Below are 72089 nucleotides of genomic sequence, written 5' to 3' on the forward strand. Positions count from 1 at the left end.
CACAGCTTTGTTTGCTTCTTTGTTTCCCCATTGTACATTCTCTTAGATATTTATTGATTTGAGTCACCAGTTTGGGCTGGTATCACTTAATTACAGGAGTTTTGCTGCAACTCCTAGGAGAAGGCAGTTCTTATTTTTATTGTTGGTCCTGTTGTTGTGTTTTTCACACTGAATATCCTAAACTCAAATAAGTTAGCATTTGCAGACCACCATGAGAGGAAGAGTTTGCCTGAGGCTAAAGTCAGTCCAAGGAGAGCAGAGCCAGGAGAAAGTGAGAAACTAAATCTTGATACCTTCTGAGGCTCTGGTTTCGAACATGCGTTATCTCAGCCTTACCACTGGAATTGTATGAACTAGAGAATTCTGTTTTTGCTTAAGCCATTTTAACTTGAATTTGTATCACATGGAATGGAAAGAATCTTGACTAATATGAGTTCCATGTGACAAATATAAATGGCAAGCACAGGATATATTGGAGTATATGAGGAAACCATTTGGTGTAAACCTAATTCGGCCCGACCTTGTTCTTCCAAAAGGGCCTGACCATGGCCGTTGAGCATGCATTGTATTATCTGCTTTAGATATTCCCTATGGCAAGAACAAAGGCCCTTGAGATAAAGGTGCAACCTCCCTCCTCCTCCCAATGTTGGCATTTCCTTAAGGATTAAGCATCTTTCCTTAGGCTAGGAACTGATTGCTGAGCTCACCTGTGACTACCCAGCTCAAGACAACAGACTTGCTTCCTGCTGCGCCCACCGAGATAGCAGACCCACTACCTGCCGTGTCCATCAAGCGCTGTGCCACAGGGCAATCTTGTGACTATTGTGGGAGGGACATTTCAATCATATGTAAAGCATCCTCTTTGGGGGTATATAACCACTCTCCATACCTCACTTCTTTGGTGCCCTTTCTTCCTTTGGGAAGAAAGGCCCTGGGCCATGGTCCTCAGATTTTAGCTCAGAATAAACTCTCCCAAATTTTCATTTATAGATTGGTTATAGATTATTTTTGTCGACACATGCAATATTTCTACATCTTTAAAATGCATTTCCCCCCTTACCTAGTTCAAGTTGGGTTCTGTAATGTACAACCTGAGAGTTTTAAGTGATACAGAAATAAGTACTAGAAACGGGATCCTTATTTCAGATCATCAGAGAAAATGCAGAACTAGCTAAGCTGTAGGTGGGGGAGGTGGGACAGTAAAGATTCCTGCATTGTGGGTGAGAAACTTAAGATTTTGTATGTAGGTGTGAAGCAATTGCCTGGGTTAATTCCTTTAGTCCCTTAGGCTCTGGGCAAAAGGCCATGGAGGGTGAAGCTTTAGAGGACTTAGTAGGAAAATGTCAGTGGGTCAGTATGCCAGTTACCAATCTAGTAATTCTCAGCTCCAAATTTACTCATTTCTTTGCCTGCTATGTGAAAATAAATCTGGGCCCTTAGATATTTTTCCTTTGTCAGCTGGCACAATAAGTTTTGCTAATAGAGGGCACTAGAGAGAAACTATGGCAGGAACAGGGCTTTGTTTTCTAGTTCTGGTGTGCTTGTTTCCTATTATAGCACACAGGGCCAGTCCCAGCTTCTGCAGTGCATGTGGCCAGCAGCACCTAGCAGACAGCATCTTCCTCCAAGGTCCCCCTCAACAGTTTTGTAGCAGAATGCCTCTAGGAGACACTTTTCTGTGAACAGCTTTCCTTGGCACCCTAGAGGATAGAGTCCCAAGTTTCACCAGTATGGCCCCCTAGAGACTTCTCTGCCATCCAGTGAACCACAGCTGGGCTCTCTGCAGCAAGGTGTGAATCTCAGGCCTAGTGGTGGTGGTGGTGGGAGGGCCCTTTTTGGGGGAGTCTCTCTCAATCCTACATTCTTCTTCTTCTTTTTTAATATGGAATGCTTCACAAATTTGCATGTCATCCTTGTGCAGAGGTCATGCTAATCTTCTCTGTACCGTTCCAAATTTAGTGTATGTGCTGCCAAAGCAAGCGTTCAACCCTGTATTCTTTACTTCTTATGCCAATCCCTTATTAGAGGTAAAAATTTTTTATATTAAACTTTTTTGTTCAAATTACTGTGTGATTTTTCTCTCCTGATTGGACTCAGACTGATAGTTCAGATTATGTTGATATCTTCAATTAGGTACAACAAGAAATGTGCAAGCTGCCATCAAGATTTTCCTGGATGTGGGTAGAGAAAAAGAAGAATTGGGAACCAAAAATGCTAAGGTCCAAATCAAGAAAGTGTGGGGGAGGAAGAACTATTCCTCTACCCTCTAGGTCCCTCTGGCTGCTCTAAGAATTAAATTGACATGAGACGGGCTGGCCCTGTGGCCAAGTAGTTAAGTTCATGCACTCTGCTTCGGCAGCCCAGGATTTCACTGGTTCGAATCCTGGGCACGGACATGGCACCGCTCATTAGGCCATGTTGAGGTGGTGTCCCACATACAACAACTAGAAGGATCCACAACTAAAATATACAACTATGTGCTGGGGGGATTTGGGAAGAAAAACAATCCCTTTAAAAAAATAAATAAATTGACATGAGACAGAATAACAGGACAAAATAAAACAAAGTTTAATAACATAACATACATGGGTAAAACCCAGGAAAACTGAGTAACTCAACAAAAGGGCTGAAGCCACCCCCTTAAATACCATCTTCAGCTAAAGACAAAGGAGGATGTTGGGGGTAGTGGTTTGGGACTTTGAAGAGGAGGAAAACAATTTATATGGAGATGGAAAAGCAAATGTATGATAAACAAGTGTTTGCTGGGCCATCTATAGACAATGGGAGCTGAAAGACAGAACTGTGATAAAAATCGACTTAGAAGGACCATCCCAGGGGCCGGCCCCATGGCTGAATGATTAAATTCGCTCAGCAGCCCAGGGTTTCGCCAGTTTGGATCCCGGGCAGTGACTTAGCACCATTTGTCAAGCCATGCTGAGGTGGTGTCCCACGTGCCACAACTAGAAGGACCCACAACTAAACTATACAACTATGTACTGGAGGGCTTTGAGGAGAAAAAGGAAAAATAAAACATAAATAAAATCTTTCAAAAAAAAACGGGGAAAAAGAAGAACCAGCCCTGTCTACCAGTACCCAGAGTTACCACGGTGATGGCCTGCCCTGGAGACAGGTCTTCTATCTTAAACCCTTTGAGGCAGTTAGGGAGAAGGTCAAAGTTTCCTTCAGAGTCTTTTATTCTTAAAAATAATCAGGCCAAAGAGACACACTTTGGGGTGGCAAATTCTGATCCCCCACAAAAGTAATCATTTGCTGGACTGAAATGCAGAAGTCAAGCTCTCTGATTCACTTCCCTTTCTGTGTACAAGATTAAAATGCTGCCTGAGAAAGCAGGAGATCCTGGCAACTGGAATGGGGAGCAATTAATGGAGGATTTGGGTATCCTGACTCCCTGAGCCATACCACAGTGCCTCACACTGGCTCCCTTCTTCACAAACGGGATGACACTGCCATTGCAAAGTACACTGGACTGGAATTCAGTTTGGCGGCAGGGTGAGATTCTAGAAGATAAGGAGAAGAATTCTCTGCCAGCCCAGCCAGTTTCTTCATCTGCACTGCCCTGAGACAAAGTTTGTCAAACAGACTGCACTGGGGATGTGTTGTCCCCATTGTTACTGCTAACAAACAGAAAACGTAAGTATGGCTCAGCCTTGGCTCTTTAACTTAGCAGCCTTGCTGATCAGACAAAGTTTTTGGTGTTTACTTTTAGGAAGTTACCCTAAAATGAAAGTGATAGACAGGTTTCATTAGACTAAGGTTTTACTAGAATTGTAGCACCAGCAAAAACCTAAATATGTGTAACAGGCCTGTGGTTCATTAAAATCAAGGGGGCAGAATGTCCTAATCCTTAGTGGGCCTCAGGCCCCTTTTGTACCCCAATACCTTAAATAAAAAATGAATTACAAATATCCCTTGCCCCACCCTCCACCCCCATCCCCAAACATAGTTGTCTATTCTAATCTCCTTTTAGGTGTTCTCTTGGCAATAGAAATGATCTTAGCAGGCAATATCAGAGAGCCAGATTATCTGACAATAGAATTCTCACCACGGCCAAGTCAATCAAACGATGCCCATGAGACTCAGTGGTTCTCTGCTTTGCTTCATTAACTCTGTCCAGCAGCATATGGTACATATCCTGTGATTTCTTCTCCTTTCTCCATGCTCTAAACAGAAGTTTTCATGGTAGTTGTACGGTCATGCGCTGCATAGCGATGTTTCACTCAACGATGAATGACATATATGACGGTGGTCCCATAAGATTAGTACCACATAGCCCAGGTGTGTAGCAGGGTATACCATCTAGGTTTGTGTAAGAACATTCTGATGTTCGCACAACAATGAAATCATCTAATGATGCATTTCTTAGAAAGTATCCCCATTGTTAAGTGACACACGACTGTATTTGCTCTGCGTTGTGGTACATAAAAGGTAGTTGATAGGGATTACATTTATGATTTAGTCTAAGGTTGCAGGATCATGATGCTAAAACTGGAGCAGATTAAGACTCAACCAAAGGAAGAAGTAAATTATTTGGAGATATTGGACTCAAAAACTAGTGCTCTCATGACACTGCCTCTAGAAGCAAAGCTGGAAGGGAGTTTGGATAGACTCCCTTTGAGGAACCAGTAAACGCATATGTATATTGAGGGGGAATGCCTGGAATAATTGCACTTTATGTATAGAAAGGACGGTGTACTTCTGCTGGAGGTTCTTTGATTTCTCTGACACTTAGGCTTTGTTTGCTTTTTAAAACTGGTGTCAGGCTTTTGCCTCCGCTGTTATACTGGAGCTAATCTTGTTATAGGAGCCTTTGCCCTGGCTATGCGTCCAAGACAGAACAATGCCCAGAGGATGTCAATAAATGCGTGAAATAAGAAAAGAAAAAAGGAGGAGGGAGAAAGGAGAAGAGAGAGATCTTTTAGCTTCAAATTTACATCTTTCTCTTAAAGATTAAAAAAAATAATAAAGAAAAGTTGGAATGTGAGTTAATTTGTTGAAATCTATTGCCATTTCTGGTCTAATCTGTGGCTGCCTTTTAGGACACCATAGTTTATTTGGTGAAACATCTTTAGCTGCATTCAGAATGTCTGTTTCATTGTTGGTTTGCTCTCTCTGTACTGATTGGCTTTCTCTACTTGGGCAAGGAAGAAGATGCCTGCCCCACAGCTCCTGTTAATATACCTGCCAAGTTTAGGCACTTAAGAGACTGACAAGAATAGGGATCTCAATTCCACATTCTTGGGAGAGAGTGTAACTTGCACAGTTGGGACTATATACACCTCTATTCTAATCAACTGTAACACGGAGGCCTGATTCTACAGCATAAATAGGGCCACTGGGACTACTAATAGGAGTATTGTTAAAAATGACAGCTGTACAAAAGAACACAAAATACCGCTGATAGGAAATTAAATGCTATGTAAACAGCATGAAAATGCATATTATAATGACATTTATGAAGGAGTTGAAATTTAACTGTCACAAACTGGAGTGGACTAAAAAAGAGTAAATTCCTTTACTTTTTATATTTAACTTAATCTCCCATTTGACTTTCCATTTGTGCTAATTTGCAGAGTCGTGAGGAGAGAATTTAAACTTACAACGACAAGTAACTCAGTTTCTTCTCTTTTGGGAAGAGGAACCACTCTTGCAGTGTTTCTTTCTCCTTTGCTTTCCCCTCTCCTCCTAAAGTGTTGATTCAGTTGGCAAAATGCGTCAGGGTTCAACAAGGAAAGAGAGCTCTCAATACGTAGTTTAAAAGAGGATATTTAATATGGAAAATTAATTACAAACATGTCAGGAGTGCTGAAAGAACAAACGTGACAGGGAGGCAAACACAGAAGCCACTGAGAAAAGGCAGGGACTTTCCAGCAGGAACTGGGACCCTAGAGGATAAGGGCGGTCTCCCAGAAGCTGAAACCATGGAAGAAATGAAGCATAGCAAAAAGCAGAGAGAGAGGGAGTAATACCTTGGCTTCTTTTTTCCAGTCTCTTATCAGTGCCTCCCATTGGCTGAATATAGCCAGAAGTCAGTTGGCAAGGGAAAATGGGGCAAGTTTGTAAGGGTCAGCTCCAGCAACACAGAGCAGAACAGGGGACAGGTGGGAGAATGGATCTGATAGTCAATGAGCAAATGCCTAGCTCAGATACTTTCAGCTACAGATAACAGAAGAGCCAAATGGGAAGGGCTGAAACCAGATGGGCTTAACAGATAGGAGGTAGGGCAGTTTCAGGGTGGTTAGATTAACTGAATGGCTCACTTACATCAAGGACCTACATTCCTTCCATCTTTCAGCTCTGCCATCTTCAGCACATTGGCTATCCACTGGCTTGTTCTTTTCATGGTTTCATGATGGTTGCAGAGTTCCATGCAGCAAAGATAGACAAGAAAACATCAGAATGTAGCATGGAATTGTTTATTCCTATTTGTCTGTTTTTCTTTTTTCTTTTTTTCCTTCTTCTTCTCTCTAAAGGCCCCCAGTTACATAGTTGTATATTCTAGTTGAGAGTGCCTCTGGTTGTGCTATGTGGGGCGCCACCTCAGCACAGCCTGATTAGTGGTGCCATGTCCGGGCCCAGGATCTGAACCAGTGAAATCCTGGGCCGCTGAAGTGGAGCACAAGAACTTAACCACTCAGCCACGGCGCTGGCCCCGATTTGTTTGTTTTTTAATCAGCAAAGAAAGCACTTGCTGAAGTCCCTCAAAAGAATTCCCTTCACACCTTCTTGGTCACAATGGAGGAGTCACATGCCCATGCCTAAACCACTGGCAAGAGGAAATGGCACATCCAGATTGGGTAATCTCAATCATGGTTCTTCCCCTTGAGGTGGCAATGAGTGTTGCGTCCTGAAGGACATAACTGGGAAAAAAAAGAGATACCTGAACAAAAACCATGATTTCTTAGAGTGGGGATGTGAGTAGGGTTTATGAATGTTTGCTGATAGGAACATGGTGCCTGTTATGGTTTCTCTTTCACATTTTTATTCCCCTGACTTCTTCCTACAGCCTAAGGCATCCATCTGCCTGTGTGTGTTTGTGTTGTGTGCTGGGGCGAGGTGGGGAAAAGAAGAAATTAGGATTAATTTAACAGGAAGGTAAAGAATCTTGCTCATTTTTTCAAAAAAAGTGTATTTCCAAAACAGGCTTAAATAATTAAATGATATACCTTCAGAGAATAGGTTATTTATGTAGATAGTCAAGAATAATGTTGAAAATATTTAACAACTGGAACCAAATGAGCACTGGCCATTCAGGACAGACTGCTGACCAATCAGAATGGGCAAGGCTGAAAAGGACTAGTAGAGTTGTACTGGTGCAAACCTGCTGAAGGTCAACACTGCACACGGTACCAATTTAAAAAGATACCAAAGGGTAGGCAGTGACACAGGAGCCTTGCTCTCATTCCATCCCCCAGCTTCCCAGTTCACTTCTTCAAAGGCAACCTCTTTTACTAGAAAAACAGGCTTTTGAGGCTTTGTAGCAAGACAAAAGCTAGGCTTTGTCAATAAAGAAATTAATTTTCTGGATTCATTTATCTCCGCCTTTAGAATGTTAATTAACTGGCTTAGTGGACTTGACTGAAGAGTTTTGCATATGGGACGGTCCAATCAGGAGTACTGGCAAGGGTAAAGGTCCATTCTTTCTCGTCCAAGGGATTGTGGTTGGAAAAGAGACAGAGTAGGTGAAAAGTGTGTTAGACTGAAGGAACTGCTGAGGGTTGGGGAGCTGAAAGCATATTGCCTTATAAGCTGTGCAGAACCAACCATGGGGTCAGCAATTCATCCAAATTCAGTCACAAAGAATGTTTAGAAGGAAGTCTCCTCTCAGAGTGAGAGAGAGGAGGGCCCCAAAGGATGCCACGGACAGTAGCTGTGTTGAGAGTATTGGGGTCTGCCTCTGTTGAGAAGATGATTGTGGCAGAGATTCAGAGGGTTCTACAGTGTTAGTGAGGATGAACCAACCAGAGCACACTGAAGGACCCTGACCCAGCTGAGATAGGCCAGAGTAGGCTTCACCACCAGGTCCCAGCAGCAGAATGCCCAGGACTCGTTGCATCTCAGAGAGCAGCCAAAATGAGCCTTGCTACAGGAAAGTCCAGCAAGAATTCAAGAGACCTTGCAGGTCTCAGGACCAAGATTCCCCAGCAGTGTCTCAGGTTCACGTCAGCTACCCATCATCCTCTCTCCTAGACTCCAGACGTCATTTTGAGGGGAGCAGAGAGAGATGGAACCTTAAGAGACTGAGTATTTTAACCTAAACTTAAAGGAACTGTTTAAATTATCGCAATGGACTAAGTTTATTAAATTGATCTAACTTTTAGGGTTTTCCCCTACTGCCCAAAGGCTGAGGACATTTTATTTACACAGCTGAATGTATTTTGAGTAAATCTGTGACACTGCCATAAAAATATCAAGTAGTTTTTCATATGAAATGCTGCCAAGACAGAAGATTGTTTCTTTTGGCAATTATGGCTTATTTTTCTAAGCTTAACTCTTAGAAGGTAACTACATTTTCTTTATACCCACATTTTTGATGGATTTCCACATACTGCCAATTATATGCTTACATGTATGCCAAATGACTTCTTAGAACATATGAGGAAGTAACACAAACATGTCAAACATGTTTGAATTAGGGCATGAGTAAGGCTGCCATTACAGAGAAAGAATGACGCAAATAAAATTAAAGTCACAAAATTAATGTTCTGGATAAAGATTCCCAATGAGCAAAGGGCAACACTGTACTATGTAGAAAATACCCTCCCTAAAGTGGTCAAGATGAGGGAAATATCATTGGAAATATGTTATCAAAAAGGTGAAATTTGGAATCCAAGAATCTATTTTTTGCTGAGGAAGCTTCGCCCTGAGCTAACGTCTGTTGTTAATCTTCCTCTTTCTTTGCTTGAGGAAGATTAGCCCTGAGTTTAACATCTGTGCCCATCTTTTTCTCTTTTATGTGGGTTGCTGCCACAGCATGGCTGATGAGTGGTGTAGATCTGTGCTTGGATCTGCACCCACGAATCCAGGCAGCAGAAGTGGAGCACACCTGAACTTAGCCACTATATCACAGGACTGGCCCCCAAGAATCATTTTACAAGTGAATTTGAAAAGCACCTGGACTACTGCTAATAGATGCCCCTCCCATCAAATGCTCTTCCTCCTTCCATGAAATCTGAAGCTAAAATTAGCTTTCCACCTCTGCTTTCACTGTTCTTGCTAGGGCAGAAAGGGAAAAAATACAAAATGTTGTAGTTTGTTGGAGGAAATTAGCTGTTCATTGGACAAATAATTCAGTATTATTCTAGGAATCATCATTTTAAGATGCACCTTAAGCTCTGCTCCCTCCAGAAGGTTTTTTCTAAGTTCTTACAAATCCAGTCATTCCATTTCCTATCCTTTTTATAGTCACTGTTGATGACATATTTAATACGTTGGCAAATATAACGTTTTGTTCTTTCATTTTGATAGACATCCAAGACTGCAAACTAGTTGAGAGCAAAGTTTATGACATCTGCATAGCATCTAACACAGTGCCAAGGACAATGTAGACAATGACCGAATTGAATTAACTAGTCCCTTCAATGGCTTCTACTTATGATTCATTTAGACCACGGTGGAGAGCTTTAACAAAGCATGGTAATGAAACCTTTTTTCTTTTCTGAAAGCTAATTGAGTATGCTTTATGATGTTCCAGATTTTCCTTAGCTCCTTTCATGTGGTTGTTGCCCCATCTTCTAGACTGAACAATTGTGTGGCTATATTAGCGCCTATTAAAAAATAACAGAAACGTTTAGTCAATAACGTTGTTGAAATGCTTAAATCCATGCTTCTAACTCACTTTTCTTCAAAGCTATCAAAAAACAAAACAAAAGCGTTGGTGAAGACTGCATCTGCGACTATAACTCATCAGCCACAGTGTGTTAAGGGCGAAAAGTTGAAACCCTCTCAAGGGAGCTTATTTTTAATTTTTCTTCCCCAAAGGATTAAAATCCCATAACGGGTATTACTTGCTTCTTAACACATCTTGACATGATCAAAACATTCTGACAAGTCAAAACTCAATATATTTGATAGGAGCGGGGAGAAATGGGGTCCCCGCTGTAGGGAGGCTGGGGGTACAGGTCGGCAAGCACCTGTTGACGTCACAAACCTCTGAAGGCTACACGCGCCGGTTGCCATGGAGGCCGCGCTCCCCGCCCCGCCCTCTTCCCAGTCCTCGGCCCAGCGCTCACAGCCCTACTGTGATCGGTGACCTGCCCGGCAGGCTGTAGGCGGCTGGCAGCGCAATGCCAGGGGAGAGCTGCTGGAGGGGGCGGTGGGATCCTGGTGCACCATGAGCCTCGAGCCCGGCCCCGCTTCGGGCCGATGAGCACTGCGCACTCCGCCCGCCACTCCGCTCCTGGCCTCGGATGCGAAGGCAGCAGCGCCGGACAGGAAGCCCGAGGACGGCGCAGGGCCACCTCTCTACCAACACGCGCCAGGGAAGCAGCTCGTCAGCTGGTCTGCTCCGGGGCTCCTAAGTGAGCGTCCACGAAAGCCGAGTGGCGGTTCGGGGCGAGGGCGGCGTGGGGAGAGGCAGGGAGCCGCGCACAAGGGTGGGCTGCGCGGGGAGCGAGACGGCTGAGCGCACTGGGGATTCAGCGAGAGAGCGGAAAACGGAGCCGAAAAGCGGGGGAAAGGGAGGCCCGAGGCGAAGAATAGGGCTGGGGGCGGGGCGGAGCGGCGGCCGCCTCCGGGAGCCAGGTACGGGTGTGGCCTCCGGCGGGAGGCTGCGGCCTGGGACCGCTCTGCCCGGCGAGAGAGGCGACGCCCCACATGCTCCGAGCCCGGGCGGAAGCGAAAGTGAAACCAATCGCAGGCTTCTCGGGCGCCGCCCCCGTCCCAGGGCCGCCTTCCCGCCCTGCCCCTGCAGGAGGAGCCGCCCGGCGGGCCGACCCTCCCCGGCGCGGCGCGTGCGGCCGCAGCGTCTCGGCGTTCGGCCCCGCCCCTTCCCCGCCAGGGCGCCGCCCCCTTCCTGGCGCGAGCCGCTTCCTGACGGGATTCTCCTCCCCCTCCGGGTTCGCGCAGGGAGTCGGGCCCGGGGCTGCCCCCGCCACCTGGGTTGCTGCCGCCGCCACCTTCGCCACCGCCTGGATCCTCCATCCCCCGCCATGGCCGAGGAGCTCTCCGCGGCCACGTCCTACACCGAAGATGATTTCTACTGCCCCGTCTGTCAGGAGGTGCTCAAAACGCCCGTGCGGACCGCGGCCTGTCAGCACGTGTGAGTAGACGCCCCCTCCCCCGCTCGGACCGGCTGCTCCTTTAGCCCCCGCATCCGGCCCCGGACCCTCGTCGGCTGCGGCCTGGCGGGAGGCGAGCCCGCCGCGGCCTGTCGGAGCGGCGCCCGGCGCGGAGGGCTCGTGCCCGGCCGTCGGAGCCCCGGCGCGCCCTCCCTCGGGCTCGGGGCCCGCTTCCTGCGCGCGGCTCCTCAGCTTGGCCCCGGGTCCCCCGGTGTCCCTCGCTTCGCGCCCCCGGGACAGTGGCCTGGCCGGTCCCCGTGCCATGTCCACGCCCCGCAGGCCCCTCTCTTCGAGGCCCGAGAGGAACTGCAGGGAACGTGGAGCCTTTTTGTTTCCTAGCAACCTGCGACAAGGCTGGGGTGTCGAGTGTCAAAACCGGCCGAAGGTGCCCGCCCGCCCACTCGGCGACCTGCCCTGCTGTGAAGTTTTCCCTTCTCCTCCTTTCGGCCCCTTGGTTCGTCCTTTCCAGATCCAGGAGCTCTTTTCCAACTTACCCTTCAGCCCGGCTTTGCAGACCACCCTTCAGAGTGGTTTGATTCGTTTAAAATTCGGTACACAGCAGAATGCTCTAGAATGGATTTGCTACTCTAACTAACAGGATTTCCGGGTATTGAAGTGATTGTTTCCCTTTGTTTTACCCTTCTTCTTATTATTTGGTTACTAGAAGGGTGGAGATAAGAAAGAAAAACTGCTCTAAGGCATGGACTGAAATTAAAGCAGTAACCCGAGGGGTGACGAGAACACAATGGGATTAGGTGAGGTGGCATGGGGCTGTTTGATTTGGCATATTTATAGGAAGAACTTCGATAATCCTACAGACTGCTGGAGTGTCAGTGAGGGTTAGAAGGAGCCTTTCTTATGAAGGTATATAGCACTTCTGACAAACCTGGCTGCTGATCAGAGTCCCTGGGGAACTTTATAAGTAACCATACCAATTTCCAGGCTCCATTCCAAATTTATAAAAGAATTCCTGGCAGGTGAGGCGTGGAAATCTTTATCTGCAAAAAATACTCTCAGGGTTGAAAGTTCTGTGTGCTTGCAAATAGCTGAAAAGAATCAAACAAGTTCCTAAGTGCTCTGTTTCTTTCTCCTTGGCGTTTTTTTTGGGGGGTGGGGGTGGGGAGAGTTAGGTTGTTTAATTTTGTAATGAATGGATTGAACTTTGAGTTCTTAATCAGAAATTTCATTACAATTGTTTCTGGATACCCACTCCTCTCACTCTGCTTCTCAATGTTAACTGCACTGTCTCCCTTACTCCCATTTTGGGGTGGTTGTGTGAGCTAAGAGTCTGTGACTTTTCGTGATTGAAGTTATGGCGGTTATGTTTTTGCTGTTAATGGGAGATGAATGACAGTCTGAAATTCTTTTATTTGATGCAACAAATGCCGAATTGTTAGAAAAATATTTTGAGATGTCTAAGGCACAATGTATACTTTTGGGCCTTTAATCTGTCAGTATTCATTATCATAACTCGATGCCTTTCCTGTGCTTGTGCTGGCAGTGGGTGGAAGAGCGGGATGGAAGGAGGGTGAAGTGAGAGGAAGTCAGTCTTTTCTGGACAGAATCATTTCAATTACCCTTTGGGTCATTGACCTCATAGAACTCATTGTAATCTCTAGCTCCCCTCAAAATTCCACGCCGTTTGTTCTAGTTCACTTCCCTTGTGGGATATTTTAAAATCAGACTGTAATTTGGCTTGACCTCAAGGCTGTGGAAAAGAGAGTGGAGATGATTGTTAAGGATCTTTTTCAAAGCTGCTTGTTGGGCTTGGATGTGACCAGACTAGATGTGGAAATGAAATATAGAATAGATTTTGTTGATAAGAGGAGTAGGCTCTTAACTGCTCTATCACCCTCTTCCATCCCCTCCTTTACCAGCCTTAAACCCTTCTCAAACACATACACAGTTGCTCTGAGGTTCTGGCTGAACAATGAATTAAAGAAGGCGGGGGAGGAGTTTTATTTGGAATGGGTGGTAATGGCGCAGCAGTGTCTTCATTGACCTGAAGGAGTTTGGTGGAGAAATACAATTCTGTTTTAAATAATCTAGTTTACAATGTCATTTGCTCTTCTCTTTTCACAAAGGACAAACCTGTGCCTTTAAACAAATTTATGTCCAGCTACAAAATGAGTTTTTGATTCATGGGTAGGGAGAGATGAGATGATAAAGGCTTTGGCTCACTGTGGGTCTGTTAGAATATGAAAAGTATGCATTACCATTTCAACAGCAGCAGAGGATTTGTTCATTGACTATTCTAGTTGGAGGAGCAAGTTCATTGTCATTAGAATATCTTCACCAAAGTATAAATTCCCATTTAATCCTCGATCATTCCTTCAAACAGCAGTTGTTGAATGCTTTCTGTGTGTTAGGTGCAGGGATTACGAAGTGCTCTTTTCCTGGAGACTGTTAATAGTCTAATAAAGGAGACCTATGCGTGAGTGTGATTGATGTGGAAGAGATTTAGGAGGAAAATGTCCTGGGAGCATTGAGAACAGGTATCTAAATCAGCCTATGAGGATAGGCGAGATTTCCTGGAGGAAGTAATACTTTAGGTTAGGATGGGTATTTAGGCTTTTGAGGAATACCCTGATTAGGTTTACAGCATATGCAGAGGCAAGGAGGTGTTACAGTGGTTGACTGTATCCAGACTGCAAAGTTTGGCTGGAGCCAAAGGATGAGTGTAGTGGAGATGGAGCTTAGAGATATTGGCAGGAACTTACTGTGTAAGCCAATTTGAACTTTTTCCCGAAAACCATAGAGACCTGTTCAATAATTTTTGGCAGGGGAGCACCATGGTCACATTTGAATTTTAGAAAGTTTACTTTAGTAGCAGGGTGCAGCGTGGTAGTGGTGAGACTAGGGAAGAGGTCATTCATTGCTGTGTCAGAGAGAGAAATGATTAGAACCTGAAGCAAAGTCATGATAGTGGGAAGGGAGAGAAGAGATGCCTGACATTTTAAGGAGATCGTGTAAGATTTGATGATTGTATGTCCAATAGTTAAGTGTTTCTACGTAGATCTGGAATACATGGAACTAAAGCTGTGAGTATGGATGTAGCCATTGGGGGAGGTATATAAATTGAAAGAAAGCAGAGGGCCTAGATAGAACAAAGTGCTGGAGAATACATGTTTAAATATGGAGTGGAGAAAAGTGGAGGCTGAGAAGGAACGGACAGGATAGGAAGAAAACCAAGAGAGTGTGACAGTGGAAACTGAGAAGAATTTTAAAGAAACAGTGATCAGCAGTGTCAGATGCCTTGGAGTGGGTCAGACGTAATATTTTGAAAAACATGTAAAGATGAATTAAGAATATTAAAGTTAAGCAAGTATTCAAATTAAGGTTTCAGAAGAAGGTACAGATTGGCATAGTTGAAGATATTTATCTCTTGGTGTTCTCCTTTGTAATCTTGAAAGGCTCCTTGAACTAAACCTCCCTTCTTTGTTTTGAATGGTCGAGTAAATAACTCTGTACACTGTTAGAAGTAAACTCACATCACAATGAAAATTACATATAATAACAGGTTAATCCCTTGCCAGACTCTTAAAAATAGAAATCTAATCTGTTTGCTTTTGGGCATCTCTGTAAGGAGGCATCTTTTAAAATGAGGTAATAGAAATCAGCTTCCACTTTTCATTAAGTACAGATTTGTATGATTCTCTATTGATGTGCTTTGGATTATCCAGTCCCCGAATTTTCAGTTAATATTTCTTATAATTTAACAGCTTCATTGGTATCTAGCTGTTTGAGCAGTCGTGCTGTAAATACAGTCATACGCTGCTTAAGGACGTTTCGGTTGATGATAGACCACCGTGGTCCCATAGAATTAGTACCATATAGCCTACGTGTGTAGTAGGCTATACTATCTAGATTTGTGCAAATACTCTCTGTGATGTTCGAACAATGACAGGATTCCCTGGTGTATTTCTCAGAACGTATCCCTGTCATTAAGTGATGCATGAGTATGTATACTTCTTAAATTTCTTCTTTCCTACATGCTTGTTATGATCCTGAAAGCCAGGCTTGTATGGGTTCTTGCTAATTTGATAAATCCTACTCTAGACCATCTTTTTTTCTTAAGGTTTTTCGACTTTATCCAAATCCTCTTGATGAAGTCGTTACTTATAAAATGGCATAATTTTAAAGAATATGCTATGTAATTGACTTAATTTTAAGTCGATTGACTTAATTTTAAGTCCTGAAGACCAACTTAAAACGTCTGTCTTTTTTTTTTTAAGTTCTTTTGGGGAATGATTCTGATTATAGATGGGGACAATAAAAGGTGCCGGATTGTTAATTAATTACTACTAAAATCAGGAGCATGATGGATAGGAAAGTTGCTTGTCCCTCCCAACATCTGTTGATCAGCCTTTTGTTAGGAAAATGGATAAGAACAGAAGTTCCTCAGGCATCTGCTAGTTTAAAGTTCAGAGCTTTTTTTTTTTTAAAAGATTGGCACCTGAGCTAACAATTGTTGCTGATCTTTTTTTTTTTTTTTCAACTTTTTCTCCCCAAATCCCCCCACTACATAGTTGTCTATTTTTAGTTGTGAGTCCTTCTGCTTGTGGCATGTGGGACGCTGCCTCAGCATGGCCTGAGGAGCTGTGCCATGTCCGAGCCCAGGATCTGAACCAGTGAAACACCGGGCCTCCGCAGTGGAATGTGCAACTTAACCACTTGGCCACGGGGCGGCCCCCAGTTAAGAGAAACTTAAAGATAACCTGTAAGTTGTTTCAGGGTAATGCTCTATCCTAAAGATGTAGGCTCCTTTGATACATCAAAATAGTTTTAGTAATCTTGATTTGCACCTTTTTTTCCTCCCCTTCTACTTTGTTTTGAAATAAGCTCCATCTAGCAAATTCAAATAGTCTAGCCAAAGGGTGATGAGGAGTAAGCAGCTTTATATCTGAGGAAACGTGTACTTGGTGGGTACAGAGGAAGGAACAGTAGAATTGGAAATAAAAGACCTGAAGAACTTTCCTTTGTACCTGTTATCACAGTTTATAATCATAACATTTTTGGCATCAGATGATTTGGTTATGTCATTCTTACCTGTTAGACTCTAAGCTCTATAAAGGCAGTAACCCAGGTCTACTTTTAATAACCTGAACCTACTGTATATGCATTCAGTATTGAGTAAAGGAATGTGGGTTTGTTGGGAGACCACAGCTTACTAGCTGTATCACTTGGTGAAGTCATTTAACTGCTTTTAGCCTCTTTTATATTCCATGAAACAGAGGTAGAAACAACCTATTCCACAAGATTGTTGCAGGGACCAAATGAAGTAATGTTTGTAAATAATAATAGTCTTGTATATGTGTTTTATGGTTTTCAAAACACGTAAAAATATACAACTATCGTTACTTTAATAACTGCAGCATCTAACACAAAAAGCTAGATTATTATTGTAAATAGAAAGGACTCTATTTTCCAGGTTTTTGGCTCAGATATTTAATACCAAAGGACTTACTGTGAATGGAGAGTATTGTAATTCACAATTTTAAAGATACCAAAGGAAATAATATGACTGTCTCCCACAATCACTGTACCTTATATACCTTAGATATCCTTCCAAATTTATATACATAGACAAGGTTGTAAATACTCTTTTCTTGTGTTTCACACAGAGCAGCATATTATATGCATTCTTTTGTAACTTGCTATTTGCATGTTACTATGTTAGAGATCCTTCTTTATCACTACATAAAGGACCTTCTTAATCTTTTTTTTCTTGATCGTAGAGTTCTCATTCATTCATTCACCCAAAGCTGAGCGAGCGTTATGTGCCAATACTATTGTAGACACTAGGGCTATAGCATTCAACAAACCAGATAAAAATCTTTGACCTTATGGAACATGTTCAGTGTTTTAGTGGTCCATTGTTTGATGTATCATTATTTATTTATCCAATCTCATATTGATGAACGTTTAGGTTGTTTCTAATATTTTGCTGTTGAAAAGAATGCTGCAGTGACTAAACTTATATAAATACCATTTCACATGTGAGAGTTTTTCATGTAAGATAATTTCTCACAAGTGTAATTGCTGGGTCAAAGGGTAAATACAAGGGAACTTGTCAGCTATGTCACATGAGGATGATTACAGCTCTAGTGAAGTGTTCTGTACATAGAAGGTGCTCATGGTTTAGATTTGAGGACTGTGGATTATATCTTTAGGTTCAGAGATTTAACAGTTTTTGGATTAGATTAAGGTAAATTTGCATTCATCACTTTAACAAATATTAGTGAATGCTACTAGGTGCCCAGCTCTGTGTTAGAATGCTGAGCATACAGTGGGGAACAGATAGATATGATCCCTATCATTGGAGCTGGTGTTGGTGAGACATATTTTAATTCAAATAAATACTCAGATAAACATGTAATTACAAACTCAGGGTTCCAATAAAGAGTATAAGAAGGGGACCAGTTGGTGGGTGGATGGGTAGGTAGTCAAAGGCCCTTTTTTGAGGAGGTGATATTGTTCCTGAGATCTAAGTGATGTGTTGTGTTAATTTTTGGAGGACTGTGTTTGTGTATAGAATATTCTGGGGGGAGAGGGAGCATTCTGGGCAAAGACCTTGAGGTAGAGAGAACATACAGGGCCTAGTATTTTAATGAAGAGGCATCTTTTGGCTTTCAACATCTTACAGGTTTCTTAACTTTTTATTTTTTAAGCCTTATTTTCCTCATCTGTGTAATAAAGGAACTTTTTAAACATTTATTTATTTTTATGAATTCTAGATAATGAATATAAAGTATTTGGAATCCTGCTTAGCACATATTAAGTACTCAATAAATAGTTACTGCTATTTGTATAAATGTCATGTTGCTTTCCACATAGTTGGGCTAACTTACAAAATGCTATTAGTGCTATAAAAGTTTGTATTCTGTCGTTTTTGCCAGCTTTTTGTAGTTTAATACAGTTCATAATCATGTCTAGAAGTCACTTTAGAATCTATTTCCTTAGTTGCTAGCACAGCTGTGTGCATTTTTCCATATTACATTTTTATGTTAGTTTATAATTTTCCTGTACACAGAGTGTGCTCTAGGTACATTTGTGATCATTTCTAATACTGTTTTAATGATAATGTATTATAATTTATTACTTAAACTTATTTTACACTTTTTTCCTATTCATTTGCTCTGCTTTTGTTTGTTATTATATCTTGTATGTTCATATTTGATTCTTTTTATTCATCTAAAGTTATATTATTCAATTTTTTCTATTCGTTGAATCTTTTTAAAAAATTGTTTATTTTTTGGACCCACCTTAAATCTGCTGAGACTATGTTCTTGTTGTTGAATCTTAATTAATTTGCCATTCTTATTCAGTTGACCTTATTTTTTCTTAGAGGACCTTTTCCATTGTTTCAAAAAATCTTTTTTTTAAAGATTGGCACCTGAGCTAACAACTGTTGCCAATCTTTTTTTTTTTTTTTCTGCTTTATCTCCCCAAACCCCCCCTGTACACAGTTGTATATCTTAGTTGCAGGCCCTTCTAGTTGTGGGATGTGGGACGCCGCCTCAATGTGGCCTGACGAGCGGTGCCATGTCCGCGCCCAGGATGCGAACCCTGGGCCGCTGCAGCGGAGCGTGCGAACTTAACCGCTCGGCCACGGGGCCGGCCCCAAAAAAATCTTTTAGTGTATTTGAATTCTTAATAATAATTTGATTCTTTGAGGAGTCTTCACTTTCAGTAATTACTTTTGCTGTTTTAGCCTGGTATAATATGACTTGTTAAATATTTTAGGAGGATGTAGTGTATACACACAAACCTGCCATTAAGTACCTGCATGCACACAATGCTGTAAGTCTCATCAGGGTAGGGATTTTTGTCACTTTTATTCTCTGTTATATACCTAGTATCTGTAACGTAGTAAGTATTTAATACATGTCTATCAAGTGAATAAGCGTTATAATATATGGACATAATTTTTTAAAACCTGGTAGGGTAGGTTTATCAGTTTTGCTCTTTTTTTAAAATAACTTTCTTTTAAGTTAAACTTGTTATTTTGAGATTGTTGTAGATTCACATGTAGTTATAAGAAATAATACAGAAATCCTGTGTACCCTCACCCAGTTTTCCCAAATGGTGATATCTTGTAAATATAACCAGGATATCTTCATTGATAAAGAACAGAACATTTCAGTCACCACAAAGATCCTTCACATAGCCTTTTATAGCCACACCCACTTTCTTCTTATCCCACCCCACTCCTCCTTAATCCTTGGCAGGCACTGATGTGCTTGTGTTCTCTAGCTTAAAATTTTGTCATTTTAAGAATCTTGGGCCAGCCCAGTGGCACAGTGGTTAAGTTTGCACGTTCCGCTTCTGTGGCCCAGGGTTCGTGGTTCGGATCCTGGGTGTGGACCTACACACCTGTTATCAAGCCATACTGTGGCAGGCGTCCCACATATAAAATAGAGGAGGATGGGCATGGATGTTAGCTCAGGGCCACTCTTCGTCGGCAAAAACGAGGAGGAGTGGCAGATTATTAGTTCAGGGCTAATCTTCCTCAAAAAAAGAAAAAAGAATCTTATATATCGCACAACTCTAAATATGGTAAAAAACCATTTAATTGTACACTTTAAATGAGAGAATTGTGCGATATGTGAATTATATTTCAGTAGAGCTGTTGCCAAAAAAAGAATGTTATGTAATGTTATACAAACGAAATCAAACGATATGTAAACTCTTGGGCTTTCTTTTTTCACTCAGCATAATTCTCTAGGAATTCAGGTTGTTGTGTGTTTCAATCGTTAGTTCCTTTTATTGCTGAGTAATACATGATACGAATGTACTACATGGTAGGGATGTACCAGATTTTGGTTAACCATTGACTCACTGAAGGACATCTGGAATTGCCAGTTTTTGACTATTACAGATGAAGCTGCTACGTTCATGTATAGGTTTTTGTGTGAACATAAGCCTTCGTTTCTTTGGGATAAATGCCCAGGAATGTGATTATTGGGTCATATGGTAGTTGCATGTTTTGTTTTTTTGTTGTTTGTTTGTTTTTTGATGAGGAAGATTGGCACTGAGCTAACATCTGTGCCAGTCTTCCTCTATTTTTTTTTATTATTTTTTTATTGAGTTATTGATAGGTTACAATCTTGTGAAATTTCAATTGTACATTAATGTTTGTCAGTCATGTTATAGGTGCACCACTTCACCCTTTTTGCCCACCCCCCACCCCACCTTTCCCCTGGTATCCACTAAACTGTTCTTGGTCCATAATTTTAAATTCCTCATACGAGTGGAGTCATACACAGATTATCTTTCTCTCGCTGGCTTATTTCACTTAACATAATTCTCTCAAGGTCCATCCATGTTATTGCAAATGGAATGATTTTGTTCTCTTTTGCAGCTGAGTAGTATTCCGTTGTATATATGTACCACATCTTCTTTATCCATTCGTCTGTTGCTGGACACTTAGGTTGCTTCCATGTCTTGGCTGTTGTAAACAGTGCTGCAGTAAACATTGGGGTGCACAGGACTTTTGGGATTGCTGACTTCAAGCTCTTTGGATAAATACCCAGTAGTGGGATGGCTGGATCGTATGGTAGTTTTATTTTTAGTTTTTTGAGGAATCTCCATACTGTTTTCCATAGTGGCTGCACCAGTTTGTATTCCCACCAGCAGTGTGTGAGGGTTCCTTTTTCTCTGCAACCTCTCCAACATTTGTTGCTGTTAGTTTTAGATATTTTTGTCATTCTAACGGGTGTAAGGTGATATCTTAGTGTAGTTTTGATTTGCATTTCCCTGATGATCAGCGATGATGAGCATCTTTTCATGTGCCTATTGGCCATCAGTATATCATCTTTGGAGAAATGTCTGTTCATGTCTCCAGCCCATTTTTTGATTGGGTGGTTTGATGTTTTGTGGTTGAGTTGCGAGAGTTCTTTATATATTATGGATATTAAGCCTTTGTCAGATATATGACTTGCAAATATTTTTTCCCAGTTAGTGGGTTGTTTTTTTGTTTCGATCCTGTTTTCATTTGCCTTGAAGAAGCTCTTTAATCTGATGAAGTCCCATTTGTTTATTCTTTCTATTGTTTCCCTTCTCTGAGAAGGCATGGTGTCCGAAAAGATCCTTTTAATACTGATGTCAAAGAGTGTACTGCCTACGTTTTCTTCCAGAAGCCTTATGGTTTCAGATCTCACCTTTAGGTCTTTAATCCATTTTGAGTTTATTTTGGTGAATGGTGAAAAAGAATGGTCAATTTTCATTCTTTTACATGTGGCTTTCCAGTTTTCCCAGCACCATTTGTTGAAAAGGCTTTCTTTTCTCCATTGTATGCCCTCAGCTCCTTTGTCAAAGATAAGCTGTCCATAGATGTGTGGTTTTATTTCTGGGCTTTCAATTCTGTTCCATTGATATGTGCACCTGTTTTTGCACCAGTACCATGCTGTTTTGATTACTGTAGCTTTGTAGTATGTTTTGAAGTCAGGGATTGTGATGCCTCCCGTTTTGTTCTTTTTTCTCAGGATTGCTTTAGCAATTCGGGGTCTTTTGTTGCCCCATATGAATTTTAGGATTCTTTGTTCTAATTCTGTAAAGAATGTCATTGGGATTCTGATTGGGATGGCGTTGAATCTGTAGATTGCTTTAGGTAGAATGGACATTTTAACTATGTTTATTCTTCCAATCCATGTACATGGAATGTCTTTCCATCTCCTTATGTCGTCATCCAATTCTCTCAGAAAGGCCTTGTAATTTTCATTATATAGGTCCTTCACTTCCTTAGTTAAATTTACCCCAAGGTATTTTATTCTTTTTGTTGCGATTGTGAATGGTATTGTATTCTTGAGTTCTTTTTCTGTTGGTTCATTACTGGAGTATAGAAGTGGTACTGATTTATGCAAATTGATTTCATACCCTGCCACTTTGCTGTAGTTGTTGATTACTTCTAACAGTTTTCCAATGGATTCTTTGGGGTTTTCTATGTATAAGATCATGTCGTCTGCAAAGAGCGAGAGTTTCACTTCTTCCCTCCCTATTTGGATTCCTTTTATTCCTTTTTCTTGCCTGATTGCTCTGGCCAGGACCTCCAGTACTATGTTAAATAAGAGTGGTGATAGAGGGCATCCTTGTCTTGTTCCTGTTTTCAGGGGGATGGGTTTCAGTTTTTGCCCATTGAGTATGATGTTGGCTATGGGTTTGTCGTATATGGCCTTTATTATGTTGAGGTAGTTTCCTTCTATGCCCATTTTGTTCAGAGTTTTTATCATAAATGGCTGTTGGATCTTGTCAAATGCCTTCTCTGCATCTATTGAGATGATCATGTGGTTTTTATTCCTCAGTTTGTTGATGTGGTGTATCACGTTGATTGATTTGCGGATGTTGAACCATCCCTGTGTCTGGTATGAATCCCACCTGATCCTGATGTATGATTCTTTTGATGAATTGCTGAATTCTGGTTGCCAAAATTTTGTTTAGAATTTTTGCATCTATGTTCATCAGTGATATTGGCCTGTAGTTCTCTTTTTTCGTGGTGTCCTTGTCAGGTTTTGGTATCAGCGTGATGTTGGCCTCCTAGAATGTGTTAGGAAGTGTTCCATCTTCCCTAATTTTTTGGAATAGCTTGAAAAGGATAGGTATTAAATCCTCTCTGAAAGTTTGGTAGAATTCCCCAGGAAAGCCATCTGGTCCTGGGGTTTTATTCTTTGGGATGTTTTTGATTGCTGTTTCAATCTCTTTGCTTGTGATTGGTCTGTTCAAATTGTCTGCCTCTTCTTGAGTGAGCTTTGGGAGATTGTAGGAGTCCAAGAATTTATCCATTTCCTCTAGGTTATCCATTCTGTTGGCATATAGTTTTTTGTAGTATTCTCTTATAATCTGTTGCATTTCTGCAGAGTCTGTTGTTATTTCTCCTCGCTCATTTCTGATTTTGTTTATTTGAGCTTTCTCCCTTTTTTTCTTTGTAAGTCTGGCTAGTGGTTTGTCAATTTTATTTATCTTCTCGAAAAACCAGCTCTTTGTCTCATTGATCCTTTCTACTGCCTTTTTCGTTTCAATAGTATTTATTTCTGCTCTGATTTTTATTATTTCTCTCCTTCTGCTGACTTTGGGCTTCATTTGTTCTTTTTTCTCTAGTTCAGTTAGGTGTGCTTTAAGGTTGCTTATTTGGGATTTTTCTTGTTTCTTAAGATGTGCCTGTATTGCGATGAATTTTCCTCTTAATACAGCTTTTGCTGTATCCCATATGAGTTGGTATGGCATGCTATCATTTTCATTTGTTTCCAAGTATTTTTTGATTTCTTCTTTAATTTCTTCAATGATCCATTGCTTGTTCAGTAGTGTGTTGTTTAGTCTCCACATCTTTGTGCCTTTCTCAGCTTTTTTCTTGTAATTAATTTCTAGCCTTATAGCACTATGATCTGAGAAGATGCTTGTTATTATTTCAATTTTTTTAAATTTGTAGAGGCTTGTCTTGTTTCCCAACATATGGTCTATCCTAGAGAATGTTCCATGTGCACTTGAGAAGAATGTGTATTCAGCTCTTTCAGGGTGGAGTGATCTATGTATGTCTGTTAAGTCCAATTGTTTTAGTTTTTCATTCAGCTCCACTATTTCCTTGTTGATTTTCTGTCTGGATGATCTGTCCATTGATGTGAGTGGGGTGTTGAGGTCCCCTACTATTATTGTGTTGTTTTTAACATCTTCCTTTAGGTCTGTTAATAGTTGCTTTATGAATCTTGGTGCTCCTGTGTTGGGTGCATAGATATTTATAAGCGTTATTTCTTCTTGATGAAGTCTCCCTTTGATCATTATATAGTGTCCCTCTGTGTCTCTCTTTACCTGTCTTATTTTGAAATCCACTTGGTCTGATATGAGAATTGCAACACCTGTCTTTTTTTCCTTGCTATTTGCTTGAAGTATTGTCCTCCACTCCTTCACCCTGAGTCTGTGTTTGTCCTTGGGGCTGAGGTGTGTTTCCTGGAGGGAACAAATTGTTGGATCTTGTTCTTTAATCCATTTTGCTACTCTGTGTCTTTTTATTGGAGAGTTCAATCCGTTCACATTGAGAGTGATTATTGATGCATGTGGACTTAATGCTGTCAATCTGTCGCTCATTATCTTGTTTTCCTGTGTTTCTTTTCCTGTGTGCTTTAGACTACCCATTTAATACTGCAGTTTCTTATGCTAGGTTTCTTAGATTTTTCCTTATCTATGATTTGTGACTCTGTTCTGTACTTTATTTTAGTGTCTACCTTGAAGTTTGTATTTAGAATCTCGTGTATAATATAGTCTATTCTCTGGTGGTCTCTTACCTACTCGACCAATACTGATTTAGACCCTTTGCTCTTCCCCTCCTAAATAATTATTTTCATTTTTTATTCCAACTCGTCTTATTAATTTGTAGTTAGAGTGCTAAGATCGTCCTTGTTTTGGTAGTTTCCTTACTTTTAGCCTAGTGCTATAATTGAATATTTGCTATCCTGTTCTGGTTCTATCCATCGGTCTCCCAAGTCTGTGGATTGTGTCCCCTTTCTCCCTTTTTTCTTTTTTCAAGTATGAGAGTCTTCTTGAGGATTTCTTGTAATGGAGGGCTTTTAGTTACAAATTCCCTTAACTTTTCTTTGTCTGGAAAATATTTAATTTCTCCCTCATATCTGAAGGAAATTCTTGCTGGATAGAGTATTCTTGGCTGAAGGTTTTTATCCTTTAAAGCTTTGAATATATCACTCCATTCTCTCCTAGCTTGTGGGGTTTCTGTAGAGAAATCTGCTGACAGTCTGATAGGGGCTCCTTTATAGGTTATTCTCTTTTTTTTCTTACTTCCCTGAGTATTCTCTCCTTATCATTCCTATTTGCCAACTTTACTACTATGTGCCTTGCGGTAGGTCCTTTTACATTGACAAATCTAGGAGATCTAAAACCCTCCTCTACACACATTTCTCCGTTGATCCCTAGATTTGGGAAGTTCTCTTCAATAATTTCGTTAAGCACTCTTTCTGCTCCATTTTCCTTTTCCATATTCTCGGGAATTCCTATGATCCTTATGTTCTTACTCCTCATTGAATCCATTATTTCTCGGAGATTTTCCTCATTTTTTTAAATTCGTAGTTCTCTTTCTTCCTCTGTCTGGCGCCATTCAGCCTGTCCGTCCTTGATTATGCTAATTTGCTCCTCTATGTTGTCTACACGGGCATTCAGGGAATCCGTATTCTGTTTTATCTGGTCCATTGTGTTTTTCATCTCAAGTAATTCTGTTTGATTCTTCTTTATGATTTCAATCTCTTTTGTGAAGTAACTCCAGAACTCGGCTTGTTTCTCTTTCTCTCTACCTCATTGAGTTTTTTGGTTATAGCTGCTCTGAATTCATTATCACTTAGTTTACCTAATTCCAAATCCTCAGGACTTAATTCTGTGTTTTTATTGTTTTCCTTCTGGTCTGGGACTTTTATAAATTGCTGGATGGTAGAGGAGTGGTTTTTTCTCATGGTGGTAGAATTCAGTTGCAGTTACAGCCGGTCGCCACTAGATGGGGGTGGAGAGCAGCGTGTTAGCTCTCCGCCTTGGGGCAAGATGGCTGCGCCCACTGGCTTTGCTCGGGGGGAGGGGCTGTCACTCACACGCACTGGTCTGGGTTCAGATCAGTTCTGTTCTCTGGTCTCCCAAGGCCCTTGATTTATAGGGTCCTCGCGGACGGAAGCTTTCCCCCGTCAGCGGGTCTCCACTGAACCAGCAGCAGGAGTCCTGGATGATCCCCCGGTCACGCGGCCCCTCCCCCGCTCCTTCCCGACCCGCGCCGCAGCGATCGCAGACTCTAGGGGAGGGAGCGATGTCCTCTCCTACCGTTCGAGTGCCTCCGAGGGTGTAAGCAAGGTTATGATCTCTGCCTTCTTGGTATTGTAGGTCTCTAACGAGCTGGCATTATGTTTATTCTCTGAAATTCAGTTCTTCCAATCTTTTGTTGTATTTTGGAGGGGAGAGAATCCCGGGTCAGCTCACCCTGCCATTTTGCTCCGCCCACTCTCCCCAGTCTTCCTCTATTTTTTATGTGAGAGGCTGCCACAACATGGCTTGATGACGAACCTGCGAACCCGGGGCTGCTAAAGCAGAGCGCGTGATCTTAACCACTATGCCACTGGGCCAGCCCCACATTTTATTGTTTAAGAAAATGGCAAATTATTTTCCACAGAGTCTGTACCGTTTTACATTTTCACCACCAATGTATGAGTGATCCAGTTTCTTTGCATCCTCACCAGTTGTCATTATTTTAAAATTGCAGCCATTTCAATAGGTGTGTAGTGATATCTGTTGACTTTAATTTGTATTTCCCTAATGGCTAAGGATGTTGAACATCTTTTTGTGTGGTTATTTGCCATCTGTGTATCATTTTAGGTCAAGTTGTATCTCTTTATGTCTTTTGCCTATGTATTAATTGGATTGTTTGTTTTTTAACTGTTGAGCTTTGAGACTTCTTTCTGTATTCTAGATACTAGTCCTTTGTTAGATATGTAATTTACAAATATTTTCTTCTAGTCTATTTGTCTTTTTTAAAGATTTTCTTTTTTTTCTTTTTTTCTCCCCAAAGCCCCCTGATACATAGTTGCGTATTTTTACTTGTGGGTCCTTCTAGTTGTGGCACATGGGACGCCGCCTCAGCATGACTTGATGAGCGGTGCCATGTCTGCGCCCAGGATCCAAACCAGCGAAACCCTGGGCCACTGAAGTGGAGTGCACGAACTTAACCACTCGTCCACGGGACTGGCCCCTGTCTTTATCTTTTTAACAGAGTCTTTTAACTCTCTGTATTAGATTCTGGTAACAGAGTACCACAAACTTAGTGGATTAAAACATCAGAAATTTATTTTCTCACAGTTGTGGAGGCTAGAAGTCCAAATCAAGGTGTTGGGATGGTTTCCTGAGACCCTGGGGACTGCACCACTCCAGTCTCTGCTTCCATCTTAATATGGCCTTCTCCTGTGTATCTATGTCAAATCTCCCTTTTCCTCACTTACAAAGATACTTGTCATGGCATTTAGGACCCAACTGAATAATCCCAGCTAATTACCTCATCCCCACATCCTTAACTTTAATCAGATATGTTACAATACAAGGTCGTATTCACTTGTGGGAATTAGGAAGTGAATGTATCTTCGAATGGCTATTACCCAGTTTATTACAATCTGTCATCCATTTTGAGTTAATTTTTGTATAAGGTGGCAGGCTTAGATTGAGGTTCATTTTTTTGCCTATGGATGTCCAATTGTTCCACATCATTTATTGAGAAGTCTGTCTTTTCTCCATTAAATTGCCTTTGCACCTTTGTTAATCTTTTTCTTTGCTGAGGAAGATACACCCTGAGCTAACATCTGTTGCCAGTCCTCCTTTTTTGCTTGAGGAAGATTAGCTTTGAGCTAATATCTGTGCCAGTCTTCCTCTATTTTGTATATGGGTTGCCACCACAGCATGGCAGACAAGTGGTGTAGGTCCACACCTGGGAAACCCATGAACCTGGTTGCTGAAGTGGAGGGTACTGAATTTAACCAGTATGCCACAGGGCCAGCCCAGCGTCTTTGTGAATCATTTTTGCTTTTTAAGATATATTCTTGCCGGTCTTCTTTAAGAAGTTCAGCATCTATTTAATAAAGCCCTGTTTTGCGTTTATTACTTTATTATGTTTATTTCAAGTAGAAATCTGTGTTTTTTCCTTTGTGTCTTTACATTTTGAATAATGTAAAGTCCTAAGTTAATTTTAAACCTGATTACTTATTTAGTATACGAATGTTTTTCATTGTTTTTGACAATATCACTAGTCTATAGTAAAATAATTAATTTGGAGAGTTTGTATTTTACAGTTTGTTTAACTAATTTATTACATGTAATATTTTGGGTTAATTTAGGATTTTCTAACAAACAGTTTTGTCATCTAAAGTGATGTTTATTTCTTGCTTTTCAGTATTTTATCTTTTAAATCTTTTTTGTTTTGTTTTTGTAGCCATTGCCAATATTTTTGAAAGTAAATACTAAATAGAAATTGTATTTTTTCTACCTTTTAGTAAAAATTCATTCAGCATTTGACTAAACATTTTTTGTATACCTAATATGCCAGGAAGGCACCAAGAAAAGAAAGATGTGTCCTTAAGGAACACAGTCAGTAAACAGTAATTTACCATTAAATAAATACTTTGTGTCTAGGAAAGTATTTAGAAGCTTTTTAAAGACTAATTTATAGTTGTTTATTATAATTAACCATATTTCTATAATTATCCCCCCCTTTTTTTTTTTGCTGAGTAAGATTTGCACTCAGCTAACATCTGTTCCTAATCTTCCTCTTTTTGCTTGAGGAAGATTCGCCCTAGGCTAACATCTGTGCCAGTCTTACTCTATTTTGTATGTGAGTCGCCGCCACAGCATGGCCACTGAGGGGTGATGTAGGTTCATGCCAGGGAACTGAACCCAGACTGCCAAAGCTGAGTATACCGAACTCAGCAGCTATGCCATGGGGCTGGCCTCCATTATCCTTTTTGATTATATTTTTAAAATATTTTAGGCAAGGATTTTGAGCTTTTTGAAACTTCCTTAATGTGCTCTTTAAGATAGTAACAATATTAACAAAAAATTGTAAATAAGTTTCCATATAGATTATTTTAAAATATGTTGGCTATGTCTTCTGATATAAAGTGAAATTACACATAGAATTATTTTAAAGGACAGTTGTACTTCGTTTGCTAATATTTGATTTATGATTTAAAAAATACTATTCCACATCCTTTCCATTATGCCATTGTGCCCAATTTAGGACTTTTGTGTGTATGCTTGTAAGTAAAATTTATGAATCTATATATTTATTTCTGTCTGGCTTTGTGAGTTTTGTAATTGAAAGCCTTGTGTATCTCACAAATAGAAGTATTTGGATAACATAGGATATATTTTGGAACGGTGTTCACTGTATTTACAATTTTGAAAAGTATTTAACTTTGTAGTGAATTGTGTTAATTATGAATTAGGTAAGTGTTCTGAATTTTTTTCCTTTCTCACTTAAAAAGTTTTACATTTTTTATTTAAAAACAATTCACATTTTTTTGGGATTTATTAGAACAATGCTTTCTAGATTTCATTATTAAATATTATGATGAAGGTCTCAATTTCCTACCTGGTCTAAGCACTATATAAGTATATGTTTAAATGATTACATTATTAATTTTAAAATGTACTTTATAAAGGCAATTCATATTAAATGTAAAAACATTAAAACTGTAGGAAAAGGATGTCCTCCTTTATTCCCATTATCATTGCCACAGGTGTAACCCTTGTTAAGAGGTTGGTGTATTTTCTTCCACCCTTCCTCATGCATTTATAAATATGTACGTACTTTAAAAAGTGTAAATGGAACATACAGTACACATTGCATGACTCGTCTTTTTTTCACGCAGCAAACTCCTAACTTATCTTTACATCTCCTTAATGTCGTATCTCTTCCTTTCCTTTCTTCCTTTAGATGACTTCTTTTGAGAAATTTAATACAGAAGAGCACAAAGAATAAAGAAATTGACTTCTATGTTTCTATCACCCAAACTTAACTAACAAAATTTTAAATGTTTTAATCAAAACATTTAAAAACATAGATAATATATTTACATGATTCAGAAATCAAAAAGTACCAACAGGTATGAAATGAAAAGTTGCCTTGTTCTTGTTGTCATTCCCTGAATCCTCCTCTGCCCCACAATTCCCTGGTATATATCCCTGTTGATTTCTTTGGTATCCTTCAGACATTTCATGTATATATAAGCAAATATGAACATTCATTCTTTCCCCTTCCTTTTTTTTACACAAATGGTGGCGTACTATACATACTGAAAACTGTTACTATTTTGTTATATTTGCTTACAATATTTCCCCCAAGGAATGTAACACATTATAAATAAAGTTAAGTCTTCTTTAACAATTATGAGTAGTGTGTATTTTTTCAGGCTATGAATGCATCTGTAACCAACACAGAGTATCATTTTGGGTGTGCACATGTGGGTGTTGTGTCCCAACCTCGTTTTCCCCATGAGCCTTGTGGTTTTTATTGGATGATTTTGCATAGTGCATTGATTTTTAGGAATGTGTGTATCGTGTTATACCAGAACTGGCTCTTTCAGAGAGTGTCTGAAAGTGCTAACTTTTCTGAGTCACCTGTATTTCTTGTCACCCAAAAGAAAACTGCTATAGCAGTATTAATATCAGACACAACTTAAATTCAGATAGCATTACAAGGGAGAGAGACATTTCATATGGATAAAAAGAACAATCACAAACTTTTATGTACCTACCAACGTAACTTCATGTAGATGAAAACCGATAGAATCGTAGGGAGGAAATGATAGACCCACGATCATCATGGGATATTTAAATTCACCTCTTTGAAAAGGAACTGATTTTCACTGAAGATCACATAATGGAGAAGGTCTTCAAAATAGAAAGAGAATTTGGATGTTCAACTAGATGACATCCTTAAAGCATATGATCATTTCAATAGATGCTGAAAGCATTTGATAGAATTTAACCTTTTATTACAGAATGTAATAGCAGATTAGGAATAGGGTGGAACTTTGTTTTATCCTAATTAAGGATAGCTTCCCTAAAATCTATAGCAAATATACTGAAAAGAAAGGCTTATGTGCTTTTCTGGTCAGGAACTAGATGAGGATATTTGCATCATCCCTACCATTTAACATTGTATTTCAGGTTTTAGACAATTCAGTGAGAAAAGAATAATTAAGATATGCAAAGATGGAAAATGAAGAAATAAAATTGTGATAAATTATGAATGATAAAACTACATACAAAACATAAGAGAAGCAACTGACAAACAATTGGAACTAATGAGAGAATACGGAGAAGTTTCTGGATACAAGAACAGCAGACAAAAATCAATAACATTGTTTTATACCAACAATAATCAGATAAATTTAATAGCAAAAAATGCCTATTTATAGTACCACAAAAATTAGAAGTAGTTTATAAGTATTTAGAATATTTATTAGACTAAATCTAATAAAAATGTAAAAGTCTTCTATAGGGAAAATTTTAAAACTTCAGTGAAAAAGCGTAAAAGATCTGAATAAGTGGAGAGACATATTTATGGATAGATTCAATAAAATTAAGATGCCAGTTCTCCACCAGATAATTCTAAAAATGCTAATACAGTTCCAATAAAATCTGGACATGATATTTTTGGTAGAACTTGGAGAACTGATTTAAAAATTCTAATGATGAGTTAATAACCATGCATAACTGAAAATTTGGAAAAAGTAATAAGTAGAACAGAGATAGAACCAACCATACCAGATATTATGACATATTATGAAGCTATGGAAGTTAAAATGGTGTGGTATTGATTCATCAGTAGATATACAATCAGTAGAACGTATTAGAGAGCCCAGAAATAGTCTCACACATTTATTAGAACTTTTATCTTTGATACATAAGACATGGCAAATCAGAAGGGAAAAGATGGCTTATTCACTGGAAGAGTATTTGGGTAATGGCTTTGCATATGGAATGTCTGTTGTATACTATACATAAAAATATTTTTCAGGTGGGTTTTTAAAAACTTAAATGTGATGAGCAAAACTTAAACCTTTTTAGAAGAAATGCATGGGAATATCTCTGATCTTGAGAGGGGGAAGGGTTAAGACTTCAAAAGCACAAATCGTAATTTCAAGAAAAGGTAATGATTTAGACTACACTAAAAATTTAAAATTTTCCGTATCAAAAGACCACAAACAACGTTAAGGACAAGTGATAGACTAAACAGTGATGTACAGTGTTGTACAGAGTATATCAGAACAGATTGGTTATATGTGACTTTTCTCCTCCACATTGATGTTTTGGGCCATCGGCAAATGGCAGCTGGAGCAAAGTACACAAAAATTCAGCTGAATGTAACAAGCTACAGAATTACACACTATTATACAAGATGCCCGCCCACATTCTTGGTTCAGTTTGGCCACGAGCTCTCTCTTGGAATAGCTGTTCTATGGGTCTCTTTACTTTTGTGTATTTTACTATTATTTCCATAATTTACCAACTTCAACCATCCTTATAACCTCCTCATCTCCGTTTTTTTCCCCCAAATTTTATTGAGGTCTTAATAGTTTATACCATTGTGAAATTTCAGTTGTGCAGCATTTGTCAGTCACCATATGTGTGTGACCCTTTACCCCTTATGCCCACACCCCCAACCACCTTCCCCTCTGGTAACCAGTAATCTGTTCTCTTTGTCCATGTGTTTATCTTCCACATGTGAGTGAAGTTATGTGGTATTTGTCTGGCTTATTTTGCTTAACGTAATACCCTCAAGATCTATCCATGTTGTTGCAAATGGGACGATTTTGGCTTTATGTATGGCTGAGTAGTATTCCATTGTATGTTTGTACCACATCATCTTCATCTGTTCATCAGTCATTGGGCACTTGGGTTGCTTCCACATGTTGGCTATTGTGAATTATACTGCAGTCAACATGGGGTGCAGGAATCTCTTTGAATTGTTGATTTCATCTTTGGATAAATGCCCAGTAGTGGGATAGCTGGGTCATATGGTATTTCTATTTTTAATTTTCTGAGAAATCTCCCATACTGTTTTCCACAGTGGCTGCACCATTCTGCATTCCCACCAGCAGTGTATGAGGGTTCCCTTTTCTCCACATCCCCTCCAACAATTGTTATTTTTTGTCTTGATAATTATAGCCATTCTGACCAGTGTAAGGTGATAGCTCATTCTGGTTTTGATTTGCATTTCCTTAATGATGGCTGATGTTGAACATCTTTTCATGTGCCTTTTAGCCATCTGTATTTCTTCTTTGGAAAATACCTGTTCATATCCTCTGCCCATTTTTTGATCAGGTCATTTATTTTCTTGTTGTTGAGTTGTATGAGTTCTTTATGTATTTTGGAGATTAATCCCTTGTTGAGTATATGATATGCAAGTATTTCCTCCCAGTTGATGTGTTGTCTTTTTTTTTTTTGTTTCTGATTTCCTTTGCCTTGCAGAAGCTCTTTAGTCTGATGTAGTCCCATTTGTTTATCATTTCTTTTGTTTCCCTTGCCTAGGTAGACTTGGTATTTGAAAAGATCCTTCTAATTCTAAGACCAATGTCAAACAGTGTACTGTTTATATTTTTTTCTAGGAGTTTATGATTTCACATCTTACCTTCAAGTCTTTGATCACTTTTGAGTTAATTTTTGTGTATGGCGAAAGATCATGGTCTACTTTCATTCTTTTTCATGTGGCTGTCCGGTTTTCCCAACACTATTTATTGAAGAGACTTTCCTTTCTCCGTTGTGTGTTCTTGGCTCCTTTGTCAAAGATTTAGCTGTCCGTAGATGTGTGGTTTTATTTCTGAGGTTTCAGTGCTGTTCCATTGATCTGTGTGTCTGTTTTTGTACTAGTACCATAGTGTTTTGATTACTATAGCTTTGTAGTATATTTTGAAGTCAGGGATTGTGATGTCTTCAGCTTTATTCTTCTTTCTCAGCATTGCTTTGACTATTCAGGCTCTTGTTGCCTATAGGAATTTTACGATTCTTTGTTCTATTTCCCAATGAAAAATGTCACTGGAATTCTGATTGGGATTGTGTTGAATCTGTAGATTGCTTTAGATAGTATGGACATTTTAACTCTGTTTACTCCCCCAGTACATGTGCATGGAATATCATTCCATTTCTTTAAGTCATCAGTGACTTAACAGTTTTCATTGTATAGATCCTTAACCTCTTAGATTAAATTTATTCCTAGATATTTTATTCTTTTTGCTGCGATAGTAAATGGGATTGTATTCTTGAGTTCTCTTTGTTCATTATTAGAGTATAGAAATATAACTGATTTTCATAAGTTGATTTTGTACCCTGCAACTTTGCTGTAGTGGTTTATGTACTTTGGTCCTTCTGTGTTAGGTACATATATTAAGTGTTAAGACCTCTTGTGGAGTGTCCCTTTTATCATTATATACTGCCCTTTTTGTCTCTCGTTGCCTTTTTAATCTTGAAGTTTACTTTGTTTGATATAAGTATGACAACTGCTGCTTTCTTTTGTTTGCCATTAGCTTGGAGTATCATCTTCCATCCTTTCACTCTGAGCCTGTGTTTGTCTTTAGAGCCGAGATATGTTTTCTGGAGGCAGCATATTGTTGGGTCTTGTTTGTTAATCTATCCAGCCAGTCTGTCTTTTGATTCAGTACATTGACGTTCAGAGTGATTATTGATACATGAGGGCTTAATGCTGCCCTTTTATCACTCCGTTTACAGTTGTTTGTGTATTTCCCTTGTTTCTTGTCCTGTGTATTTCTGATTGCTAATTCAGTTTGTTGATTCTCTATGATGGTTTTCTCAGTTTTCTCTTTCTCATTTGTGTCTTTGTTCTGATTTTTTGTTTAGTGGTTAGCATGAAGTGTATATAAAAGATCTCGTAGAAGAGATAGTCCATTTTCTGATAGCCTCTTATTTCCTTTGTTGAAGCAGGTTCCATCCCTTTTTCTCTTCCTTATTTAAGTTATTGTGGTCACAAATTATTGCATTTTGTGTTGTGAGTTTGTGATTAAAATGAAGTGATTGTAGTTGTTTTTCATTCTTTCCCTCTGTTTATCTTTAATGTTATAGTTGTTTGTTATCCTCTGATAACACAGGGAGAGGTGCCATTTTCTGATTTTGTTTATTTATCTCCTTGCTCAAGGCTTTATAAACCCTTTTTTTTTTCTTTTTCAGGTATGAGGGCCTTCTTGATCATTTCTTGTAGTGGGGTTCTTGTGGTGATAAACTCTATCAGCTTGTGTTTATCTCGGAAAGTTTTTATTTCTCCCTTGTATCTGAAGGATAGTTCATTGGACAGTGTATTCTTGCCTGAAAGTTTTTGTTTTTCAGAATTTTGAATATATTGTTCCACTCTGTTTTCTCCTGCAAGATTTCTGCTGAGAAATCTGATGGGGGTTCCTTTGTAGGTTATTTTCTTCTGACCTGCTGCCCTTAATATTTTTTCTTTTTCATTGACTTTTGCCAGCTTTATTGCTATATGCCTTGGAGAACGTTTTCTTACATTGATGTAATTAGGAGTTCTGTTAGCTTCATTTACTTGTAATTCTTGCTCCTTCCCCAGGTTTGGGATGTTCTCAGCTATTACTTCTTGAACAAACTCTCTGTTCCTTTCTCCCTCTTTCTCTTGAAGACCTGTAATCTGTATGTTGCATTTCCTAATTGAGTTGAATATTTCTCAGAGAATTTCATTTCTTTTTAGTCTTACTTCTGTCTCCTCCTCCATCTGAATCATTTCTGTATTTCTGTCTTCTGAATTCCTTATTTTGTCCTCCTTAATGTCAGCTCTGGTTTTTAAGGATTCTAGAGTTTTCTTTATCTCATTCATTTTGTTCTTCATCTCCTATGTTTATGATTGGTTTTTTGTAATTTCAGTGTCTTTTGTGAAGAATTCCCTCTGTTCATTAATTCTATTCCAGAGTTCATTGAACTGTCTTTCTGCATTTTCTTGTAACTCATTGAGTTTCTTTATGATAACTATTTTGAATTCTCTGTTATTTAGATTGTAAATTTCTGTGATTTCAAGATTGATTTCTGGGTACTTCTCATTTCCCTTCTAGTCTGGAGTGTTAAGATATTTCTTCATGCTGTTTGATGGGCCGGACTTCTGCCATCACATAATGGTAGTATCTGGTCTCACATTCCATCTGCCACCACTGGGGCGGTGGTTGGGAGCTGTGTTTTCTGAGCCTGCTGCAACCCCTGGCACTTGTGCCTGTCCATTGGAAGCTGTGCTGACAGAGCCTGTCTGCATTTTCCCGCTGGCTGCTGCTGCTTTACACATGTAGGTGCCAGCGCTCAGGTAGGGCTCCCCTGTTCTGGTGGACCGGCCAAGCTGGTGTGCCAGGCGGGAGCGGGGTAGGGGGCTTTCTTTCACATGTGCAATTCTGTGTGCTTCTGCTGTATATTCACTGCCTGCCTCAGCTGCTTGGCTTTTTGGGGACACCCCTGCAATTGCTTAGATGCCTCGCTATGGAGCATTCCCACAGGTTGGGAGGCAGCTCTGAGAGTGAAAGCATTCTGGCAGAGGGCTGCGTTTTCCCCCATCTCCTCTCAGAGTCTCACGGCAGTTGCTCTGTGAGGTCCCCCACCCCAGATCTCTGCCTCAGAGGCAGGGGAGGAGATCTGCTTGCCTCCTTCCACTACCTCCCCAGGGGGTTCAGCTCCTGCACCTTCAGATGTATGGCTGCTTGGATCTCTCACATGTCTGTTGTGTTGTGTGAATGTTTTCTCTTTGTTTATGGAAGTTCTTTTCCTTGTATCTTGTGGGTAGGGACTAAGGGAAGAGCTCCTTCTGCCGTGATGCTGACGTCACTCCTCACCTCACCCCTTTTTAAAAAATTTTAGGGTTAAGTCTTTATTAGGAACTTACGTATCTTTTTAAATGTTAGTATTTTTATTAGGATTGTTTGAATTTTTGTTAGTGCTCTGCTGACAGGGTTGTACAGGTAGTCTACCCAAGTTTTTCCCCCACAAGCTCTGTGAGTTTTAGTGTGTAGTTTTGCAGAATGCAAAGTGTTTCAGTATTGCATATCTTGCATTTTATCAGAAGGGTAAATTACATAAAGCAAATGACTTGATGATGATATATCAAGAAGATGAAATTCTAGGTTGTAAATTATTTTCCTTCAGAACTTTGAACACATCATTCTATTGTTTTTTCATCTGTTTGTTTATTGCTGATAAGTTTGATGGTAGTCTGATCCTTTTTCGTTGGTAAGTGATCTCTTTTTCTACTCCCTCTCTGGAAGCTATTAGAAGTTGGGAAAAAACATTATTTAAAATTTTTCAGTGATCTCTCTTTGTGTGGATGTTTTTAAAATTCATTGCACTTGTCATTCAGTTGTCTCTCATTCTGCAGAGATATTTTTTAGCTCTGGAAATTTTCTAGCGATTCCTTTTTGTTTTTATTTTAAGCCTGGCTAGAAGAAAATTTTAACTTAGCTATTTTTATAACAGTTTTAACATAGTTACCCTTGTTTTTACTCCTAACTTAAAAAAATTTTACATTTAAGTATAATATGCATAACAGAAAAGTGCCCCATGGCAACAGAATATTACCAGCACTTCAAAAGCTCCTCTAATTTTCCTTTCTCCAAGGAGTGTATCCCACTTCTTCTAGGATACCACTATTAGGACTTTCAACAATATAGTTTTACCTGCTCTTTGTACTTTATAAAATAGAATCATGCAGTTTGTACTCTTGCATCTAGCTTCTTTAGCTCGATGTTATGTTCCTTCATATTCATCTCATTACAGCATGTTAGTTTTCGTTTTGTGAATATGCCACTATTTGTTTATTCATTCTTGTATTGGTGGACATTTGTATAGTTTTTAGCTTTGGGCTGTTGCAAATAGTGTGGCTATAAACTTTCTAGGAAATTTCTTCAATCATATCTGTAATTCTATTGGGTATATACTTTTGAGTGGAATTACTGGACTGTGGTAGATACTGTCAGGCAGTTTTCCAAATGGTTGCATTAATTTACACTCCCATAGCATCGACTGTGAGTTTAGCTTGGTTCACATCCTCCCCAACAGTTAGTATTTTCCACCTTTTTCACTTTAGTCATTCTGATGGGTATGTAGCATTACCACATTTTTACTATTTTAGTTTTTGAATAAGTGAGCTTTGAAATTTTGCTTTGTTTTGTACCATCCCTCTAAATACAGCTTTTGTTTGTGCATCTTGGTTGTTTAAAGTCTTTTAATATTCTGTGTTTATATTTTATTTATAATTAATTGTTAAATTAGCCAGCAAATTGACTCATTTACCTGCTAATAGTTACTATTCTACCTCATTTCTTTCACTCATGCTTCATCATTTTTATGCATAATTATCTCTGTAATGAAATCTGCTGGTGTGAACTTTATTGACAGTTTCAATTCATTATTTAAAGAGGAAAGTTTAGCTTAATAGTTTGGTGATAGTTTTTTCTTCATATCTTCAATTATTATTTCTCTTTGGTAGCTCATTAGACTTGATTTCTATAACATTGCTTAGTCTTGGTTCTTCTGTTTCTCTGCCTCTTCCTTCTCTGAACACTATTTCTCTGGATTGTTTCTCTAGTGCTCGTCTCACCTTATCTGCTCTCCATATTTTCCCCCTAATTTCCATATGCACATTTCCAATTGTTGCCTGGATATCATGCTTTGAGATTTTAGGTACTTTGATCTTGCGCTTACCTCTCCTCTGTCAAACCAACTCTTCCAGTCTTTCTTAACTTGGTTAATACAGTCTGCCTTTTAGTCTTCTAAGTTAGAAATGTCTATCTTTCTCGTTCTCCCACAAGTAATTGTCAGAAAATTCTGTCGATTTTATTTTTTAGCATAGGAAGCTCCCTTCATACACAGTCACAAACATTGAGAACTGTCTCTCTAAAAGAGCGATCCTGTCTCTCCCGCCTACCCCTGTCTTAGAGCAGACCTTATCATGGTCTAGGCTGTTGTTCCATTTAGTGTTGGCTTTTTCTTTTGTCCGACTCTTGCTTCCTTTATTCTCTTTTTTACAGTCCCTCTGAATAAAGAATGCAAACAAAGAATTTAAATTAAAAATTTATTGTTCAAAATTTACAAAACATAGACAATTAAATTTTCAGTTTTTGATTTAAACAATTAAGCCTACTAGTGATGGTTTTGTAACTTTGTAGTGTTTTTACTACCGAAGTTAAGAGAGCTCAAAATGGCACTCAGACTTTTGGGACCCCCTCTGTTTAGGGATTTTGATGAATATTGACAAATTGCTATGCAGAAACGTAGAGCACACATTTCCTTATGTCTCCTCTAACACTGGTTGTTGTTGTTATTTTTAAAACTAGGTTTTAGTTTGACAACTGAAAAATGGTATCTTGGTCTTATTTGTGTTTTTTTGACTTCCAGTTATGGTGAATACTTTTAATGTTTTAATTTATCATCTTTATTGGTAGTCACTTTTAATGCTACTTTAGTGATGTTTTCTCTACTATTTATCCAGCACTTTACTGACTGTCAAAAGTACTATGACAGGCATTTTACTGCATTGCCTATTTTAATTCTATGAACAACCCTATCAAGTGTAGATACATTTATTATTTTATGGGTGAGAAAGCTGATCATAGGGAGAAAAAGTGACTTGTTTGATGCTACACAGTTAGGAAACAGATTCTATCATCTGTTATTACACTGTTACCTCTCAACTTTTGTTAATATAGATGAGGAAGATTGGTATATCTGTATTTCTAAGGGATTGGGTTAAATCTATACTTACTTAGCATCCCAGATAGAGATGGCTGTGATTTTTCTAGTTTTTCTAAAAGCAAAATGATCAAGTTTGGTATCTGGTTGGATTAGGGGAGAAAAAAATAATGATTTTAGTGAGTTTGATTCCAGTTAGAATGTTGGTTATGGATGTTGAGAGCTGGAAGCGTTCTTAAATATTTCTCAAACTATCTTCCGTTGCACACTGGTGGGAAATATTTCCTGATCATATAAGTTTGGGCAACTTTTCCTCAGCAGAGAAATTTTATTAACTTTATTTATTCTAGAATTTTCCGAATCAGTTTGTGCACTGTCCTGTAGTAGACCTATTTACATCTTTTGGAACAATATCTTGAGGTACATTGGTTTGAGACAAAAAGCTAAGGTGGTGCATTATCTCATTTTATAAGGGGAGGAAATGGAGATCCAGTATGGTTAAGTGTGTTGCCTAAGATCACATAGCTTCTCAATGACACAGGATAAGATCCAGTCTTTCCTTTGTACCATACTTTCTCTAATAATGTTATATAATGTTAATATTTATTTTTCATATATTGAAAAGTTGTAAAGTATACTTGAGTGTAGTTTCTTTTATATTCTCATCTAGTCCAGTTATTAGTCTTTTTTTGGTGGGGGGGGGAAGATTAGCCCTGAGCTAACATCCATGCCCATCTTCCTCTACTTTATATGTGGGACACCTACCACAGCATGGCTTGCCATGCGGTGCCATGTCCGCACCTGGGATCTGAACTGGCGAACCCCGGGCCGCCGAGAAGTGGAACATGTGAACTTAACCACTGTACCACCCGGCCGGCCCCCAGTTATTAGTCTTTTTTTTTTTTCCTTTTTTTTCTGCTTTATTTCCCAAACTCCCCCCGGTACATGGTTGTATATCCTAGTTGCAGGTCCTTCTAGTTGTGGGATGTGGGACGCCGCCTCAGTGTGGCCTGACGAACGGTGCCATGTCTGCGCCCAGGATCCGAACCCTGGGCTGCCACAGCAGAGCGCACGAACTTAACCACTTGGCCACGAAGCCGGCCCCCCAGTTATTAGTCTTATGCTCTGAAAAATACATATGCAGTTTTCAAAATTCTGAGGTTTATATACGTATGAATAGCCTAACTCATTTAGCATGAATACATATCAATAACTGCTTGTTTGTGTTAATGATAGAAATGAAAAGAGTACTTTTTTCTCTAGTTAACATGTCACAAATGTTTGGTTTAGTTTCTGTAGAAAATGTTTCCTGACTGCAATGAGAGAAAGCGGAATACATTGTCCCCTCTGTCGTGGAAATGTGACTAGAAGAGAAAGAGCATGTCCTGAACGGGCCTTAGACCTTGAAAATATCATGAGGAAGTTTTCTGGTAGCTGCAGATGCTGTGCAAAACAGGTAGAGTAAATGTGACATAGCTCTTCTTTGAAAGTTCTTTCTACTCTGAAATTCCTGTTTGATTTTTCTTGATGGGTGTTGTTTTGAAGAGAAGGAAGTTACTTAGGTTGGGAATTGGGCAGAAAAGGCCAAAAAAACTGTGGCTATAGATCTTACTGTATTATAAATTTATTGAGAACAAAGACTGAAAGATACAATCTCTGAATTTTCCGTAATTTTTACATGGTATTTTTCTCAAAGTAATTGCTCATTGATTGCCTACTTAATGAACTGAATGAGCATACTGGCATTTAACTCATTTAAAGTCCATTCTTGTACAAATTCAGTTCTTAAATAGGTTTTCTGATGGTAACATCATTATTGCAGTTTTGCACGTAGAAATGGGCCAAATGGATTTATGTAGTCAGGGAACTCTCTAGCTGTCCACTTTGTGTTTTTGTGTGTTTATCTAAGAAATCACAAAGTATTTGGCAGAAGACTGCTTAATTTTTAAGGAACAGTTGGGAAAATCAGGTATTGGCAAATAACTGGCATTAATTCTCCAGTATGGATTTTATTCTGTCATTTGGAGAGGTAAAATGGTGAGAGGTGGTTAGACTTTGAGTATATCTCTGTGTTCATGGATTTATTGCAGCCACTTTTTTTCAAACAGCTAATAAAGTTAGTGATCAAAACCAGTTATTTTATGCATTGACACAAGTCGGATCTGCTTTTCCATCTCTTTGAGGGAGGTGTTAACTGACAGGGCAATGAAGTGAAGCTGGAAAATATACCTGAGAGATTCTGGCTCTACTCCTCAGTGAGAAACTGAAAAACATTGCCAGTGTTAACCTAGATCTTAATTTTTTTAAGTGCTTTCTAACTCTGCCAGGGTTGCAGTAGTTAAAGAATAAAGAAATGTCCAATACCATGAGGCAACCTCTTAGTACTTTTAATTTTATTTTTTGTTGATTAGTAGTAGTATCGTTTCAAGTGTAAAATTATTTTTTTCTACAGTGAGTTTATATTTGCATCTAGTGGATAGAAACTTTTTATTTTCAGCTCCTACTTAAGAATTAAATCATTTACTTAAGAACCTCTTGTTTAAATGGAATATTTAGTTATCTATTTTATTGTTTTTCCCTCTTGTTGACCATATCTCAATCTTAAAGAGTTCTGTTTTATATTGAGTCACGTTACATTTTAATCAATAATTTACAGATTAAATTCTATCGCATGAGACATCATTACAAATCCTGTAAGAAGTATCAAGATGAATATGGTGTTTCCTCTATCATTCCAAACTTTCAGATCTCTCAAGATTCAGTAGGGAACAGGTAAGCAATATTTATTCCTAAAAAGAGAATTTTTGTGGTTGAATTGGAAATTGTTTTGCAAACTATATAAGGTGTTTTTTGTTTTGTGTGTGTGTGTGTGTGTGTGTGTTTTACAGTAAATCGCTAAGTATCAAAACTAGATCGTTTGTCTTCAAAAGTTAGTTTGACTCATGTAAGATTGTGTCTGGGAGATTAACTTCATGATATACTTAAGCTCATGTTATTTAAAAATCATTCTAAGATAATCTACATTTCTTTGAATAAAAAATAGACGAGAGTTGAAGACTTTTCTTTTGCAATTGAAATTATTTAAAAACTAAAGAAAATCCCTTTCAGTATTGTATTCACAAACTGAAATTGCTTTTATTTTTAAGAAATAGAGCCGTTTGAAATTTTTATTCTGATAATGTCACATAAAAGTGAGGCTTGTTATTATTATATTCTTGGTTCTACTTTAGTCTCAGTTTTTTTTAAAACTAGATTTTGGCTTGATTTGTATTTTGTTGTCACAGATTACGTATGTTAAACATTTTTATGAATTGTTTTTTATGCAGAAGAATGGCCAACATGCACATGTGTGATTTAAAAAGTAGTGATAAAGCAAATACCCAGTTACCCACTAACCAGGTCAAAAAATGGGACATTTTTCAGGACCTCAGAATCTCCTTGTCAGCCCACGCCCATTTGAACCCCATACTCCCAGAGGTAACCAGTATCCTCTTTTTTGGGTTGTTCATTCTCTTACTTTTCTTTATAATATAACCACCCATGCGTGTATCCCTAAACAATGAAGTGTTTAATTTTTTAAAACTCTATAGCAAGCACACACATAGTTGTGTAAGGAAAGGCAATACTGGCAGTATATAAAAAGGTTCCCATGAGACAATACATTAAGCAGCATCTCTAAGATTTTATTTTAGTAGCATTTCATTTCACATGTTGCTAGTTTTCATTGATTTAACTCATCTTAAGTACTCATACTACAGTCAGGCTTCTCTACTCCTAAGTTGAAACTGTTCTAGTAAGGTCTTTAGTAATTCTCTGTCTAGTCTGCCAAATTCTTTTAGGTTCTCATTTTACTTGACTTAATGTCATTGGATGAAATAAGTCACTCCTATTTTGTGATTTTAAAAATCCTCTTAAGTTTCTTCATCTCTTATGCTTTATTGTTGTACTTCTGCTTTATTGAAAGTACTCAAGTTGTTATAAACTGAATAGATTATTCTTAAGTGCGGGGATGGTGTTTGTCTTGTTTGACATTGTCTCTCCAGCTCTTAGCAAAATGCGTGGTATAGGTGATTTGTGCAATCATTGCTTGTTAAGTGAGGGAATTTTCTTCGCAAGAGACATGCCTTCTTCCCTCTTACTCCTCAAATCCAGTTGGTCATAGTTATCATTGATTCCTTTTTTGTTTGTTTTTGAGGAAGATTAGCCCTGAGCTAACATCTGCCACCAGTCTTCCTCTTTTTGCTGAGGAAGACTGGCCCTGAACTAGCATCCGTGCCCATCTTCGTCTACTTTATACGTGGAACGCCTCCACAGCATGGTTTGACAAATGCTGCCTAAGTCCACACCTGGGATCCCAACTGGCAAACCGCGGGCCACCGACATGGAACATGCAAAGTTAACCACTGTGCCACTGGGCTGACCCCCCATTGATTCCTAATAGCAGTATTCCTCATCTGTGCTTTTGTTCATCCCTGTTGTCGCTTCCCTATCTGAAGCCCTTGTCATCTCTCACTTGAACTATTGCAGTAGTCTTTTAGTTGGTGGTCCTCCTCTAATCTGTCCTATATACTCTTGCCAAAGTGATATTTTAGAAGTGCAGTTCTGATCTCCTTCTTCCTGTCCTTGTACCTTCCTCCCTATACCTTTTCAGTGACTGAGCATGGCCCCATAGTAGTGTTTCTCATCCTGGGTTCCATGAGTCTGTAAGGGTTCTGTGAACTACCTAAACTGCCAAATTTTTTGTGTATGTGCATTCTTCTGGAGGGAGAAGGTCAAAGATTCTCAAGGGGTTCCATGATCTAAAATCCAACAATTAGCTTATAAGACAAAGTATTTTATTCTAAAGTCCTTTCTGAACTGGCACTTGCCTTTCCTTTTAGCTTTTCTCTTTCTTTGCTACTCATTGTTGCATCATATGCCTTTGCCTAGTTGAACTATTTATACCATATACTTGCCATCCTCGAGAAGCAATAAAATTCAGTCGTTAAAAACGAAGGCTAGGAGCCAAACTGCCCGGGTCCCAGGCTCTGTCACATACTAACTGTATGACTTTGGCAAGAAGCTATATCTCAGTTTTCTTATCTGTTTAAAGTAAAGGGATGGTGGTGATACTATTAATATCTCATTGGGTTGGGAGTCAATAAATAGCTCAATACAGGTGAAGCACATTGAATAGTACCTTGCTTAGTAAATGTTAGTTTTTAATTATCATCATCATGGTCATCAGTCACCCCCTCACCTCCAAGCTTTGACCAGTAGTACTCCCTTCCCCCACAACCCCAACCCACACTTTACCCTCTAGTGGGCTTTTTCTTCTCTTTGAAGATTTAGACCAAGTCTTATCTACTCTATGAAATCTTTCCTAACCTCTAGAATTTCTTCCTCTGGTAGAACTGTTTCTTTGTGTTCTGGCTAGACCCTGTAACACTTTATAATATTTATTTGTTTACTTATCTTTCTTTATCTAGAATGGGCTACTTAGTCTTACTCATTTTTATATCCTAAGCAAAATTCTAATTACAACATAAAAATTGAGTTTGTGTATGAATTTTAATAAGAAAATTGGTGAAAGAAGGGTTTTTTGTTTTTTTAATTAAAAAATGGTACAAAAGGGCCAGCCAGCCCTGGTGGTCTGGTGGTTAAGTTGGGTTGCACCCTGCTTTGGTGGCCTGGATTTTGTTCCCAGGTGTGAACCTACACCACTCGTCAGTGGCCGTGCTGTGGTGCATCTCACATACAAAAAAAGAGGAAGATTGGCAACAGCTGTTAGCTTAGGGCGAATCTTCTTCAGCAAAAAAAGTAAAAATAAAAAAAATGGTAGGAAACACAGGTATGAAGCTAGAGTATAGTCAGGGTCTTGGGAGGAAACAGATAGTTATGCTCAAATTAGGTAGTCTGAGGAGAATTTAGTAAAGGGAATATTTTCAAAGAATAGGGTATTGGGTACACTATGTGAGCAGGGTATAGGAAATCACAAGGGATAGATAGGTACTCTGGGTCTGCTGAGAGCAGGGGAGGGGAGGAAATACATACCAGAACTTGGAGAAAGAAAGTTCTTTCTTGCAAGTTCTCCTTTCCAGTGGAGGGGCAATTGGAGAGGGATGCAGCCAGTCTAGGCGGTTTTGCTGGGAAGGAGTCTGGGAAATAAGTATGCTAACTTTCCTCTTATTTCTCCCTCCAAATCTCCTGCTGGGCTGAACCCAACTGGGAAGCAGAGAAGGGAATCTTTTGATGCAGGTTAGTCTCTCAGTACACAGAGTATGGTGAAAAATGGAGGACAGATCTGGAGGGGCAAAAGAAACTCAGCACATAAGTATTTCAGTTAGTAGCCAAATATATTGTAATATTCTATACACTGTTTCACAGCTTCCAACTAGTGAGTGCGAAGAAGAAAACATCGTTATGTTATTAACAGTGTCTATGATATTATACACAAAATAGTTCTTAATGAGAAACACAGCTGTTCCTGATACTAAAAGAAATGATACTGAAGTGATTTTGCCTATTGGTCCTCAGAAGAAGAAACCATGCAGTAAACATCCTCTTTCCTGTGGTAAATACAGAACAAGTTACATAGGGCTGTACTTTAAAGACCTTCAGTGTAGGCTATTATCATGCCTTATTGCCGTTTATGAAAGCTTGTCTTCCAGGGGCTTTTCTCTGACATTCTAGCTTAGTCTAGTGCATGGTAGAATAGACAGGATCTGCACATTCAGACAGTTCTCCATGAAGGTTATTTCTAGCAGCTAAGCTTTTAATAGACATTTCAGTTTGGAGAATTTAAGGTTCTACCCTATGTCTAGTAACTGGAAAACAGATATATTTAATATTGCTGATTAAGAGCAGGTCCATATAGTTAATAGTTAGCTGAGCAGGGTTTGGTGGCATCTTATGAAAATTCATTACTTTAATAAAGACGTGTCTGTAGCAAAGTCAAGGGACTACCTAAGAGTAGAGCCTGTGTTTTCTGAGAAGACAATTCAAGTATTCCCTCATAAGTATAAATGGGTGATTTAAACTCTGAACTCTGTGGCTGTGGAAATTCTTAAAGTGGTATTTGCATGTACCTATCTCACTAGTAAAAAAAATTTCAAAATAAACCCATAAATTATTTTATTAATTCAGCATACCTTTATTGTACCTTCTGAACTGCTGGACTCACACTCTAATGTTGAATATAGAGGGAATTGAATATAGAGGGATGGGTAAAACAGATAAAATCTCTTTTTCCCATATATGTAAGTGGTATAACTTCCCGTTGAGTCATCCATAATAAACTAGCACTAGTTTCAGTCAGATCTTTCAGGGTAGAACTATTTACCATAAACTAATACGTGTTGGAGGGTGTTTAACAAAATGATTGCATTAGACTACTGTGGGTAGTTTCTCAATAATTATATAGCAGTGCTAGTTGTTTTACTAAGGCCATTTCTAGTTTATAACAATAAAATTCTACTTTTAACATATTAGACTATATCTTTGTTTTCTTTAGCCAGTAGAGGTGAGGAGGAGAGAGGGGAGGATGCTTGTAATCATTAAGATGCCAGAACACATTTCATGGAGATTCCTCAAAAAATTTAAAATAGAACTACCATACGATCCAGCCATTCCACTGCTGGGTGTCTATCCAAAGAGCTTGAAGTCAGCAATTCCAAAAGTCCTATGCACCTCAGTGTTCATTGCAGCATGATTTACAATAGCCAAGACATGGAAGCAACCTAAGTGCCCAGCAACAGACGAATGGATAAAGAAGATGTGGTACATATATACAATGGAATACTACTCAGCTGCAAAACAGAAGAAAATCATTCCATTTGCAATAACATGGATGGACCTTGAGGGAATTACATTAAGTGAAATAAGCCAGCTAGAGAAGGATAATCTGTATATGACTCCACTCATATGAGGAATTTAAAAATGTGGACTAAGAGAACAGATTGGTGGCTACCAGGGGAGAGGTGGGGTGGGGTGTGGGCAAAAAGGGTGAAGTGGTGCACCTACAACACGAATGACAAACATTAATGTACAACTGAAATTTCACAAGATTGTAACCTATCATTAACTCAAAAAAAAATGTGGAAGAAAAAAAAGAAGATGCCAGAACACATTTCTATTTTATCTTCCTTGGGAATTATTTGGTCTATTTGCAGGCTTTTCCTACTAATCTTGACATTTAGTAAATGTTAAGAACTGGATATCAGCAGACTCAGGCAGTTTAGTCCAGATACAGCTCTTCACAAAGACTGATGGGATGAAAGTTGCAGGCAGTCCTATATTGTTCCTACCACATTTCTCTCCAAGGTCTTGGACGCTTTAAGTGGCTAAATAACTATTTATTAAAGAGTCTGGTACAAATATTAGATAAAATGTCCTTTTCCTTATTTATAGATATTCTGTATATTCTGGATAATGTTCCTTTATTACATGCATTCCAAATATATATGTATCTTTTACTCAAAATTAAACAAATTTTTGTTGCTGTTTTGTAAAAAACGTAAACATAGAACTTGAGAATTTTCTTCATATTTTAAAAAGACTGAAAATGAGAGCCAGCCCTGATGGCCTAGAACTTAAAAGTTTGGCACGCTTTGCTTTGGCGGCCTGGGTTCAGTTCCCAGGCACAGAACCACACTACTCATCTCTCAGTAGCCATCTGTGGCAGCGACTCACATAGAAGAACCAGAAGAACTTAAAACTATACACAACTATGTACTGCACCTTTGGGTGGGAGGGGAGGGAAGAAAAAAGGAGGAAGATTGGCAACAGATGTTAACTTAGGGCAAATCTTCCCCTGCAATAAAAAGAAAGGAAAAAGGGAAGGAAAAAGAAGGCTGAAAGTAAGATACTCTAGTATTTTGAAAACTTTGCTTTAGGGACCATCACAATTTAATTTAGCATAAAATGGCATAGTCATACATAGTTCCCCCCCTCCTTTTTTTTTATTGTGGTAGGGATACTGAACATGAGATATCTATTCTCTTAACAGATTTTTAAGTGTACAATGTAGTATTGTTATCTATAGGTACAATGTTGTACAGCACCTGTCTAGAACTTGCGTAACTGAAATTTTATACATGTTGATTAGCAACTCCACATTTTCCCCTCCCCCGGCCCCTGGCGACCATCATTCTCTTCTTTACTTCTGTGACTTTGGCTATTTTTAGATACCTCATGTAAGTGGAGTCGTGCAGTATTAGTCTTGTGACTGGCTTATTTAACTTAGCATAATGTCCTCAAAGTTCATTCATGTTGTCACATGTGCAGGATTTCCTTTTCTTTCCTTTTTTTTCCTTTTAAAGATTTTATTTTTCCTTTTTCTCCCCAAAGCCCCCCGGTACATAGTTGTGTATTTTTAGTTGTGGGTCCTTCCAGTTGTGGCATGTGGGATGCCACCTCAGCATGGCTTGATGAGTGGTGCCATGTCCTTGCCCAGGATTCGAACCAGCGAAACCCTCAGCTGCTGAAGTGGAGTGCGAAAACCATTTGGCCACCGGGCTGGCCCCTCCTTTTCTTTTCTTTTTTTCTTTTTCTTTTTTTTTTTTTTTTGAGGAAGATTAACCCTGAGCTAACTGTTGCCAATCCTCCTCTTTTTGCTGAGGAAGGCTGGCCCTGAGCTAACATCTGTGCCCATCTTCCTCTACTCTGTATATGGGATGCCTACCACAGCATGGCTTGACAAGCAGTGCCATGTCCGCACCCAGGATCTGAACTGGCGAACTCCAGGCCCCTGATGTGGAATGTGCGCACTTAACCGCTGCGCCACCGGGCCGGCCCCCCTCCTTCTCTTTAAAGGCTGAATAATATTCTGTTGTATGTATATACCAAATTTTCTTTATCCTTTTATATCTTTGTTTCTTTTTCCGTTCACAAGATTGTCTCCATATCTTGGCTATTTTGAATAGCACTGCAGTGAACATGGGAGTGCTAATATTTCGTCAAGATCCTGATTTCAGTTGTTTTGGATAAATACCCAGAAGTGGGATTGCTGGATCATATGGTAGTTCTATTTTTAATTTCTCAAGAAACCTCCCTGCTGTTTTCTATACTGGCTACACCATTGTGCATCCTCACCAACAGTGTACAAGGGTTCCAATTTCTCCACATCCTCACCAACCTTGTCTTTTGTTCTTTTGATAATAGCTATCATAACAGGTGTGAGGTGATTCTCATTGTGATTTTGATTTGCATTTTCCTGATGATTAATGATGTTGAGCATCTTTTCATATACCTGTTGACCATTTGTATGTTGTTTCTGGAGAAATGTCTATTCAGGTTTTTAGCCCATTTTTTAATTGGGTTATTTTTATTTCTTTGCTATTGAGTTGAAGGCGTCCATTATATATTCTTTTGGAATTCTTAACCCTTTTATCAGATACATGGTTTGCAAATATTTTCTCCCATTCCATATGTTGCCTTTTCACTCTTTGATTGTTTCCTTTGTTGTGAAGAAGTTTTTAGTTTAATATAGTCCCACTTGTCTGTGTTTGCCTTCATTACCTGATCTGCAGATATTGTGAATGATCAGAGGTTTTTTGTTTTTGTTTTCATTATGGAGGTTGAATTTTATTGAATGGTTTTCTGCATCAGATGAAATGATCAGATATTTCTTTTCTTTTAATTGGTAATATAGTATCAGTAATGGATTTTCTATTGTTGAACACATTCATGCATTTCTTGAGTAAATGAGTAGGCTACTGGTAGCCCAGGCACAATAGAGGATGATTAGGAAGAACAAACATGATAATAATACTAATAATGGAAAACAGAGAATTGTAATGGGAGATGGAAGGGAGAAAGCATTTTAAAAGGGCATTAACTTTGATATTAAAATATTTTAAATCAGAAGTTTTGGAATTGCATACCCTGTCAGTGAAAAACATTGTGCACTCCCAGTATGTGTATGTTTATTTAAAAACTACTCATGTATTTTACAGTACTGATACTTTATGTACCTTATAAAATCTGCAAAGTTTAAGGGAAATAAAGATGAAATAGTTACTTTAAAATAAGTTTTGCTTTATTTAATGGTATAAAATATTTTTATTCTTAAATTTTTATTAATATTTTTGCTGAAAATAATATTGTTGAATATGCTTTGCAAAATTCTTTAAAATCTTAGTTTAACACTATGATACAGTAATTCAAATATTTGGATCTAAGTTCACTTTACTTTGATACTTGATTTTGGTGACTGTCATGGCTGAAAAAGATACCTAGTACACAAAAATGTAGATTTAAGTGAAGGAAGTATGTCATAGGTTGAAATTACTAAGCTTTTCAGTGCCATTCACTAAATATTGAAAGGGCTTTTGTTGAAATTTTTGTCTTCCCTAATGATGTTATAGTTGTTCTTAACAAACCATTCAGAAGTTGTTATAATATTTTTAAAGAGCATGTTCAAAACCCAATTATTATTTTTATTTGCAAGATTTTAAAACTTATTAGAAAAATCTGTTACAAGTATAAGTGTATAGGTATGGGAGTTTTGGTAGCAAAATCCTAACATCCCTTTAATAATTGCCCTCTCCATAGTTTCAGTTTATTTTAAAAAGCAGTTTTTAGTCTCCACTTTGTTAAAATGCTACCTTTATCTGAAGAGATAAATTAATATCTGCTAGAAAGGTGAAAAATAATGGCTTAATAGTCTCCTATCTGGCTGTGGAAACCGGAAAGCTTGATTGCTTGCTGAGTGTAGAATATGTTTGGAGAGATGACACTGTTATCTTCACAGAAGGGAACTGTCCTTGGAAGGATGTCTTTACACCAAATACACCTTGTTGTATATAATTTTATTGTGAAGAACAAACAGAAGAAAGAAAATTCAAAAAGAAAAGAACATCTGTTTAGTAGATGATATAGTAGACTGCTTGTCTTTTTGTGAAAAAAATGAATAACCAGATTTCTAAGTTTAACAACTCTTTTAGCTCGGGTATTGAGATATAAGAGCAAACCACTGTGTGGTACAATTTTTTTGTCCACTACCTGTTGCATTTCTATTTTAATCTTTTTTGCTATTTAAAGGCCTTGTTTTTATAAAATTGACCACAGCTGATGAAACTTTGTAATGCATAAGTGACAGTCCCCATACGGAATGCCCACTCTTCCCTCAGGATTCTTCTGATACCACGTATGACATATGACTCTGGCATGGGGTCTGAGTGAGGATGTCACATTGTCCTATATATTAAATGTTGGAAACCCTAGTTCCTTTTTGGAAATTGTGAACATAATAAACATCCAAATATTTTTGTAAACCTGCTCCACTTTGGAGGCCACAACCTTAAACCATATCCTAGTTACAAGTCAAAAAGTTGACTCATTCTTGATTCTAGCCCGGCATTCAAAAACTTAGCAGTCTCGGTAGAGGAGTCTCTTAATTTGAAAGTTGAAAGGACCTGGGGAAATATTATCATGCTATGGATTTAAGATAATTCTGAAAAATTCTGTATTCTCTATACTTTTGTAAGTGTGCATAAATTAATTTTAAAGGATGTGAATAAGGACCTAATAAGCAGTCTTCTTATCAGAATTTATTTGAAAAGTAATTAATCCCATAGTTATTTCATAGTTCAGAACTATTTGAAATTGAAACTTTTAAAATAAGTTCAGATTAGTTTTCTTCATTACCACTTCAAGTTAATGAATCTGTAATGTGCTTTATTACTTGAGATACTAACTTCCCACCATCCTTCTTAAGTAATAGGAGTGAAACATCCACATCTGATAACACAGAAACTTATCAAGAGAGTGCAAGGTAAGCTTTTGAAAATTCTGCTACCTTAGTAGATAATGTCTATCACTTTATAATAACAGATTTTTTAATTAAATTTTTTATTCAGTCAATCATCAGATATAACGCTAGAAAAATGATGCAGTTGCTGCCTTTTACAGATCACATTAAATTAGAAGAGTTTAGCTCTCCTCTTTCACTGTGGTCAGGATAGAGTTGTCAATATTGAACTCTCCCTTGCTGAAATTCGGAGGTATTGAATATCCAGTGATGTGTGATCCTCACAATGTTTTGAAATGTTGATCATTCTGATGATCAGTGCTTTTGTTTTTTACTTTTCCTGTGAATTTTGTATGTTAGAGTCTTAGGGACTGGGTTAGATTAAAGATATGAAGATATGGGGCCAGCCCTGTGACCAAGTGGTTAAGTTCGCGTGCTCTGCTTTGGCGGCACAGGGTTTCACCAGTTCGAATCCTGAGCACGGAGGTGGCACCGCTCATCAAGCCATGCTGAGGTGGCGTCCCACATGCCACAACTAGAAGGACCCACGGCTAAAAATACACAACTATTGTATGGGGGCTTTGGGAAGAAAGAGGAAAAAAATAAAATCTTTAAAAAAAAGAAAGATACAAAGATATGATATTGATGGAAGTCTTTTTAAAGTTTTAAGTTCCTAGGGATAGGGTGTCCAAACTGGGACATCTTGGGATATTTAAAATTTTCAAGGGACATACAGTGACATCTTTTGGCCTCACACAAACAACTAAATTGTTTAAACCTATAAATGGAACAGCCAGGTTTGTTTTTGTTTAGACCTAGAGACACCGTGAAAAAATCTACTGAGACACTATGGGTACTGTAAACTGAGATTGGGGGTATCTACTGAAGATTATTTATTGATGTAGATCATTCATTGAAAAGATAGATTTTTCAAAATGAGGGACTCTTTGAATAGACGAATAATTATAACTTTTTGAAAAAGAAACTTAGAGTAATTGGTTAAAAAATAGGAAAACTTCATTTTTATGTTATGATTTCAAATTAAGTATATTTCATTTAAAATTGTTTTATAGTTCTGGGCATCCCACCTTTAAGTGTCCCTTGTGTCAAGAATCAAATTTTACCAGACAACGTTTACTGGATCACTGTAACAGTAATCACTTATTTCAGATAGTTCCTGTGGTAAGTACTTATGTTTAATACAGTCTTCTGATTAAAGAATGCTATTTCATTTATTTCTCTCGATGTGTACAACAAGGGAAGGTAGTTGATTTAAATTTGGAATGGGGATTATCAATAAGGTAGGTTTTTGTCAACAAAAGACTGGTAACTGAAGCAAAATGAGCTATTTAAAATTCCAGTAACTCACGTATAAAAAGGGAGATGCTCATTGTGAAGGTGGTGTAGGAGAATAGCCTGGAGAAGAGTGAAGTAATGAAATGTGAACTGGGGACTCATCACCAGGGAGTGCAGAACCTAACTCTGTCGGGGTCTCTCAGTTTCCTGATCTAGAGGATGCAGACAACTGGATCAGGTCCGGTGGATCTGCCGCAGGTGAAAACACCTATAAGAAAGAATAAAGATAGTAGGTATTTTTTTTTTAATTGTATCTTTGAGAATCTAGTATATGAATGCATAAAATAAGGAAAGAAAAGAGTCATACTTTCTTTTTGATGCATACATGTCTTTTTGATGCCATTTTGAGGGTGTGTAAGAAAAGGGGGAGATCTTTTTTGATGAAGGAGAGAGTGCGGAGTGCAGGATTCCAACATTGTGTTAATTAATGGTCCTACAACTCCTCATTTGGAGCATGAGTTTCATAGGTAAGTGATTTTAGCTGTGATAGAACAAAAGAAACTGGCTGAAAGAGATACTTCCCCTTCAGCTGTACATTTTGATATATAAATATTTTCTTTAGAAATAAGAATAGAAGAAAAGGGCCAGCCCCGTGGCCAAGTAGGTTAAGTTCCCGCACTCCGCTTCAGCGGCCCAGGGTTTCACCACTTTGGATCCTAGGTGTAGACGTGGCACCGCTCATTAGCCCATGCTCAGGCGGCGTCCTAGATGCCACAACTAGAAGGACCCACAACTAAAATATACAACTATGTGCTGGGGGGATTTGGGGAGGAAAAAGCAGGAAAAAAAATTGTTATAAATAAAGTAAAGATTGCAGATATTTCTAAGCAGTTTTAGTGGATATGTTGGAAAAAATTGTGAAAGAATATGCCTCAGTCATTATTGAGGATGCCTTAAACTCACATAGTGCTAAGGGTGACATGCCACCTACTTTGTTCATTAGGAGAGGGTCAGTTACTAGTAAATAAACACTGCCAAAGACATCTCTAGGAAAAATCTCATATTTAAGAGATTTCATTTGTTTTATATTATGTTGGCAAGTTTTTGTTTCTGCATTATAGTCAATATAGCACAAATTTTGGCTAGAGTCCAATTACTAGAGTTCCTTATTTCAGTATATCATCCATTCACTTTTTAAGATGTACCTCATTTAAAACCTTTAAGGATACAATTTGAAGTTTACTTTCATTTTACTTATAAATGAAATTAAGCTAATAATTATATGACAGTTATTGTGTGGCTCAAATGAGATTACATACTGATGAATGATAACTAGCATTACAATTGGTATTATTGAAGGCTGGATGTGGTGTTTCTTTTGAAACAGTTGTATAATTGGAGATTAATAGAATGTATAAGATCTCTCTTTTTATCGTGTTATGTTAGATTAGCATATTTGACCTAAGGTAATTTGGTCGGGGAATGACCTAGTCATGGAATTTGGTCCTTAGAAATGCTTTTCATGTTGATGTTTTTGGTAATGAAAGCTATGTTATTTTAATACCTTCAATAATTATAACGTTTGGTTATTTTCATTACTTTTTATTTAAAACATTCTGTTTCTTGTAGACGTGTCCTATTTGTGTGTCTCTTCCTTGGGGAGATCCTAGCCAGATTACTAGAAATTTCGTTAGTCATCTAAATCAAAGACATCAGTTTGATTATGGAGAATTTGTGGTAAGTGAATTCTTCAAGATTAAGAAAATGATACCATTTAAATATTCAAGTTAAATTAACTTTCTCAATCTAGACTTGAGTTTTGAGGCGAACTCTTATATCATATTGGGTGGTTATAGATTAGTCTATTGTTTCTATAATAATATAGGTGAACTTTGGTTTGTGGAAGTGGTAAAGGTTGAATTTACTGTTTACCTTCTGTACTCGAGAGATTACCTTCTGTACTAGAGAGATAATTAATAGAGAAAGAACAAATTCCCAGATTAACAAAATAATGATTTTGTATGAAAACTGTCTAGGTTTAAGGAAAAATTGTACCTGCTAAAGAAGTAAAATTGGTACAAACAGATGAAGGAGGATGTATTTCTCATGTACTATAAGTTGCTTGTTGTTCCGTTATAATAGATTTCTTTTAAATACATGTGAGACACATTCTTTTAAAAAATGAGGGAGCTTCATTATTAAGTAAAGCCAGGTTGAATGGTAGATTGTGGCCTTGGTTGACTGCTTTAACACAGTGCATGGAGGGAAGTTACACAATGTAAAACTGGATCTGCAAAGCAAAACACGGGTTAATTTCTACCTCCCAAATGTGTCATGATAATTTTTTTTTAAAATTAGATGACTTTTTTATTAGTTGTAAAATTGCATTTTATTCAACTTCAGTAAATTTAAACTTTTTAATTCAAGATTAATCCTGACAAATAATGTCTGATACTTGTCTTCCAGTTTAGGTAAGCACAGACTTGTGTGATTCTGACAACAGCAGAAACAGAATTTACATTTTTCTCTGCCCTTCACTGTTGAAATTATATCATTCTTGATAAATGATTTTTTATTTTGTGGAATTTGCATTTTTTTTAGTCAACCTGTTCGATTCAAGTGTATGTAAAATTCAGATATACTCATAATTTTAGCATTTTTATGAAGTAATTGTAGATTATTCTTAAAATCTCATTGTAAGAAAGGTTACTGTGTCTGGGGAACTGTGTATTTGGATAAATAAAAATATATTTTGTGGTCTACTTTTGATGTAATTGTCAGATTGTTTTGCCTTGCCACAGAAAAATGTAATTTTTAGTTTTTGAGATTATTGTGTTGAAGCCTATTTTAAAGCTAACTTATAGGACATAATTGATAGCAAATAGAATTTTTTAAGTTAAGGAATAGTAGTATAATTAAAATTGAGCTCTAGTTTTTAGCTCTGTGTTATGATCACGAAGCTGTTATTTAAATCTCTTAGTTCAATAAATGCTTATTTTTTGAAAAATGAATTTACCTTCAGACATTTGATGTTCTTTTCTAGAGATGATACAAAATTTATCACTTATGATTGCAGGTTCCCTTAACTGTACTTTTAATTAATGACTTATTGTAAGGCACTGTAACTCTTAAATTTCATTCTCTGCTGATCCTCTCTGTTGTTTATCAATTATTCCTAAATAATTACAGCTGAACTTAATTTTCTACTGAAGTTCAGGTATTTAAATCTTATATTTTAAAAGATAGTATATGTCGTAACAAACATAGACTGTTTCAAGTATGTGTATTGTGTTTCAAGATGTGTAACGTATTGGGCAAATTATTGAGTAGTGGAGTATGTTTTTCCTATTGATATGTTGATGTTATTCCTTTTAGAATCTTCAGCTAGATGAGGAAACCCAATATCAAACTGCTGTTGAAGAATCTTTTCAAGTAAACATCTGAAGGCTGTAGACGTCTCTGCATCTTTGTACCTGCAAGTGCCATCTTTAAGGGGAAAACTACATGAAGTCATCGTTTCAACAACTTGATGTGTATATTAATAAAAAGTAATTCAGTCTATTGTTTAGTTTTTTAATTGAAAAATAAAGGTGGGCCATCTAAAAATTTCATTCTCTTGATAAGTTAAAAAGTGAAAGGACATTATCTTTAAAAGCATTAAAAGAATTATATTTCATTAATGTATTGGTGAAAAGGGAATCCCTGTTGTATTTTATCTTTTTATATTACATATTGAATTTTTCCTTATTTTTTGAAATTTACTTTTGCAATTTGGTGCAGTTCCTCCCGGTGACATTATTGTACACAGATAACGCACAGCAGCAAATTCTGAACGATGTCATTGATAAAAGCCTAGCAAATCTGAGCCAGTTATCAGAACCACAGAATGGAGACTTGAAGTGCTAAATGAAACAATCCAAAGGAGACTTTTAATACAGATTCTAGCTGAAGAATTCAATTATAAGAAAATTGTATTTATATAACATTTAGTATTTTTGAAGACTAGTGAGGTTTCTTTATAATTTTAACTCTTTAAAAAAAGTGAATGCTCGGGGCTGGCCCCGTGGCCGAGTGGTTAAGTTCGCGTGCTCCGCTGCAGGCGGCCCAGTGTTTCATCGGTTCGAATCCTGGGCGCGGACATGGCACTGCTCGTCAGACCACGCTAGGGCAGCGTCCCACGTGCACAACTAGAGGAACCCACAACAAAGAATACACAACTACGTACCGGGGGGCTTTGGGGAGAAAAAGGAAAAAAATAAAATCTTAAAAAAAAAAAAAAAAAAAGTGAATGCTCATTATAAAGATATTTCCTTTTTGCTATTAGAAGGAAATATCGAGAGAAAAATTTATTTCTTTGGTGGGCAGTTGGTAATTTCAAACCTTGTTTGTTTGGCTGACTGATTTATAAGCCTAAATTATACAAAGCTGAATTATAGCTGTTTGGCCCCAGAATTTTGAGTAGCCAGTATTTCTGATTAAGATGAAACTTTTCCTAGAAACTTTCAGTTGGTAATATTATATTCTACATATATATTTAAATGAGAGATTTGGCTTCATTTCAATTTAGAAATTCAAAGCTAAAGATGTATATGGATATATACATACACTTTTGTATGTGTATGTATACATGCACATATGTGTGCACACTGTCAGATTATATACAGAATTTCTGATAACTGATTAAAATTTTGTATATCACCAAATTTTTAGAAAGTAGCAGTTGAATGCTAAGTTGTCTACTTGGCTACTACACCTTAAAAATTGAGTTTACATACACTTGCAATTACCTGTTTATATGGTGCTCATGTGTTATTCTCAAAGATAATGTGTGACTATGGGGTAATGGGATGGCTTCCACCAGCCATTCTGTTTTACTACTTTTTAGTCAAAACTGGATTTGTTCTTGGTATTCATTAATGAGAATCATAACGTAACTTGTACTGGAAGGCCCAAATCACAGGAAAAGATGAAGAGTGGATTAGTTGACATTCCGTACTAATGTACATTGTTTATGCTTTCTTTAAAATAACTAACTAAAAAAACATAAAAGAAAATCTCAGAAGTAGTTTGCTGCTAATATATACGTATATTGTATAAAAAGGTATATTTTGGTTTTGTTAAAACCCTTGTTGACTTTTTTACAGTGAACATTTTTTAACTTGATTTAATAAAAATGTTAATTTTGAAAGTGGAGTTTTGTAAAAACCTTTTTCAGTCAAACAGTCATGACTATTTATAGGTAGTAATAACAATCACCAAAAAAGCCATACATCTTAATGAACATATGCCTTTGTTCTGTCAACATTTTCTCTGCAGTTACATGAGTGTAATTGTAAGAATAGCTGTTAACAAACTCTTTAAAAAGAGACTTGACCATAGGTTTTTCCAGTTTAAAGCAATAACTTTAGTACTCTCTTTCAAAGTTTAATACTTCCAGTATGTCAAGTTAAACCGTTCTGAGATTTGAGAACTTCTTTAAAAGAACATTGTAGTAGAGATCATCTTGATGAAATTGTGTTTTGAAGTTTTGTGGATTAGTTAAATATCATTAATAATATTGTGTATTTCATATAAACTTTTTCATAAGGAAAATATTGACTTTGCTGTTATCTGGGAACTCCTCAGTTTGGAGTTGTTTGTTTAAAATCTCTCCTCTTGTCAGTGGATTAGGAATAGGGATAGGCTTTACAACTTAACACTTTTAAATTCATGAAAAAGTTCTTATTTTTAGTATGCTTATAACTGAGGTCAAGGGAGGGGAACTGTGTTGATACTCCAATACCTAAATTTCACAATACCACTTATAGGAAAGCTATTTCCATTAACAAATGAAAGTTATGTTGTTAAACAGAGTCTTATTTGAGATGTATTGCTTTATTTTTCAATTAAAAGTGGTTTTCTCCTACCTGTGTGTCTAATTAAAATTTTGTCTGGAGGCAAACGTGGTAACATTTAGTCTCATAACTCACCCTGGAAGACCTGTAGGAGATAACCTGTTATTTGCACTTAAAAAAGTGGATAGGAGAAAGCTACCACATGCTGATGCTGTATGTTGGATTTAACTTTATAAACTTATTTCATCTTTATTTAAAATGTTAATCAACTGGTAAAACTATTTTGTCAAGTGTTCACGCAGCAAGATTTTCAACCCGTGTTAGCAGCCAGGCGGAAACCTAGTTAACTGGTTAATAAACACTTTTATATAGAGCAGTTACCCTTAAGTAAGATCAGGGCTATAAGATCATATTGCCAAATACAATGTCATATATCTGTTGGGCTGCTTAATAAGTATTAATTATGATCATCTGTGAATCATAACTTTTATAGAAACCCCTTAGGGCTGCTACTCAAATAGTGTAAACCCTTTGTGGAGGTGGTGACATTTTAACCTTTATAGAAAAGATGTGACCCAGAAAACATGTAAATACATGTAGTATAAAACTCGTAAATATGAATAAAGTACTCCTTCCATGATATCGTTTAGTATGCAATATAATTTTCTAATTGGCAATACAGTTTTTGAAAAAATGGGGAATGGAAATGAGTTATATTAAGAGATTACAAGAGGATACAGGAACCTCAAGAAAATGGGTGTTAGAGCCACATCCTCCTCCCACTCCAACAGCAACTGTCCAGTCTTGGGGCTAAGAGAGTCAGTTGCCGTACTCTCTCACACCCCTGAAATAGGGAAGGTAAGTGTATATTTCATTATGTACTTGGTTGACAAACTTGCATTGAATTATACCATCCAATTTCCTATGTAGTGTGAATTCTTAAGAGAGTGTAATTGATGAAGGATATATACTGTTGCAGAATTTAAGATGAGCAGGGCCAGGGGAGTGAATATGGAGGAGGCTGATGGATGAATTACAGCCAATTCTGTGGAGGTTATGGAGAGGAAGAAATAATGCAGGAGATATGAAGGAAGAAATTTCATATCTGTAAATGGGCAAAATAATGGTATATGATACTGAACATGCACAAAGTGAACAATAGCCTGAGTAATCAGAGCTCAGATCAAGAAAAAAAAATTACTAGAATCCCGTAAAGTCCTCTTCTTCCAGTCACAACTTACCACCACCGCTAACTTCTAATACCACAGATTTTTTGGTCTGCTTTTATATTTTATACAAATCGAAGCACACAGTAAAAATTACATCTGGCTACTTTTGCTTAACATTGTTTTGAGGTTTTTATGTCATTTTTTAAAATTGGAGTAAAATTGGTAAGTTTCAGGCATACAACATCGTAATTTGGTACCTGTGTTGATTACAGTGATCACCACCAAAAATTAGTTACCATCCATCACCATACACTTGACCCCCTTCACCCTTTTTGCTCATCCCACAACCCCCTTCCCCTCTGGTAACCACCATCTGTTCTTTGTGTCTATGAGTTTGTTTGTCTGTTAAGTTTTGTTTTTAGATTTGACATATGAGTGAAGTACAGTTTTTATCCTCCTCTTTCTGACTTATTGCACTTAATACCTTCAAGGTCTGTCTCTGTTGTTGCAAATGGCAAAAATCTCATTCTTTTATGGCTGAGTAGTAGTCCATTGTGTATATATACTACATCTTTATCCATTCATTTATCAATGGACAGGTTTTTTCCGTATCTTGGCTATTGTAAATAATGCTGCTCTGAACATTGGGGTGCATCTCTTCTAATTAGTGTTTTCATATTCTTTGGATAAATACTCTGAAGTGGAATAACTAGATTGTATGGTAGTTTTATTCTTAACTTTTTGAGGAATCTCCCTATCGTGTCAGTTTTTAATTTAGTCACCAGCTACCTACAGTAACTTGACTTTTGTCTAAAACAGAAAAGCCAAAAAGGAGCTTCTGAAGCTACTGTTTAATACTGGTGTGTGAAAGTTATGTTAGATGCATTGTGAGTGGTTCTTTCACGTATGCTGTCACCTGTAGGTGCCAGATCTAGGTGAAAGCTGAAAACTTTGTCTTCCCTCTTAATAACTGAAGGAAGACAAGTGAAGAGTGCAATTAAATGGCCTTCCACTGCCCTTACCTGACCTTTCTCATAAGCTATGTGTAGGATGTTCTCTTTTCAGGGCGTTTTATAGGCACAGGATTTTAATAAGTATGTAAGGACTGTGTTTTCTGGGGTAAAGTCTAATGCTACCAGCAGAAACCAAAAGGGCTACAGTAGATACAGAACAAGGGTTACTGAAAGCTTTTAAAACAGCCAAACCTTGTTTCTTGGATTAGCCTGGTTTTGTTGATTCTGCAGGTTTATACTTTTGCAGCTTTGGGCAGATTATTTAGCCATTCACAACTCTATGGATTATGAGGATTGAGTGAGTTAATACACAGTGTTTGGAACAGAGCCTTTTATCTTTACTAAGACTGTATTCAGTACAAAATCTATCAGTTATGTTTATATCTGGCAGATCTCTTCAGTCTCTATAAATCCTGCCAGGAAAGCCGGGAATCATTTTTTTATTTCCTTTTAGAATATAGACGCTGGAGGATTATTAGTCTTTGCAAGCCTCAACTTTGGTAGGAAGGTCTGAAACTTTGTCTTTGTTTCCAAGAAGTACAAATACTCCAGACAATGAGAAATTCTACAAAAATAATAACTTAGAATAATCCTTATAAAGAATAATCAGCTGATCATATTTCTTAATCAAATGTGTGACAAGGATTTATGATTTATTTAACCCACTTTCCCCCCTGATTTTATTGAGAGAGAATTGGCATACAGCACTTTGTAAGTTTAAGATGTACAGCATAATGACTGAAATACATGGTGAAATAATTACCGCAATAAGTTTAGTTAACATTCATCATCTAATATAGATAGAAAAAAAATTTTTTCTTGTGGTGAGAACTCAGGATTGACTCTTACCTTTCAAATCAACCATATAGCAGTGTTAACTATAGTCATCATGTCCATTACTACCCATTTTTATTTTTAACGTTTGGTTCTTAGCCAATAATGAACATGAGGAAACCACTGCCTGGAAGAAAACTTATTTTGAAATGTTAGCAAATCACTTGAATAGCTTACATGTGGTCAACTAGATTATTCAGTAGTCTTAAAGGGTTTTAAATAGTTTTTCTTTAAAACTTTTTGAAAAGTTCTGTTTGTTGAGAATATACCAACTTTGTTTTTCTGTTTCTAGACATAATTGATACATTACACCTCAAAAGCCTTTTTTATGTTTATAAGGTAATTTTAGGTTCATTTAGACCAACGGTTCTCAAACTTCATCTGAGGACCCCGTTACTCTCAAATTATTGAGAACTCCTAAGACGTTTTGTTTCTGTGGATTTTATACTTAACCATATTTGAAACTGAGAAAATTAAAACATTTACTCATTTAAAATAAACTCATCTTAATATTTGTAATGGAAAATAACTCCAAAAATGTTTCAGTGAGATAGTGGCATCATTTGGCATTTTTACAAATCGCTTTAATATCTCTCACTTAATGGAAAACAGCTAGGTTCTTATATCTGCATCTGCACTCAATCTGTTGTGACATTATTTCGGTTGAAGGATGTGATGGCAGTCTAGTCTCACAGATAATGTACAGTCATGCGTCACTTAACTATGGAGATGTATTCTAAGAAATGCATTGTTAGGAAGTTTCATTGTGTGAACATCATAGAGTGTACTTACACAAACCTAGAAGGTATATAACTTACTACACACAGCTAGGCTATATATGGTACTAATTTTATGGGATCACTGTTATATATGCGGTCCCTTGTTATGTGGCACATTAGTTGGAAAAGGAAGTATTTTAATAACCTTTTTTTTTTCTGCTTTATCTCCCCAAACCCCCCCGTACACAGTTGTATATCTTTGTTGCACATCCCTCTAGTTGTGGAATAACCTTTGTTTTGATAACTGGATATTCTTTGGTACTACACCAAAACTCAACAAATGGTAACTTTTTAAAAGTTGCAATCCTAAACCGTATCAAACTTTTTGTACACTGGTAACAGTAAAATCCATTTGTCTATCTTCCACTTTGAATGGCTCTTTTACCCATGCATGATTTTGTAACCTTGTGTAAGGGTCAGTTGGAAGATGGTGGTATGAGTTATGTGGATATATCACATGTTTACACCTTTTTTATGTCCTATCAAATAATCGTGTTTGTTAATATCACCATTGATCTCATTAGTCTAAAAGTTGGGAAGCTGAGAAGATCACAGCTTTTCCAAAATTCTAAGTTTTGGTTTAAAACCTCAAATTTTATCATTGGCAACAAATAGTTACTTGTTTCCTTGAAGTGACAGGCTCATTTTCTCCAAATACCCAAGTCTGAAAACACACGGTTTGTTCGTCAGTTGCTCTTTCAGGCAAAAATGGCAGTGCCAGCAGTGCCAGCTGGTTGAGCTCAAAACAAAACAGAGAACCCCTAATGCATTTCCTTGAGACAATCATTGCACATTGTTATGCAGGAAAGTGTGCATATTTCCTATTTCATTTTATGGAATATTAAAAAGACTTGTACTTAAGGGTTAAAGTATAATACAATTAAAGATTTCAGTGTTTGATCAAAGATATTCTTAAGTAAAGCTGTTTCCCCCGCCTGCCCTGAGTGCATGGTGGTCAAGAATGTAAATGCTACTATGTTTGGTGCCATTGCCTTGGTTTATGCTGAATGGGCCAGCAGTGCAAATGACAACACAGTAAGGCAAGTAAATGTCTTAGCATTTTTATGAAAATATTTTTGATCTCAGATCCTTGGAGAAGGTGTTCAGAGACCATCTCCCCTTCTGAGTTCGTGGACCACACTTTTGATATAGAGCATATTTTGTAAGTTAAAATTGTTTTAACACATGTCTTTCATTTTCTTAATGGTGTCTTTTGAAATACAAAAGTTCTGAATTTTGGTAAGGTTCCTTTGATAATTTTTCTTCTTTCATGGACCATGCTTTTGGTGTCTTATCTGAGAAATCTTTGCCTAACCCAAGGTCTTGGATTTTCTCCTATATTTTCTTCAGAAGTTTTATTTTTGCTCTTCCAATTAAGTCTGTGATCCATTTTAGGTAAATTTTGTGTATGATGTGAAGTAGGGTGCTTGCATGTAGATAGCACCTGCCTATCCTTTCCCCCAAAAGAATGCCCTGGCACTTTTGATGAAAATCCATTGACAGTAAGTAAAAGGATTTATTTTAGTACTGTTAGTTCTGTTCCTTTGATCTGTGTCTGTCCTTATGCCAATAATACACTGTCTTGATAATTGTAACTTTAGAGTAAGTATTGGAATCCAGAAGTAAAAGTCCTCTAACTTTGTTCGTCTTTGTCAAAATTGTTTTGGTGGTTATAGGTCTTTTGCATTTCCATATAAATTTTAGGGTCTACTTGTCAGTTACAGCAAAAAAATATGGTACATTCTTAAATGTAGAAACTCTTTTTTTTAAAAAGCAACCTCATATCACATATTTAGTGAGCCTATAATGAATGTAATGTAGTGTAAAAAAAAAATTCTGCCATAGCACATGATCCTGAATCTAAGAAAACAGTAATTTTCTAAACATTTAGTGTTAGGCTATATTAACAAAAGTATTCATAGAAAATACTCCTGGAGAACTGACACACATCTCACTTATGGTTGCCTGTTGCTCCAACTAGAATCTAAGCAAGATGTTGTACTGTTTCCTAACATAAATTTATTCCTTAAAAAAAAAAAAGAGAACTTCTAACAAACATCTTACTAAAGTAACATCCTTAAGCAACATTGTATTCAGTTTCTTTTAAAAACTTTGTACTTAAAGGGGAAGGGTTTTTTCTTGGTTACCCATCTATACAACCATCCATCCATCCTCTAGCTGGTTAGCTACCTGTTTGTTGTGGGATCTTGACTTTTGTGTGCTAGCTGGTGATTTTTAAAATTTTTGGTACTTCAAGAAGATGCTTTAGGGATTCTGCAGAAAAACAAGTATTTTATATCAAATTAGGCAGATTTAAGTTCCCAAGAAATACATTTTTGCTTTTGTGTGTTGGCATAATGTTTTGCTTTGAAAATGTAAAACATTTAAAAGTTTGAACATTGTTATGTTAGAATTCAAGTGATTTTTGAAATAGGTCACTCCAATAAGTCTCTTCTTAGGTAAAATAAAGACTTCCTGAAGATTTCCAAGTTAGTTCACTTATAATGGTGGTGAGATGGACTTCTGAGTGAACCTACCCCCTAACAATCTTGTGGTGTGCATCTGCACCATTACAGTTTTGAATTTTGCGTTTTTTCAGTCAATTCTATTTTCTGACCAGGTTCCTCATTTTTTTTCTTATTTTATTTTCAGTATCAATGAATCACATTCCATTCGTGCCTATTTTTAAAGGATATTTAGATATCCTTTAAATATAATTTGAGTCTTATTTATTATACGGATCTGTGGTATGTTCAGGTCGACTTCTGAGTAATCATTTACTCATTCATTTACCTACTTTTTTTCTTTTTGTTGAGGTCATAATAGTTTATAACATTGTGCAGTTTCAGTTGTACATTATTATTTGTCAATTACCATATAAATGCGCCCCTTCACCCCTTATGCCCACCCCCTAAGCCCCTTCCCCTCTGGTAACCACTAGTCTGTTCTCTTTGTCCACGTGTTAGTTTATCTTCCATATATGAGTGAAATCATACGGTGTTGGTCTTTCTCTGTCTCGCTTATTTCACTTAACGTAATACCCTCAAGGTCCATCCATGTTGCTGCAAATGGGACGATTTTGTCTTTTTTGTAGTTGAGTAGTATTCCATTATGTATATATACCACAGCTTCTTTATCCAGTCATCAGTTGATGGGCACTTCGGTTGCTTCCAATTTTTGGCTGTTGTGAATAATGCTGCAGTGAACATAGGGGTGCACAAGTCTCTGAATTGTTGATTTCAAGTTCTTTGGATAAATACCAAGTAGTGGGATAGCGGGGTTGTATGGTATTTCTATTTTTAATTTTTTGAGAAATTGCCATACTGTTTTCCATAATGACTGCACCATTATTCTCACTAGGTTCCATTTTCTGCATACAGTCTCCAACATTTGTTATTTTTTTGTCTTGGTGATTATAGCCATTCTAACAGGTGAAAGGTGATACCTTAGTGTAGTTTTGATTTGCATTTCCGTGATTATTAGTGATGTTGAACATCTTTTCATGTGCCTATTGGTCATCTGTATATCTTCTCTGGCAAAATGTCTGTTCATGGCTTCTGCCCATTTTTTGATGAGTTATTTGTTTCTTTGTTGTTTAGTTGTATGAGTTCTTTATATATTTTGGAGATTAACCCCTTTCGGATATATGATTTACAAATATTTTCTCCTAGTTGATGGATTGTCTTTTCATTTTGTTCCTCTTTTCCTTTGCCTAGCAGAAGCTCTTTAGTCTGATGAAGTCCCACTTGTTTATTATTTCTTTTGTTTCCCTTGCCTGAGTAGTTTTGATATTCGAAAATATCTTTCTAAGACTGATGTCAAGGAGTGTACTGCCTATATTTTCTTCTAGGAGTTTTATGGTTTCATGTCTTACCTTCAAGTCTTTGATTCATTTTGAGTTAATTTTAGTGTATGGTGAAAGATAATGGTCTACTTTCATTCTTTTGCATGTGGCTGTCCAGTTTTCCCAGCATCATTTATTGAAGAGTCTTTCCTTTCTCCATTGTATGTTCTTAGCTTCTTTGTTGAAGATTAGCTGTTCATCGATTTGTGGCTTTATTTCTGGACTTTCAGTTCTGTTCCATTGATCTATGTGTCTGCTTTTATGCCAGTACCATGCTGTTTTGATTATTATAGCTTTGTAGTATATTTTGAAGTCAGGGATTGTGATGCCTCCAGCTTTGTTCTTTTTTCTTAGGATTACCTTAGCTATTCAGAGTCTTTTGTTGCCCCATATGAATTTTAGGATTCTTTGTTCTGTTTCCATGAAGAATGTTATTGGGATTTCGATTGGGATTGCATTGAATCTGTACATTGCTTTAGGTAGTATGGGCATTTTAACCATATTTATTCTCCCAATGCATGTGCACAAAATATCTTTCCATTTTTTACGTCATCGATTTCTTCAATAATGTCTTATAGTTTGCATTGTATAGGTCTTTCACCTCCTTGGTTAAATTCATTCCTAGATATTTTATTATTTTTGTTGCTGTATTAAATGGGATTGTATTCTTGAGTTCTCTTTCTGTTAGTTCGTTATTAGAGTATAGAAATGCAACTGATTTTTGCAAGTCAATTTTGTACCCTGAAACTTTGTTGTAGTTGTTGAGTATTTCTAATAGTTTTTCAGTGGATTCTTTAGAATATTCTATATGTAAAATCATGTCATCCACAAACAGGGAGAGTTTCACTTCTGCATTGCCTATTTGGATTTCTTTTATTTCTTTTTATGCCTAATTGCTCTGACCAAAACTTCCAGTAGCATGTTGAATAGGAATGGTGAGAGTGGGCACACTTGTCTTGTTCCTGTTCTCAGAGGGATGGCTCTCAGTTTTTCTCATTTCAGTTTGCTCATGCTCATTTCATCATTGAGTATGATATTAGCTGTGGGTTTGTCATATATGCCTTTTATTATGTTGAGATACTTTCCATTTTCTTGAGAGTGTTTATCATAAATGGGTGTTGGATCTTGTCAAATGCTTTTTCTTCATCTATTGAGGTGATCATGTGGTTTTTTCCCTCATTTTGTTAATGTGGTGTATCACGTTGATTGATTTGTGAATGTTGAACCAACACTGTATCCCTGGTATAAATCTCACTTGATCATGGTATGTGATTCTTTTAATATATTGCTGTAGTAGGTTTTCCAATATTTTCTTGAGGATTTTTGTGTCTATGTTCATCAGTGATACTGGCCTGTAATTTTCCTTCTTTGTGTTGTCCTTGTCTGGCTTTGGGATCAGGGTGATGTTGGCCTCATAGAAATATGTTAATAAATGTTCTTTCTTCTTCCATTTTTGCAATAGTTTGAGAAGGATAGGTATTAAATCTTTGAACATTTGGTAGAATTCTCCAGAGAAGCCATTTCATACTGGGTTTTTGTTTTGGGGGAGGTTTTTGATTACTGTTTCAATCTGTTTACTTGTGAGTGGTCTATTCAGATTCTCTGTTTCTTCTTGGTTTAGATTTGGGAGGTTGTATGAGTGTAAGAATTCATCCATTTCTTCTAGATTGTCCAATTTGTTGGCATATAGTTTTTCATAGTATTCTCTTATAAACCTTTGTATTTCTGTGGTATCCATTGTAATGTCTCCTCTTTCATTTCTAATTTTATTTGAGCCTTCTCTTTTTTTTTTTTTTCTTACTGAGCCTGTCTAAGGGCTTGTCAATTTTGTTTATCTTCTCAAAGGACCAGCTCTTAGTTTCCTTGATCCTTTCTACTGTTTTTTTGGTTTCAATTTCATTTATTTATGTTCTAATTTTTATTGTTTCCCTCCTCCTGCTGACTTTGGGCTTTATTTGTTCTTTTTCTAGTTCTGTTAAGTGTAGTTTAAGATTACTTATTTGAGATTTTTCTTATTTATTAAGGTGGTCTTGCATTCCTATGAATTTCCCTCTTAGGACCGCTTTTGCTGCATCCCATATGAATTAGTATAGTGTTTTTTCATTTTCATTTGTCTCTGGATATTTTTTGATTTCTCCTTTAATTTCTTCAATGATCCATTCGTTGTTCAGTAGCATCTTGTTTAGTCTCCACATATTTGTCACTTTCCCAGCTTTTTTCTTGTAGTTGATTTCCAGTTTCATAGCACTATGGTTGGAAAAGATGCTTGATTTGGTTTCAATCTTCTTACATTTATTGAGGCTTGCCTTGTTTTCCCAACATATGGTTTATCTTTGAGAATATTCCATGTGCACTTGAGAAGAATGTTTATTCTGCTGTTTTTGGGTGGAGCGTTCTATATATGTATCTCTGGTCTAGTTTTTCATTTAATTCCGCTATTTCCTTGTTGACTTTCTGTCTGGATGATCTATCCATTGATGTAAGTTGAGCATTAAGGTTCCCTACTGTTATTGTGTTGTTAATATCTCCTTTTAGATCTGTTAATAATTGCTTTATTTACTTGAGTGCTCCTGTGTTGGGTGCACATGTTGCTGATGTCACTCTGCCCATTTACCTTTTTTAGTGTTCATACTAAACAACAAGATATTCACCCTCTCCCGCAATACTACATAAGTGAATGACAATTTAAAGGAAAACTTGATTCACTTTTTTGTGTTCGATTATTCTCTTTTCTAGTTTTGTCTCCTTTTCAATGAATGGCCTTGCCTTGGCTTATAACCCGATGAACTTCACAGGAATCTACCATCTTTCTCTTAAGGATCTACCTTTAGACCCTGAAGTGCACCTCAGAAAATCTTCCCCATGTTCCCTTTAGGTCTTTCAGATGGGAGAAGCCAACCCAATAGTGAATGAAATGACCTAGAAGCCTAAATTCACCTTTTCCCCCACCCCCAAGGAAGACTGGCCCTGAGGTAAATTCTGTTGATGATCTTCCTCTTTTTACTTGAGCAAGATTCACCATAAGCTAACATTTGTTCCAGTCTTCCTCTGTTTTGTACATGGCTCCCTGCCACAGCATGGCTGCTGATGAGTGGTGTAGGCCCATGCCTGGGAACTGAACCCAGGCTGCAGAAGAGGAGCGTGCCAAACTTAACCATTAGGCTACAGGGCTGGCTGCCTAAACTCATCTTTTGACAAAGACTTAATTATATATTTCCTATGTGTCTCTGAAAGCAGCTGGGTGCCCAGGAAGGGATATAGTCAAACTGGGGAGAAGACATTTGAAGGCAGTGTTATAGTCATTGACCCATGAGCCATAGAGACTCAAAAAGAATTGCTCATGACTTGCTCATGATCACAATAGCCAGTGAGAAGCAGAAGCAGAAATTGACCATGATATTCTACTCCTGATCCTATGACAATTCTGTTTTACTCAATGAACCAAGAATTTCCCTTCAAAATTGACCAATTATCTATATTCTTTTGCTAATCTCCTCTTTTCTTCATGTGCTTTCTAAATTTGAACAATGCAAAATTCTAGGTATAGATAGGGTACTGAGATTCATAATATCTGTAAGAAGTTAAGAAAAATGGAAGGGGAGTGCTCTCTGTTATAGAAGTTATAACTGCTGAATGGAGAGATTTGAAAAATAATGCAAAGTATCTAAAACAACACGCCCATAAACCTATCATCTAATGTAATTTTTATTAACATTTTGGTATATGTCAGAATGTTTTTAATATATTTATATGTGATTTTATGTAATTCTCACCAAAATGGGTCTTTTATAGCCTGAGTTTTTGTTTACCTCTGCATCAAACATTTTCCAATGTCAAAAAAGATTCTATGATATTTTTAATAGTTTCATACATCCCAATGTATGGATATATTATTAGTCTTCTATTTTACACATTTAGATTGCTTTCAATTTCTAAAAGTATATGTCTGTGATGGTTCTATATTTAATCTTGCCCTTCTTTTCTACCTTGCAACCAATCTGGAAACCAAACAACCAAGCTTGTTAGAATTGTGTCTAAGTACATAATAAACAAGCTCTGATTGAAGCAATGTGGAGTTCTCGAAAAGTAATATAAATTGAAGTTCATGGAATTTTTGAATGGCAAAGGGATAGAGCTTAAGCTCTAAATCATTCAACCTTGGATTTGAAACCAGCTTCCCTCATTTACTACCTGTCACCTTGGGTAAGTCATTTATTCTATGTAATACAACCTCAGTTTCCTTCTCTAAATGAGGGTAGCAATGCCCTACTTCAGAGTCACTGTGAAGATTAAGACAATGCATGATATATGGCAAGTACCCAGTTTCACCTGTTTTTATCTATTTTACTTCTTTTCTCTTGAAAAGTTGAAAAGGCTAGTCCCACTACTTTTTTCAGCTTCTGTAAATACCTTAACTATTATTCATCTTTGTGTTATAGTTACAAAAGTATCTAAAAACAAAACAAAATACAGCTTAAAATGTGCCCTGTGTACATGATAAACACCACTTGTTTCTAAGTGGTTAAGAATGTGTGGATCCACAGAGGGGGAAAATTGCCTTGTAAAGGACATTATTGAGACAACTGGTGAAATTTGAGTGCTGACTATATATTAGGTAGTAGTATTATAACATTGTAAAATTTCCTGAATTTGATCATTGTATTGTGGATATGTATATATAATTTTATGAGAAACTGCGAAGCTTTTCTACATTCATTGTACTATTTTACCAGCAATGTATGAGGGATCCAGTTTCTTCATGTCCTCACCAGCATTAGTATTGTGAATATTTTTAATTTTAGCCATTCAAATAGGTATATGATATCTGTGTATTTAATTTTCATTTCCCTAATGGCTAATGATGTTGGACATCTATTTTTAAATGTCCTTTTTTGACATCTATATATTCTCTTTGGTGAAATGTCTGTTCAAACCTATTGCCCGTTTTTTAATTGGATTATTTATTTCTCTACTGTTGAGTTTAGAGAATTCTTTATATATTCTAGATCCAAGTCCTCTGTCAGACATATTGTCTGCAGATATTTTCTCCCAATCTGTAGCTTTTCTTTTCTTCTTCTTAAATGAGTCTT

At 37.5% G+C, this 72089-nt stretch overlaps 1 protein-coding gene and 1 non-coding gene across 6 annotated transcripts; one reads left to right on the forward strand and one right to left on the reverse strand.

The window, feature by feature from the left end:
- Positions 1 to 1876: 1876 nt before the first annotated feature.
- On the reverse strand, positions 1877 to 1979 carry LOC111774844 (U6 spliceosomal RNA). The gene has a single exon (XR_002810147.1). It is a non-coding gene; the product is annotated as a U6 spliceosomal RNA (small nuclear RNA).
- Positions 1980 to 10188: 8209 nt separating this feature from the next.
- On the forward strand, positions 10189 to 57087 carry RNF138 (ring finger protein 138). 5 transcript variants are annotated; one of them, XR_011441470.1, is made up of 11 exons: positions 10198 to 10538; positions 11086 to 11278; positions 40791 to 40956; positions 42157 to 42272; positions 42827 to 42977; positions 45716 to 45737; positions 52198 to 52254; positions 53304 to 53412; positions 53730 to 53815; positions 55156 to 55263; positions 56902 to 57087. XR_011441470.1 is itself a non-coding variant. In XM_023647614.2 (8 exons), exons 2-8 carry the CDS (start codon positions 11169 to 11171, stop codon positions 56968 to 56970), a joined length of 735 nt encoding a protein of 244 aa, XP_023503382.1. In that variant the 5' UTR covers positions 10193 to 10538; positions 11086 to 11168; the 3' UTR covers positions 56971 to 57087. The 5 variants fall into 5 exon arrangements, 2 of the variants coding, with proteins under 2 accessions (XP_023503382.1, XP_023503383.1); XR_002809901.2 differs by lacking the exon at positions 53730 to 53815; XR_002809903.2 differs by lacking the exons at positions 42827 to 42977; positions 45716 to 45737 and having other exon boundaries at positions 10189 to 10538.
- The last annotated feature ends 15002 nt before the right edge of the window (positions 57088 to 72089 follow it).

The sequence above is a fragment of the Equus caballus genome, chromosome 8 (assembly GCF_041296265.1).
Source record: "Equus caballus isolate H_3958 breed thoroughbred chromosome 8, TB-T2T, whole genome shotgun sequence".
Lineage (NCBI taxonomy): Eukaryota > Metazoa > Chordata > Mammalia > Perissodactyla > Equidae > Equus > Equus caballus.

Bases quoted from the DNA above. Each gene is read 5' to 3' on its own strand.
- RNF138 (XM_023647614.2), top strand. From the start codon at position 11,169: ATGGCCGAGGAGCTCTCCGCGGCCACGTCCTACACCGAAGATGATTTC. The intron at 11,279-40,790 runs GTGAGTAGACGC...TGTTTGGTTTAG, and splicing joins ACCGCGGCCTGTCAGCACGT to TTTCTGTAGAAAATGTTTCC. The intron at 42,273-52,197 runs GTAAGCAATATT...ATCCTTCTTAAG, and splicing joins CAAGATTCAGTAGGGAACAG to TAATAGGAGTGAAACATCCA.